We start from the raw sequence: 60948 nt of genomic DNA on the forward strand, positions 1-60948 counted from the left end.
AGTCACAGGGTTCAAAACCACTAAAACATATTTTATGGTTTTACTAAAAATATTTTGTGTCGATTTTTCCTAGGGCCAATTACTCCTAAACTCTTAATAAATAAATATATCTGCTAATTCTTAATCCCCTTAATTAGTCATTAACTCTCGACACTGAAGCTTCATAGGCGATATTCACATCCAGAATGTTGCTATAAAAAAAAATTTACATAAAAATTTTAACCTTGACCTTGACCTTGATAGCAAATTTACAGAATTGCTTACAGGGGAGGTTAGTGCGTGAAATCTGTGATTATTGAAAGGGCCACCGAGAAGTAATGGGTTCACTCACCACAAGCAAGATGAAAGAGAGACTTGTCAAGAGTGATCGTTTCCCATAAATGACCTCGGGTTCACGAATACGCCGCTCTGCCACACTGCAAAAATTTCAGCCAATCATATAATAGAATTTGTTTATGAAATTGATTTTATGAAATCTCCCTGATGAAACTATTCCTTCATATCTAATCAAGAGTGAGGATCTCTTATGGCATCTGATGTGAATATGAAGTTATCCTCCACTTTGTAAATGGACCCTCTTGCAGGGCATGTGTTTATTTTCTATACTGCAGTCCTCTGTTAAAGATTCATATTGATTCAAGGTTTCCCATTTCACTTGCCTGAAGTGATATCCTGTAGATTAAAATATACTGGTTGCAGGAAGACTATTTCATATCATGATATTATGCTACTTTTGGGAAGACTTTTTCACACCATAGCACTACAACTAGTAGTAAGAAAATTGTAGTATCTACTTGTAGGAACAGTTTCCTACAAAACCATATAAACTTGTTATAAGAATATAGTTTCAAACCATGGCATATACTTGTAGTAGGAAGACTCTTTGACATTGTAGCTACTCACAGAAATGATGTTCAACAAAATATTAAATACTAGTTGTAAGAATATAGTTTCACACCTTGACTAGTAAACATATTAGGAATGGTCAATAACGGGACAAAGGTGATCAATAATTGTCAACAAAATATCAATTAATGGTTGATAAGTATAGAAAGTTAAAAAAAAAGAATAATTCTTATGTCATTTATTCTTGGATTTTTAACAAGAACAGGTCTTTAAATTCAATGTGTGTAAATTATCAATAAATTTCATCACAATAGTCTATGTAAGATATCAATAAAAAATTGTATATTGATAATCATTAGTAATTCTTTCCATCAACATATATTTCCAGAGGTTCTTAATTCTTTTTAGCCTGCCTTAGAAAGAGAGACCGTTTCACATACTGTGTCCTTAAAGACAGATACAACTGTGGTGTAGTATTATTAGAAATAACTTTCTCATATTGTTTACTATCTCAAATATAATTATTTCTTTAAATTTGTCATAATCTTCACATTGAAGAATATGTTAAATAGATCATCCACTTCTGTTACGAAAACGATATGTTAAGACTATAATACTGATCTGATTACAGTGCCTCCAAACTAATATGTTAATTGGTTTTACATGACTCAACTGATAAAACTATTATTGTATTGCCATCTTTGTATCATTAATTCATGACCTCTAGAAATTAGCTTTAATGTTTGTAGACAATTTATTGAGCAAATTATGGATGGATCATAGCTGAATAATCAAGGTTCTATGTTTGGAAGATTGTATATAGTTGATTTGAATAATATTAAGAAATAAGAAAAGTGTGTCATGAAAACTATTCATAACTATGAGAAACACTATTAGTACATGCTTTAAAGACTGATATGCTACTGGTAGGGAAACTACTGTAATGTCTGAAATGTGTGTGTAAGGTTAATGTGTAACCTTCATAAATCAGGATTAAATAAGTTCCCAATCTACGGTTGTCAGATTGTCATCAGATGTTACCTGGTTGATAGCATGTCATCGTTACCATGGATTCTGTGGAATGTTGCCCATAGCATCAACCACTTAGGTGAATATTTACAGTCATCATTCAGACAGAACTTGTCTTAGTGCTACATTAAACAACAGAACAACATCAACAACACAACAACAGCTATCACACATCTATTATATGCAACTTGTAGTAGCCAATTTCTGGTGTCCCCTGCTGTGATATTGCTGGGGTATTGCTAGAAGTGGTGTAAAACCATATTCAATTACACACTACTGATAGTAAAACTGCTTGAAAGAATTATGTTTGAATGATAACAAAAATTCTGTAATGTCCAATATTTTCACATTATCGTTGCAATACAACCCACGGTTCACTATCCACATGAAACAATTCAGTTTGATTTAATTGATGAGTAAATATTCAATAATTAAGGGGTTTGAAGGAGCATTTGAGGAGTTAGATCACTGGGGTTTGTCTGACTAGCTGTCTGAGAGTATCATCTTGCCAGATTACACATGTAAACAGCCTTTTGTGTACATTTTTCACCATACTGACTGAATGTCAACACAATGTGTGAACATCTAAGAAATTGTTGAAGAGTGACCAATGTTTACAGTGCCAGATACAGGATGGACTTAGATCTCTGACCAAGGGAAACCACCAGGTGGAGTTCTGTGATGTGTTAAACATATTGTTATGGTTGATTGTTAATATTTGTACCTGTTGTCCAGTGGTTCCGTGGAGTTCTGTTCATTATGTTCAATGTTGATCATTTTGAGTTTTTTGTGAAGGTGTTTTAGGGGTGCTTCAAATACTGTATGGTAAAATTGATATTATCCAATGGGGTGGCAGATTTGATACAGATGCAATATTTAGTTTCATCATTGCTTCAAGAGAACCTTTACCCCTTAAATATTTATTTCAAAGCAGAGGAAAGTCTAATCACCCAATGTTTCGATACAGTTATCCTTCAGGAAAATATTTCCCAAATATTCAATAAATGGTCTCATGCTCAGCAAGACCTGGATTATGCATTCAGGGATTAGACTGGTGTTTTAAGATGAGGCTATCGGTGATATTTGGTACCTTAGAATTAAATGTTACCTCAATTTGTATAGTGATGCATGCAAACAGAAAGTATGTAACACATTCTTTACAACCACCACTTTCAAAACTGTCACAGAAATATGTGATTACACATAGGTCACACATCTCATCTGAAGAATTTACATACATTTTATTTAAACTTGAGATTGTCATTATTGCAACATGCTAACTGTTACCAAGTTTTTAGTGTATTTTATCATTTTTATTGGAGCAATTTTTGTAAATTTTTAAAAATTGTTTTCTAAACTTGTGAAATCACACCTGTTAAGCAAGTCACTCATCTTCTCTGCATTTTGTATCGTGTAGTACTAAGAACGAGTTACACTATGACTTCTTGGTGGCTGAGTGGAGACTCTGTCAGCCCGGAGATGAGGCTGGTTCAGTTTTGGGATCGATCACCATGTTTGATGCAGGGTGCCAGGCATTAAAAAGGATAATACAAGCAGCCCGCCACCTTGATGAAGTAAACATAGGGTTTAGTACTATATGGGCAAGTTCTTTAAGACAGGAAATCACCCTAAAAATTAGAAGCACATGCGTGCACACGCACGCACGCACGCACGCACGCACGCACGCACGCACACAGAATGAGACACAGGAAGAGAAGGTTAGAGACACCCTCTACATCTCCAGAGTATAGGTTCCGATACCTCTCCACTATATATTGGAGGATGGGAGAGAGAGAGAGAAAAAGAGACATTGCATGTTACTATAAGCTGACCTTGTGAAGTAAGTTGGCATATTTTTGCGATTCTTATTACTCTTGGATAAGTATAAACCAGTGCCTCATTGCTGGGAGCATTAATGAAATGTTCCTCCGGCCACATATGATGGCATGGCATCATCTGTACAAGAAGATCCTTCAGTGAAGTCTGTGGGTTGGATGGACATTTCATACGTGGGGATTTCAATCGTTGGTCCCCAGCAACCCTGGTCTCTTTCTTCGATGCAAACGAAGTACAATGACAGTCATTACACCCCCACCCCCCGCCCCCCACATTCCGCATACGACTGTCGTTAAGATACGACCATATTCACGCATTGTTCCTGAAACCACAGATTGGCCATGTTCCATTATCTGTCGAAGATGCATTCGGTGAAGTGTCTTTTGGGTTGACACTTTTTCCATTACACACGCGCACGCACGCACACACGCACGGAGGCACTCAATCACAAGTGGAATGAGATTAGATAGTTGCTCTTGCCCATCTAGTTTATGGACCTACTAACCACGAACTCACACACGTACGACCCCCCGCTCCTTTCAGACACTCATAAACTCTCTCTCTCTTTCTCTTTCTCTTTCTCTCTCTCTCTCTCTCTCTCTCTCTCTCACACACACACACACACACACACACACAAATTGATAGACATTTCTTACATTAGAGACTTCAGGCAGTCGATTGTTGGAGAGCAATTTTGACTTTGTGGAACAGTGTTCAGACATGTTGTGTGTTAAATGAAATGGAACAGGTATGTCACGTGGTTTATGGAGCTGTTAATCTATATAAGCTCCAACAAAGCACACAAAAAAGCCGGACACGATAACAGACTTACGCCCTGCAAATTAATTAAGAAATCGGCTGTGAAGGAATGTTGATGGAATGTTCTAGTCTAGTGGTTCAAGCACTTGCTTTTTCACAAGGTACCTAAGTTTGATTCCAACATGGTTTCAATTGGAAATCCTTTTTTTAATCGGTTTTCTTTCATACGATGGCTGGGTTAGAACTGATGCTCAGTAACACATGCTTGTCATAAGACTCGACTGCAAGGATAGGATGGCCAGACTCGCTGACTTGGTGGACACGTCATCGTATCCCAACTCCGTAGATCGGTGCGCATGCGGTTGATCACTGTCCAGACTTGATTATTTACAGTCTGCCGCCATGTAGCTGGAATTTTGCTGACTGCGGCGTAAAACTAAATTCACTCACTTCCCCATAAACGGATTATTACTTATACAGCTTAAATTCCTTTTCACTCACTATAACTTTCATAAGAAAAATATGTTTATTATCAATATAATGACGGTGTCTCACTTTGTATCGACATTTTCAAATACAATGTTAATATATCACTCTAATAAGACACATTTACATCCTCATATTGAAAATTCAGCAAATTTAATATACAAATGCCTGATAGTATTCATATAGCGTACAGATTAATGTTTTTTATCAAATAACCTGTGTATGTTTTTAATGGAGTATCGTAAATATTTATTTGATTTATTTTGATGTTGTAAGGGCCGGCTGGTACGGCCCGCGTTGTGTTTTAGTGGGCGTGGTAACATGGTTGTCGTGAGCCATATGTTGTAACGGGGGATGACATTTGTTGTCAGACATGGCGTGTTTTATTTGGGCGCGACGTTGTAGTTGGGTGTGAAGTGTTGTAGTTGGGATGGCATGTGTTGTAATATGTTAATAATCCGCCAGCTGGCTAGGTCATTCAGTTGGAAGTAATCCTACATCCTGAGATAGGATATTACCTATCACTAATCCAGGCTACAACATGCTAGTAATAACGTCACAAAAAGATGCTTCATCTATCCTGGACTTATTTTTTATTTACATTTCGTCTTATTTACATTTCATGTTTCCATTCTGATTAATACGACACACGAACGAATAGTGTTCAGAAAATTGTGTGTAATAAATCTTGTGAGTGATTTATTTTATTATATGTCATATATAATATATATGAATTCGTATTCATTTCAGTATGATTGACAGGCTAGTACCGACAACAGGATGAACTATTCAGTAAATGAACCAGACAGACATACTCATGGAAACAAATACGGGAACACGTGGAAGTACAAGTGTCCCTTTATTCTTTTCCTGGTTTCTTTACAAGATATGTACTGTGGGTGAAATTCTGGAAATAAGTTAAGGAACACTTGTACTTTCATATGTTCCTTTATTCGTTTACATAGTAATGAGTACTGCATTAACTATTTACCTTATGAAAGACTATATTTTGGAAAAGAAATCAGCAATGTAAATGTTTTCCACAGTTTTTTTTCTCTGTGTACAAAACTGAAATATTGTTGATGTCCAGCAGCTCTATTTATTAACCGATACTTTATAAATATTATTTGTATATACAACATGATCTTGTATGCACATGGCCAGTGTTGTTGTATTCAGGTTGTACTGAGGGCAGGATCCCTGATATGTGTTGTATTGATACAACCAGAGCCACCCAGGTGTCAAAAGGTGGACCTGTATTATATTGTTACCGTTAAACCCTTGGTCAGAGGTCACAATTTGCATACAAGGGTTAATATCAGAACAATAACTGGGACAAAGTTATGGCTAACCACAGATAAATATGACTACGTTTTTGCTTAAATGGCTGTGTCGTTACTGAGTGTGGTTCTATTTCGCTAAAGATACAACCCTCATGCCTAGATACTTAAAACTGCATTATCTTACCATGTGGTCGCTACCCTCATTTCTGAGGGTTTACATTTTCGGACATTTTATTAACATCTGCCTCATGTTTAAAACTTATTTTGTTTTGTCTGTGTTTTTTTGTAATTTGTGTCTCTTTTGAAGGAAACGCTCTTAACGTATGCCTTGATTTAATGGAACTTTCAGATTAATTCTGAACTAAATTCGGTAGGTGATGGGTTTCAAATTTTGATTTGCCCAGAAGCAGTGTTCCGATATTAACCCTTTCAACCATTACGTGTCCCACCTGCCAATTTCATATGTATAAATACCCTATATGAAAAAGCCATGCATCTGTAGCCATGGCAACAAGTAAATATATGTTTCCATAGCAACTAGCTGAAAAAGGATATGTCTGTATGTGTGTTTCCATGGCAACGGTGATAACAATTCTTACATGTTTCCATGACAACTAAGATCTAGTTTCCATGCCAACTGTGTGTACTATAGGTGTTATCCAATGTAAATGTGAGTCCCTGTTTCACCATGATCTACAGAGCAGTCTCACAGCCAAACCAAGGGCAAGATGTAGTAAAGAGTTATATTACAATGATATGTTAAACCTGATCTTTTATCATTGTTATAGAGGATTATTAGCCACAGAACTGTTTCCTGGAATTCTTATACACATTATATACTCATTCAGGTTAGGGGTGATCTCATAACTCATTCAGGTTAGGGGTGATCTCATATCTTCCATGATATAAATCTACCGTATATCACCACGCAACGTTGTTATGCAAACCTTTTTCCAAAATCCTGTTTTGTACAATGATGAAAAAATGGTTATATTGTTCCAAAATAATTTTAAATATTAGAAAGAGTCTGTATAGATACTGAGGATCTAGGCATGTATGGTTGACCGCATGTCCAGACTAGAGTCTAGCATATCATGATAAAGTCCGTGCAGGAGCTAACGGTCAAGCACGTGTTGACGGACAGCTCCGCACATCTCCGGACACGTGTTCCTGTAATGACATGTAATGATATATGACAAAAGCACAACTGTCAAAATATTTCCTGTGAAATAAACATTGAAATTAGTCTGTTTTGTTTGTGTATTGACAATTACAGCTGCAAGAAAACACAACGTGAATAAGCTGTTGCAACGTCCTGACATATCATTGTGTTCTGTAGTAGCAGAAACGTCGCAGTACAACCGCCAGCATCACAGTTAAAGTGTATTTTTTGTATAAGCAAGAACATCTTATATTAAATCACAATTGAACTCTTGTAGGTATGGAATTCTTATTTAAACGTAATACGTATGTTTTCGGATGCTGTTGTTTATATCCAAAAGCGAGGTCAGCTATAGGTCAAGGTCATGACCGCCACAGTCACTGACAGAAAGCACTGCCCAGGGAACCACATAAGTACAAAAAGGTCATTAAATGTGAATATGCACGACCTGCATGAAAAGTCATGTATCACGTTTCACAAAGCTCTCTTAAGCCAAAGAACTAATAAGTTTCCCAGCAACAATCGTACCTCCAGCACCTACACTGACTTACGATAATCGTAGCGCTGCGAGGGCTTTGTGATACGGGGCTCTGGCAAGAACTGATGAGAAAAGACTATTCGTGAGTCAATAACGAATGAAAGAATGTTGCACATAGCAGAACATAACACACACTAGAAAATGTTTCACATAGTCTGAGTGCATCACTCGGACTAGAACATGTCTCACACTGGCTAGAAAGTGTATCACAAGCTAGAAAGTATATCATGCAGATTAGAAAGTGTATCACAAATTAGAAAGTGTATCACAGATTAGCAAGTGTATCACAGATTAGAAAGTGTATCACACATACTACAAAGTGTATCATTCGAACTAAGTATATTATACAACCAGAGGGTGTACAAATACATCACTGTAAATCATTGCGGCAGTTACCAGTGGGCAAATCTCATGATCATCTAACTCGATCCCACATGAAGATCTCACTTCCATCTCGATCCCACATGAAGATCTGACTTCCAACTCGATCCCACATGAAGATCTCACTTCCATCTCGATCCCACATGAAGATCTCACTTCCAACTCGATCCCACATGAAGATCTCACTTCCATCTCGATCCCACATGAAGATCTCACTTTCATCTCGATCCTACATGAAGATCTAACTTCCATCTCAGTATCAAATGAAGATCTAACTTTAATCTCATTATCACACAGAGACCCGTCTTCCATCTCAACATCACATAAAGATCCGACTTTTATCTCAATTTCACATGAAAATCCGACTATCATCTCAGTATCAAATAAAGATCTAACTTTAACCTCATTATCACATAGAGACCCGTTTTCCATCTCAACATCACATAAAGATCCGACTTTTATCTCAATTTCACATGAAGATCCGACTTTCATCTCAGTATCAAATGAAGATCTAACTTTAACCTCATTATCACATAGAGACCCGTCTTCCATCTCAATATCACATTAAGATCCGACTTTTATCTCAATTTCGCATGAAGATCTAACTTCCATCTCAATATCAAATGAAGATCTAACTTTAACCTCATTATCACATAGAGACCCGTCTTCCATCTCAACATCACATAAAGATCCGACTTTTATCTCAATTTCACATGAAGATCCGACTTTCATCTCAATTTCACATGAAGATCTGACTTCCATCTCAGAATCGCATAAAGGCATGAGTTGTATCTCTTTCAACCATATAACTTTGATGATGCGAATACAACAAACTGCTACACATATGCTACGGACATACAGTAACATGTGGACCACCTCATGCACACTGACAGTGAGAAAAGCACGAGTAATTTCGCACAGACAGTATTTGAGGATCCAACGTCAGTGAGACTCATGCGGGGCGGTCGAAGGGAGACAATGCAACAGTTGCGTCCGTAAAATCAAAGCCAAGCGTGGTTTGGAGCAAAGTTGTCTGCCTACTTTTTCAAACCAGTTTCCCTCGTGTTCACGGCTGTAGAACCACGCCCTTCATGTATGTGAACACAGGGGATGAAGTATTTCTGCATTATATTCGTAGGAACTAATTTCTACATTTTGCAGTGTAATCCTTTGCCAGCGTTGGTCATGATACTTATCATTATAGTCCGTCTGGCTCAAAAAAAATGAATTGCTGACTCAACTTGAAAACTAATACGCATATTCTACCCATGAAAAGTTTAGACTTATTAGTGTAAATGTAGCCACATACTTTAGTCAAGTGTTCTAAACTAGATACTGCAAAATATTCCATACTGTTACATTTCCATACCGTTTTATGACCGTAAATATTGTCAAGCAAATTTGTAATATTGACGATATTAGTGTCATGAGTGTCATAAAAGATGGAAATCAGTGAAACTTGGCGAATATTTAACAAAACTTAGCACCAAAACGCGATTGTTCACAAGCACGATATTTCCACATGCTGATCTGTGCCTTTGGGGCTGATTGAAGGCGGGTGATATATGTAGATTGGTGCTGGCTGAAAGTGGGTGATCTGCTGTGTCCGTTGGGGCTGATTAAAGATGGGTGTTCTTTGTCTGTTTGGGCTGACCTCTGGCGGGTAATCTGTGTCTGTAGGGGCTGACTGAAGGTGGGTGGTTTGTGTCTGTTGGGATAGATTGAATTCGGGTGATCTGTGTCTGTTGGGAATGATTGAAGGCGAGCGATCTGTGTCTATTGAGGCTGACTGAAGGCGGGTGATAAGTATTGTAGCGGACAGCATAAGGAGGGATAGATGTATAGACATGTACATGGAGTACGGAAAGCAGGACATGGTGCAGACAGACGAAGAAACCCAATCAGGAAGAACAAGGATTCGAACCCTTGAATCAGTTATCTTTCACATCCAAGGGACACAACTCTGCATGGTGCATTAAGGTGCATCTGTTGATTCTCGTGCTCCTGAAATAGCACAAACTTCAGTGGATTTCCCGGGTCATGAAGCAATCAGTTTGTATGTGATTTTGTATACCAAGACAAATGACTCGTTTTAATAAAATGGCCTTTTTAACGGATTTATGCAGAAGCGTTTTTTTTAAATCTGCAAGGTGTTTATGTCATTGGATGTCAGCCGAGTCAGCATGTTTACCGACCGTATATATTATGCCTTTAGTGTCATCTGACTGGTGATCGGTGGAGATACGTGTTACCGGGCACAGAAAGAATGATACTCAGTGTACCAGGAAGTACATGATTTGTCTCACCACAGATACACACCACACCACGGCCGTTAAATCTCACTTTATCTCTTACCTTAACCTTAACTTTAACCCTTACTATCGCTCTTATATTAACCCTTACTTTCATCCCTTCTTAAACCCATGCTTAAATCGTTACTCTATCTGTTGTTTAAACCTTCGTCTAAACCTTATTCTAACCCAACTTTCTCCCTTAATCCCATTCTTACTTTTATACCTTATACAAATCCTGACTTATAACATCGATTTAACCTTTACGTAAACCCTACGTTAATCGGTGCGTTACCCTTACTGTAAAGCTTAATTTAATCAATAAGTTTACCTTTACTTTAATCTTACTTTATCCTTTACTTTAATTTTTACCGGTAAACCTTCATTTAATCTTTACTTTTAAATACCGTTATGTTACCCTTTCTTTAACCCGTACATTAACTCTTTCTTTAAGTCTTACTCCTTGCTATAGAAGTTACTTTAACAGTTTCATTAACCCTATATCTTTACTATAAGCATTACATTTATTTCAAACTTCAAACCCTATATCTTTACTATAAGCATTACGTTTATTTCAAACTTCTGCTATAACTCACTCTTTAACTTTTCCCCTTACATTCCTTTACCCGTCACGTTAACCCTTCCATACTCTCATGGGGGTTGTGTCACGTCGAAGACTCGGGTTCGAATACTCACAGGGGTATATGTGTGAAGCCCACTTCTGTTATGTCTATCATGTTTGTGTAGAGTTAATGTAGAAACCTCATAAACCAGGATTAAGTAGGTTCCCAATCTATGATTGTCAGTTTGTCAGATGTGACGTGGTTGACGGCATGTCATCGGCATGTCATCATTACCATAGTTTCTGTTGAACGTTGCTCACAGCATCAACCACTCAGTTGAACATTTATGAACGGGCATCATTCAGGCGGAACTTGTCTTAGTGCCACATTAAACAACAGAACAGCAACAACGTAACACATCTATTATATGCAACTGGTAGTAGCCAATTTATGATGTCCCCTACTGTGGCATTGCTGGCATATTGCTAAGAGCGGCGTAAATCCTTACTCACTCACTCATTCACCCACACACCCACCCACTCACTCACTCACTCACTTGACACAAAGGTGGACCGATGAATTGCAATTTAACTCGAAAACTAATAAACATGAAATACTCAAAGAGAGAGCCAGGTGTTCGAAAAGCATGTGCACAAGTGCCGAGAATGTTATTTATTCATTAACCTGTGCTGTGTTGTCTCCATGTTTCCCCTTCCGCTGCACCCCTCTCTCGTAACAAACATTGAACTGTGTCAATATTTTTATGACAGTTTGTCAAACAACTTTTTTTATTGTTAGGGTTCAAAATCTGCAAAAACCTCACAGAGGTTTTAATTATAATCAGCTTTTCATTCCGTATTTTATGTATATTAGTTTTCGAATTTGATTGCAATTCATCGGTCCGCTTTTGAGCCAAACAGACGATAGATGAATTCACGATTCTGAATGTTACCAAACTGCGTCAGCTTGCACGAGTACAGGCCAAAAGCATAGCACATTAATATCTGGTAGACCAGAAGTGGGCGCCACCTACATTTTTCATTTCTTTGTTGTTTAGGAGTTTGTGGGTGAGTGAGTTTAGTTTTAACAACTATTTGGCGGCTGTCTGTAAATAATCCAGTCTAGACCACACAATCCAGTATTCGACAGGATCTGCATGTAACCAGGACCGCAAGAGTGTCATGCTACTAACATATGATTCGTCTTAACAAGAATGCGCTGTGCTGCTTGCATTAAAGGTAGTCATCAAATGCTACTTTAAAACGCTGCTTAGCCCAAAACTATGCTACGTGAAAATTTTAGCATTCGTGACTTTTCTATACATCCTTCCTGACAGGTTATTACAACGCTGGTGCTTCGTGCTGGAAAGTAATTTTATTGTCAGGTTTGTATGAGTGAGTGAGTTTAGCTTTACACCGCTTTTAGCAATATTCCAGCAACACCACGGCGGACTTCTCACACTGTGCTCATGAGGGAAAAGAACTCTGATCTTCAGCTTGACTAGAGCACGCTTTAACCACTAGCTTATCTCACGGGCCTCTGGTGTGTATCCTGGCAATATTACGTTTGACCTATACCACGATAAACAGCGAAACAGCAACGTGGATGTATTTTATATGTAAAGGCGTGATAGATCTTCTGTGGCTATATGAAAATTCCCTAATGTTCTTCCACGCTTTATAGGGGCAGGGTCATATGTGCACACAAAGAACTTAATTAAGCACCCCCTGTATTTTGCAACACTGGGTTTTTAACACGCAAATAAAACTGCTTGTTGTGACCTCGATGGAAAAATAAGTTTTTCTGATCCGAATGATCGTTTGACTAAAAAAACGACAAAGTGATTGGAACCCATGTTGATTTTATGATGATAATTGCTCGATCATTTTGAGAAAAAACCCCACGGATTTTCATACAAAATCATGTCTGTACAAGTATCGCCCTGGAATGTTGAATGTTGAATTTATTGATGAATGTGAACATTCAAAGTGTCATTTTGTGTGTCTTACACGATTCAAGATCAGTACCGACCGTAACTCCCTTGTGACTGCGTCACAGACAGCACTCCCCTCCTCATACCCGTGTCAGCCTCCTGATCCTCTGAAGGGCCTGTCTACGTCATTTCCCGTGTTAAGCAGCTTCCAACTGGGCTCGCTTCTGTAGAGGATGATCACTATGTTGCACAAGGCGACCAATCATGTCCCAGATATGTTCCAAAGGGTTAAGTTCGGGGCTTATTCAATCGTGAGATATGTCAAGGGGTTCATTGTGTATTGTATAGGCTGTCCTGATTGTGGTAGCACATAACACCCCTCCACAGTCAGTCCGTCGTGGGGCACCATGATTAATTGCAATCTACGACTGCCGACCTACAGTATAAAACCTGTACCGCTATATCCTGGTCACCATAGACGATGGAGGGACTGTCGTTGACGACGCTGGGCCTGGTGACGCTGAGTGTACTGCTCAGTCTCTCTAGTGGTCAGTACATGCACACTTTACTGTGTACCTTGTGTCGTGCATTATATTTTGAATTCTCTTTTCCACTCATTCATGCAATTAATTCACATATATACGACCATAGTTTTAAGCTATTATTTCTATAGGCATCTGTCAGTAACTAACTGAATTACGTAAACACCGACCCTTGAAGGTCCCGGGATAGAAGAGGCCTTCAGCAACCCATGCTTGCCATGAAAGGCGACTATGCTTGTCATAAGAGGCGACTAACGAGATCGGGTGGTCAGGCTCGCTCACTTGGTTGACACATGTCATCGGTTCCCAATTGTGCAGATCGATGCTCAAGTTGTTGATGAGTGGATTATCTGATCCAGACTCGCTTACTTACAAACCGCCGCCGTGTAGCTGGAATATTGCTGACTGACTCAAGAGCAGGTCAAGAGCAGGTAATTTGAACCTTGCAATCCTCGAGCACTGATGTGGTGCTCTAAAACACAATCATAACTAACACAATCTGGGGTTAGAACCAGAGATTACAAGATGGCGGCATGTCAGTGACCTTAGATGAAGATTTGCTATCTACTCACATCCTAGACTGTTTTATTATCCCACGTTAATAGCTGCTGGTGCTACAGGTCAGAGCGACCCCTGTCGGAGCTACAAGACACTACAGCATGACAAACGAGTGTACACCTATGTTCTGTCTGAGACGGAACAGGCCGAGTGCGACCATTACCTGCCAGACGGAAACGATTGGTAAAATAGAAACACTGATTTCAGCGGAAAATGACGAGAGTGCCCGAATGGTGCGACATACTTGTCGAGCTGTTATATTGCGCTTTCTTGGCAAAGTTTATGAATAACAACTTCTTGTATTTCATGAGATTTATCCAGAACGTTTGTCAGTATTGTTATTTACAAGTTCTAAAATGCCAGCCATTGAAACAAGTGATGATGCATTCGATCAGCAACAACAATGAGTGTGGGTGCGCAAGTGTGGGTGCGTGTGCGTGTGAGTATGTAATGTAAGCAAAATCTACCTAAAAGAAACTTCACTGAAGGGAACTTCTTAAGTGAAATATGATCAATTTACGTGTGTGCGTAGGGTAGCCTATTGGATAAAGCGTTCGCTCGTCACGCCGAAGTCCCGGGTTCGATTCCCCACATGGGCACAACGTGTGAAGCCCATTTTCTGGTGTCCCCCGCCGTGATATTGCTGGAATATTGCTAAAAGCGACGTAAAACTAAACTCACTTACTCATAAACCAAAGGCATAAGGGTAATTGCGGTCTTATATGATATCTCAATCCCCGTGTGTTTGAGTGTGTGCGTGCGCGTGCTCGTGCGTGTGTGTAGTGTAAGAAATGTCAACGCAAAAGAGCTACACTAAAGGTCTCCCCGTCTTTAGATAATGAGTCACTGACAACTAGATTCTTTAGATAATGAAATATGATCAGTTTGGGGCGTCACAAGATCATTCTTCCCTGGGAACTGTGTGAACTGTGTATACTGTGGTATTTTCCCATCAATGATAACATTTGATTCCTTATAGCTTAATTGATCACACAGCTTTTCGCTAAAATATGTAAATACCATGATCCCCATGACACACGTTACATTCCAGGTGGTACGGTGTTTACCTGTTAATTAGATAACCTTAAATTAATTTGTTTGACTGGTTAGAGCTTTGAGTTCAGCTTTTGTGTGATGCATTAGGTTCATGCGCCACAGTTGAACGTGTTGGCGGGGTGATGTGTGCGCGTATGCGCGTGCGTGCGGGTGCGTGCGGGTGCGGGTGCGTGCGAGTGTTTATTGTCCTTTGTTATAACGACGGAGTTATCGTTCTGTGCTTGCCTACAATAACAAAACAACAAGTGTAATAACTACAAACAAGGTATTATTGCATCCCTCGCCGTTGTAAAATCCTTTCTCAGCATAAACCAATTCTGCCCTTCGCTATAATAATGCTCTTGCATGGCAGAAATACTATTGGCAATATAAACTTAAGAGCCCTCTCCTCGTGCTAGAATAATAATAAAGTAATTGTTTTTTCTCAGCTAAAATATTCCGATTAAGCGACAAGGATCTCTTCGTGTGTCTGTAATGGGATTCAGTTTGCCTTTACAGCAGTGATAGCGAGTGAGTATAGTTTTACGCCTTTGTTTACAATATCACGGCGGGAAACACTAGAATTGGGCCTCACACGTTGTGCCCATGAGGAACATCGAACCCGCGTCTTCTACTTGACGAGCAAACTCTTTAACCACTAGGCTACCCTACCGCGCCCTTACTGTGATACAGCCCTAGTTCATTTGTATTGCACTTACTCGCTAGTAAGAATTTCCCTGCTTTGTGGAAATGGCTAAACATATTTCTAATATGTCTTTAAGTTATCAGTGAAAAATAGTCACTGTCTTTGTCGTAGTCTTGGTATAAAATGGTGATGACATAAGTGGTTATATATGTTTACATACGTTTGATCCATTTGTGTCCCGTTAGATCAGTAAATATTTAAAAATCTCCTCAATTTAAAACCCCATCTCTTTCAAACGGCTATCGGAACGAAGATGGTTTCAGAGCTATCAGGATCTGCCTTACATTTACCCCCATAGGTATCGACTTGACGGTACGGGAACGGGGGATCTCTACTCTCATTGCCCCCAGATCTCAGCGTGTGGGACGCTCTTCCCCATTTGGATGAATGGTGAGTTCTCTGCTGCAGTCGTAATTATTCGCCTTGCACCCCGGTGTCCTCATTTCGGAGGGTTATCAGATATTACAACCGTCTTAATCGCAAGTTTCCCAACTGTGTAAATATTCTGTAATCCCCGAAATGTAATATATTGTAGTAATGGCATGAATGTAGACAGATAGATCTGTATTTATTTGCTTCCAAGTGTTTTATTAGTAAGTGGCGAGGGCTGTGACAATATTTTCGGATTTACTTTGATTGAAACCAGAGTCGATGGGTTTAGCTGTCACATACATTGCGTTAAGATGTAGCATTTTTTTAGTATTGTTTGTTTGTTCTGGTTCTGTTTTCTGTAAAGTAGGCAAGCCGGCGCTGATTAAGACTGCAATTTCCGCTACACAGTGATCAGCTTGACTCATCAGATGTATACTACTTTACCAACACGTTTAGATTGTAGATCTGGTAATCTGTAGAGAGTGAGTGAGTGAGTGAGTGAGTTGTCAGGGGATGCAATGTTGTTAGAGGATACAATGTTGTTAGAAGATATAATGTTGTTAGGGATATAATATTGTTAGGGATATAATATTGTTAGAGGATTCAATGTTGTTAGGGGATGTAACTCTGTTAGAGGATACAATGTTGTTAGGGGATCCAAAGGTTTTAGAGGATAAAATGTTGTTAGATAATATATGTTGTTAGAGGATTCAATGTTGTTAGAAGATACAATGTTGTTAGGGGATATAACTCTGTTAGAGGCTACAATGTTGTTAGGGGATCCAAAGGTTTTAGAATATAAAATGTTGTTAGATAATATATGTTGTTAGAGGATTCAATGTTGTTAGAGGATACAATGTTGTTAGGGGATATAACTCTGTTAGAGGCTACAATGTTGTTAGGGGATCCAAAGGTTTTAGAGGATAAAATGTTGCTAGATAATATATGTTGTTAGAAGATACAATGTTGTTAGGGGATGTACCTCTGTTAGAGGATACAATGTTGTTAGGGGGTCCAAAGGTTTTAGAGGATAAAATGTTGCTAGATAATATATGTTGTTAGAGGATTCAATGTTGTTAGAAGATACAATGTTGTTAGGGGATATAACCCTGTTAGAGGGTACAATGTTGTTAGGGGATCCAAAGGTTTTAGAGGATAAAATGTTGTTAGATAATATATGTTGTTAGAGGATTCAATGTTGTTAGAAGATACAATGTTGTTAGGGGATATAACCCTGTTAGAGGGTACAATGTTGTTAGGGGATCCAAAGGTTTTAGAGGATAAAATGTTGTTAGATAATATATGTTGTTAGAGGATTCAATGTTGTTAGAAGATACAATGTTGTTAGGGGATATAACCCTGTTAGAGGGTACAATGTTGTTAGGGGATCCAAAGGTTTTAGAGGATAAAATGTTGTTAGATAATATATGTTGTTAGAGGATTCAATGTTGTTAGAAGATAAAATGTTGTTACAGGATATAATGTTGTTAGGGGTACAATGTTGTTTTAGAGTTTTAGAGGATAAACCGTTCTTAGGGGATGCACTGGTTTTAACGGACGCATTGTAATGAGAAAAAGTATCGTTCTTATCCAGAGGGATACGGTGTTGTAAAGGGACATCATAGAGCTAAATGTTGAAATACGATTGTGCCATATATGTAATATTTATGTATGATGTTTTATATATATGATATTTTATATATATGATATTTTAGAATTTATATAGCGCATATATCCAGGCAGCAAGTACTTGCCCAAGGCGCAGAGTATTCCCTCCATCAGTAGATGTCAGTCTAAACGCCCCATCGTATTATCAGTCTCACCTCCCTGGGGAGTATACAACACATCAATGCTATCTGGCACAATGTTGTTTAGGAAGATGTTATTAGAGGAAAGGACGTTGCTAGGGGATACAGTTGTTAGGCGACAGGAAGTTGTTAAAGCACGTTATATTTGTTGTGACATTTTCTCAACCGGGTTGACTTGACACCCCACAGGTTCCATCCCGACCCCTTCTGAAGGAATAGTGAGCCGCACGGCATTCCAAAGGGGGATAATCGGGTGCTTCGAGACCCAGCTCCAAGTGAGGGTGAAGAACTGTGGCAACTTCCGGGTATACTTCCTGAACAAGCTAAGCGGCTGCCCCGGGAAATACTGCTTCGGTAAGTCACCTCCCTGTCACATCCAAACGTCATTGAGTCATTATGAACTTGTAACGAGCAGCTGGTCCAATTTATAGTAAGACAGTAATTCATTGATAATTCCCAGCAAGTAAAAATGTCTGTATTCATTATTAAGAAAATAAGTGTCAGCCAATGCCATGATTTTAGTCAGAGAAATCACTGGAATCATTTTATTGCAAAAGTGGAATGAACAAACTGTAATGATTACACGATGCCATTTAGAAAGTGGTCAAATGCAACATATGTCATATTTGGGATTTCACTTTCTTAGTAAAGTACAAATTCTAGTACTTTTTCGGTTGAGTCCTGTTGTGTGCTGGCGATTAGGTGCCTGACTCTGAGGGTGCGGGTTCGAATCCCGAATGGGACTCAACCGAAAAAGTACTAGAATTTGTACTTTACTAAGAAAGTGAAATCCCAAATATGACATATGTTGCATTTGACCACTTTCTAAATGGCATCGTGTAATCTTAGCTTTCGGCCGTGGGAGCCGTGCCAATTCACACTTATCAGAGGGGTATACAAAGTACGCAGTCTAGACTACCAGTTGTCCGACTTTCATTTTTGTGGAAGTCGCGGTGGCTGAGCGGGCTAGGCGGCTGACTTTGTGTGCTGGCGATTAGGTGCCTGACTCTGAGGGTGCGGGTTCGAATCCCGAATGGGACTCAACCGAAAAAGTACTAGAATTTGTACTTTACTAAGAAAGTGAAATCCCAAATATGACATATGTTGCATTTGACCACTTTCTAAATGGCATCGTGTAATCATAGCTTTCGGCCGTGGGAGCCGTGCCAATTCACACTTATCAGAGGGGTATACAAAGTACGCAGTCTAGACTACCAGTTGTCCGACTTTCATTTTTGTGGAAGTCGCGGTGGCTGAGCGGGCTAGGCGGCTGACTTTGTGTGCTGGCGATTAGGTGCCTGACTCTGAGGGTGCGGGTTCGAATCCCGAATGGGACTCAACCGAAAAAGTACTAGAATTGAAATCCCAAATATGACATATGTTGCATTTGACCACTTTCTAAATGGCATCGTGTAATCATAGCTTTCGGCCGTGGGAGCCGTGCCAATTCACACTTATCAGAGGGGTATACAAAGTACGCAGTCTAGACTACCAGTTGTCCGACTTTCATTTTTGTGGAAGTCGCGGTGGCTGAGCGGGCTAGGCGGCTGACTTTGTGTGCTGGCGATTAGGTGCCTGACTCTGAGGGTGCGGGTTCGAATCCCGAATGGGACTCAACCGAAAAAGTACTAGAATTTGTACTTTACTAAGAAAGTGAAATCCCAAATATGACATATGTTGCAAACTGTAATGGTTTCCGGTGGTAGAAATAACATATTCTCAAGCTCCTCAAACACAAGATTGATTTCTGAGATCCACCAGTATCATAAAGACATTTACATTGACAATGACATCATGGCTTGTTCTGTAACGTCGCACTCAACAATATACCTGCTATATGGCGGCGTTCTGTAACTGGGCCGGGACCAGACAATCCAGTGATCAGCACCATCAGAGAACCAAACCAAGTCAGAGAGCCTGATCACTCAATCACGTTAGTCGACACTTATAATAAGTATCGTTTTCTGAAGACTTATCGGGTTATGTCTTCTTGACGTGATTGAACTCCTTTCCGATAATTAGTCTTAATCTATTGTTTGCCACACAACAAGGCATGGCATATAAAAACAACATCACGGTTACCTTGTAGATTATGCCGAGAAATGCCCCCCAGGACAGACCTCCCCAACGGGGTACCAACCATGCACTCGTGAGTAACCACAGTAACCCGTTCCTATTAATGGATCAAAACCAAAGAGTTTTGCTCGAGAACTTGTCCAAATTATAAAGTGTTCCTATTCTGTTTCAGCCAAACATCATTGCCAATACATTAGCATTGTGATAACATGAGATTTCAATGTTCCAATATGGTAAGAAAAGTGCCAGTATTTTTATATGTCTCATTAATCTTATGTCATTCTCTTTACGAATTTTACGCCATATTTAGCAATATTCCAGCAATGCCTAGAGGACACCAGAAATGGGCTTTACACATTGTAACTATATGGGGAATCGAACCGCCCCCTCGGCGTGACGAGTGAACATTTTAATCACTGACCAAAAATTGGAAGTTGAATTTAATTTGCGTTAATTGTTTTGTTTTCTTTAATATGTATTTTTTCAGTCTCGATTCCACAAATGTCGGCAAGCGTAAAAGCAGAAGTGCGGCCATGGGTGAAATCCCACAAGTTGACTGACGTCAGCGGTCGAAAACTATATTTCAACTGCACCCGCCTGCACGACACAGCAACGACATATCTGTACGACGTGGACTGGTACATCGACAACCGTCTTCGCAAGAGTCACCGCAACATTCCGAGTTCTCAGTACTACCTGAAGACCGCTCTGATACAGGAGGCCAGCTGGCGACTTCCAATGACGGTATGCCTTTTCACGGTGCCGTTCTAGATGTAGATTCGAACCCGAGACTCAATCAAATAGTAATTTTTTGGTTTTAAGAGGTTCTCCATAAACTGGCGACCGACACTGGGAGGGTACCCGGATTTGATGGCAACAACACAGACATGCTGACACACTCGGTAATGCAGAAATGCAGAAGACTGGGGTGGGGTGGTGGTGGAGGAAGTAGTGGTGTGTGTGTGTGTGTGCGTGCGTGCGTGCGTGCGTGCGTGTGTGTGTGCGTGTGTGTGTGTGTTTTGGGGGGAGGTCACAGCTTCTAGAACGTCCTTGGCGGGTTCGAATGAGCAGACCTGTCTGAGAGTAGTCCAGTTCGATGTCTGGGCTGTGTGACAGTGTGCAAAACGGTTTCCACATTTTACTAACGAGTCTTGGTAGCTGAAAGTTACTAGCCTACGCAATCATTCACTAGTTAGATTACAAAAAATAGAATACGATATTGTCAGCATGAAATGGGTTTTATCATTAAGCGGCTAATACTGAATATGAACATTTTTACCAAGCCACAGTTTTGCATGAATTAAAAGTGTATTATAACTTATCATGTCGGAGAGAATGGTATATTTACAAATGACCCAATGAAGATTCACACGTTATTGGGACCAGTGACTATGGAATTGTATTGGCCACGGCCTAGCGGGCCAGTGACCATTACGCACACCGGGTGCGTGTGGAGGAAACTGGGGCCCTGAGTTGATATTGCTTGTGCCATGACCAACTGAACTCTCTTTGCAACATTCATATAGTTTAAGGTTTAATCTATCATAATAATAGTAATAAAACGCCACTCACTAGCTTACTAAGAGTCTTACTATATATTTTGGTCTTTTTGCAGTTAAAGTGCTCGTTTAAAGCTAAAACAACACCAACGGGAACACCAAGCAAGACTTTCACCAGTGCAGACTTTTTTGCTGGCATAAAGGTGAGTGAGACGTTATGTTTACATTTGTCAATGTACCTTTGTATGAGGGTCGGAGTTGGTCTTCAGTTAACCATGGTTGTAAGGAGAGCGAGAGTTGGTCTTCAGTTAACCATGCTTGTAAGGTAAGCGAGAGTTGGTCTTCAGTTAACCATGCTTGTAAGCAGGGCTAGAGTTGGTCTTCAGTCAACCATGTTTTGAGCAAGGCATGAATTGATCTTCAGTCAAAAATGTTTTGAGCAAGGCAAAGAGTTGATCTTCAGTTAACCATGCTTGTCTTAATAACGACTAACAGCATCGTACCCAGATATTGATGCTCATGATCTCACTGTTATCAGGTCTAGATAACAACGGGATCGGGTAAGGTTCGCTAACTTGGATGCTCATGATGTCAGTCTCAGGATCATGTTGAACTGCTGTTGGAAAACAAAACAACATACATCCTCTTCTGTCTCAGATAAACAATCCCGTCAACACTATACCGGAAGGAAGCTCAGTGTCTGTGACCTTCACCTCCACAATTCCCGTTCCATGTGTCAACGACGTGCCAGTCGACTGCATCATCAACTTCGAGACCACCATCTCCTCCACCAACGTCACATGTACGAGTGTGTCCGGTCCGACCAGCGTGAACGTTCCTGGCGTGTGTGGCTTCAGCTTCGACGGCAGACGATGGAATAGCCCTCAGTCCATGAGGATCATGGCGATCACTAACGGCCAGAACTGGAACCCCACGGCTCCGGCCATCCTCAGACTTGAGTCCTCTGACTACAACAGGATCCTGCCCCTCTGGTCACACTACAGGCTACCGGACATACAGGTCAGTGAGTGAATGTAGGTTTAAGCCGCTTTCCATTCCAGCTGGGCACACCAGAAATGGGCTTCACACATTTTACCCGTGTGGCCAGCTCTTCGATGTGACGAACCAACGCTTTAATAATAGGTTGCCCCACCGCCCCTATTCTTATCAGCGATAATTTCATATTCTTAACGAAGGGCCTTGTTTGGGTTAAAATGATTAATATCTAAGAATGAAGATTTTATGGATATCAACTTCTTTATGAGAGAACACAACGTTTCGGAGTTAATGCTTACTCCTTCATCAGGTGATTGAGAAAGGGATACAGAGGTGTATTTATATGTACAGGTAAAACAATAACAAAGTTACAAGTGGAATGAGTTAACGAAAGCTAGTATAAACAAGCACTGATAGGAAGCCGATGGTTAAGATAACAATGATGGAAGCCAACGGTAATGCATTACAGTTGATTGGATATGTTTACATAACATGATTGGGGATAAGGATGGAAGCCAATGGTGATACATTACGCATGATAGGATGATGTACATAACACACGATAGGGGGTGAGCATGTTACATGAGGGTTGGTGATGTACAAACACAAGTATGTACTCGGGTAGATAGGCTATACATGAATTACATAGATAGAATGTACACAGGTAGATGAGATTAATTTATCAATAAGTCCCAGGCACTTGGTAGGTACACTCCTTGGTCGCGGTTGATGGCTGGTTTCTGTCTCCGGATCTCGATGGCCTCTTGCAGTTTCCTTTGGCGCCAGTTGTTGTTGTTGGTAGATAGTATCCTAGTGTCCTCCCATCGAATTGAGTGTTCAGGGTTCTTGAGAATGTGTTCAGAGATGGCCGATTTCTGGTCGAGTTTCCTGACTGAGGTCTGATGTTCCTTCATTCTGGTGTTGATTGGTCTCAGCGTTTCTCCAATGTATAGGTCGCCACAGTTGCAAGGGATCTGGTAGATGCATCCTCTCGGGTTAGGGTGTTCACAGCTGGGTCCGTTGGCTTTTAGGTAGGTCTTGATGGTCTTGCCACTGGAGAAGGTGACATCGATGCTGGCTTTGGTCTTGATGAGGCGTGATATTTGATGACTGATGGGGCCAAAGTAGGGTATGGTTACTCTGATGGGTGATGGAGAAGGTTTGGGGCGGGGTTCTCGGTCCTTAAGGGTCTTGTTGATGGTGGCTGTGACGAGCTGGGGAGGGTACCCGTTGAGTGTGGTGAATGTCTTTCTGAGGTGGTCCAGTTCATTGTTTAGGGCATCGGGGTGGCAGAGGGCTTTGGCACGTCTGGTAAGGGTGGCGATGATAGCTTGCTTGATCTGAGGGTGGTGGCAGGAGTTGTAGTGGATGTACTGGTCGGTGTGCGTCGGCTTGCGGTATACTGAGGTTCTAAGTCCATCGTCTGTGGTGTGGAGGGATACATCAAGGAAGGGCAGGTGTTGGTTGGTCTCAGTCTCCATGGTGAACTTGATTCTTGGATGTTGGTCGTTGAGGTGGTTGAGGAGCTCATTGGGGTCGTTGTCATAGGCGATGGTGGTGAAGGTGTCGTCGACTTTGCGGTACCAACAGAGGGGCTGGAACGGAGCTGTGGAGAGGGCTGCTTCCTCGAAGGAGGTCATGAAGATTTCTGTAATGAGAGGAGAAAGAGGTGAGCCCATGGGGAGACCGTGGATCTGCTTGTATATCTTACCATTGAATGTGAAGTAGGAGGTGTCAAAGCAGCTGCGGGCGAGGTTGATGATGCTGTCTATGGTGAGCTGGGTGTCCAAGTCATCTATCCGGTTGGCTAACTTGCTGCGAAGGATGTCCAGGGCTTCTTCTAGTGGGATGTTGGTGAAGAGGTACACGACGTCGTAGCTGACCATGGTGCCTGTGGGGTTGGATTCTTTCAGCTGGTTGACAAAGGATGAAGAGTCGCTGATGTAGGACTTGCCATCTTTGCCAAGTGGAGCGAGGAGACGTGTGAGGAACTGGGCGGTGTTGTAGAAAACTGAACCTCTTGAGCAGACTAGGATCCGGGCTTTGGGCGGGTTCTTGTGGATCTTGATGGTGGCTCTTCCGTATGGGGCTTGGGAGTTGATAGGGTTCAGCTGGTTGAAGATGATGTCGTTGATTTCTCTCTTCTCATGGAGGTCCTTCAGGGTTTTCTTGTGTTGTCTTTCCAGTCTGGCCGTCGGATCTTTCTTGATATTGAGGTAGGTGGTGGTGTCTGAGAGGCTGTTGTTGACGAGCTGGAGGAATTCCGGGGTGTCCATGATGACTGCTGCTTTGCCCTTGTCAGCTTCGGTGATGGTGATGCTGTCATCCTTCTTGAGTTCGGTGATGGCCTGTCTCTCTTGGTGCGTGAGGTTGGGGCGGGGCTTGGGAGCTTGCTTGATGGTGTCTATAATCTGGTGTCGGAGGTAGTCTACGTTGCCATTGGGAGCCAGTTGTTGAAGTCCACTTTCAATGCTGGTGATGAAGGCATCTGTGTTGATCTTGGCGGCGACTGGGACATACTTCAGGCCTTTAGCAAGGAGGGATGTCTGAGATGGTGTGAGAGGCTTGCTGCTGAGGTTGATGACTGTCTTGAGGTTGGTGTTGTTGTTGTCAGCTTCGGGAATGTTGGAGGTGGAAGGACGTTGTAACTGGGTGAACTTGGTGATGTGGGTAGTTTTCACTTTCTCATGGAGGTGCTGCTTGGTCTTCTCTGCTAAGGACTGGGTCTTGTGGTAGACCTATACATTGGAGAAACGCTGAGACCAATCAACACCAGAATGAAGGAACATCAGACCTCAGTCAGGAACACTCAATTCGATGGGAGGACACTAGGATACTATCTACCAACAACAACAACTGGCGCCAAAGGAAACTGCAAGAGGCCATCGAGATCCGGAGACAGAAACCAGCCATCAACCGCGACCAAGGAGTGTACCTACCAAGTGCCTGGGACTTATTGATAAATTAATCTCATCTACCTGTGTACATTCTATCTATGTAATCCATGTATAGCCTATCTACCCGAGTACATACTTGTGTTTGTACATCACCAACCCTCATGTAACATGCTCACCCCCTATCGTGTGTTATGTACATCATCCTATCATGCGTAATGTATCACCATTGGCTTCCATCCTTATCCCCAATCATGTTATGTAAACATATCCAATCAACTGTAATGCATTACCGTTGGCTTCCATCATTGTTATCTTAACCATCGGCTTCCTATCAGTGCTTGTTTATACTAGCTTTCGTTAACTCATTCCACTTGTTACTTTGTTATTGTTTTACCTGTACATATAAATACACCTCTGTATCCCTTTCTCAATCACCTGATGAAGGAGTAAGCATTAACTCCGAAACGTTGTGTTCTCTCATAAAGAAGTTGATATCCATAAAATCTTCATTCTTATGTATTTACACTTCTAAATGACATTCAAAGACTTGATGATTAATATCGTATATATTTTTCTGGTTTCTTTTGGTAACGTTGTGGCAATGTCGTGCAAGAACGGGATAGGGAACCTCTAAACAAACGAATAGAATAGCCTCCCTTTGGTGAAGAATATTGCGATTATGATATATTCGTCATATTTCAGCTGTTAGAAAGACAAACTAGTTTTGGCGCGATTTGGGTTTAAACAGATTTAATGTTTAGAGATTGAAGTGAAACTGTTGTTCAATAACTTCATCATGGTAGCCGTTTCTGTCAACCAGTTTATTAAACAAGATGTGTGCTCCAAGTGTGTAATTCCGAGAATACAAATACCGCACATGCGTAACAGTAATTACAAAACTACGAGCGTTCATCTTACGAAAATCATCATTAGTAAAAACTAAATGTTGATTCTATTTTTGTTTATGTTTTTGTCTGTTTGTTTTTGTTTCTTGTTTGATTGTTTGTCTTGGTTTGGTTTTTTGTTTTGTTTTGGTTGGTTGGTGGGGAAGTTGGCGGGGCCGGGGGTTGGGGTGTGTGTTTGGTTTGTTTTTGTCTTATTTCGCATTCTAAAGTGTGTTTACAGTAAGCATAATAACCCCCTGAAGATCCGGGTTAAAACTGGCGTTCAGCAACCAAGCTTATCGTAAGGGGCGGCAAACGGGACTGGGTGGTCATGATCACTGGCGCTTGTCATCATGTCCCTGTCATCATATCCCTGTCATCATATCCCTGTCATCATATTCCAGTTGTATAGAGTGATGTATATTTCGGACCATGTTTTGTCCGAATCACAAGGACTGACTCTACTCCAGTTCCTTGTAGTTCCGGTAACATCGATGATTATTACACTACATCCGTTATTTGATGGTGTTAATATCACAGTGGGATTCCATAAAAAGGAACCACGGTTATAGTTATAATTTTACTTCTCAGAAGTGAGTGAGTGAAGATGGTTTTACCCCGCTATATTCCAGCGATATCACGGCGGGGGATATCAGTCTTCACGTATTGTGAGGGGATGGTCTAAAAGTCGGGCCGGACCGGGCCGGGCCACGGCGGGCCAAATATATTATTGAATAATGTACCCATTAATGGGCACCATGTCTACAAATGATTAATGCCACATATATCCTTGATAATAATAATGAAGTTTAAGCCACAAACGCGTGCCATATACAGTTACTACGAATAAATCGGCTAAAACTCATGAAGACGAGTTTCCTGCGAACTGGGTGACCGAGGTTACGTCTAAAAGTGGAATCGATAAACGAAACATGATTTAAAATGCATAAATATTTGACTTCATTCGGACACAGGCTTCCATCGGCACGAAAATGTTTCCTACGTCTACATCCAATTAATACCACCCCATAAATTCACTATTCGTAGTATTTAAACGACCACTAAACACTAAATTTTTTGGTACTCTTTTTGTCACTGCATATGAAAGACTTTTGGTTAGTCATGAACGAAACACCATTTTCTTTTTAAAAAACTTGTGGTTAATTAATACCAAGCGCTTAAAAGTTGCTAAAAAGCCGTCTGCTTCTCTCTCGCCCGCAAACGAAACCGCAGACAGGTTACGTAACTCTGTCGTCAGAACCCTACAGTGACGTCATAGAAGGAACGGTTTCCAGTTAACCCCCTGGATGCCGAGTTTTTTTTCAGGCGCACATTTTCATAAAGTTTGAAAAGTGAACGTTGTGCGAGATTTGCGCTCGCGTGGTCCTGGATCTGCGTACGGCTATGAAATTGCACAGACATGTAGGATATTTAATTTCCTATCCGTTGGTATAAATATAATTGCGACTACCTCAGGGGTTTGAGAAATAGACACTGCTAAAGGTTGTCCAAAACTTTTGTGTGTGTTCAGAAACAGTAAATTTCTCAGTTTTTTGTCATGCACCAATAAAAGCACTCTGCTACGATTTTTTTAATTTGGCATCTTTACGGGAAGTGTCAGCGAAGAAAATACAGCTTGATATCTGAACGACATAAGTGTATATGAAATGGATGTATGTGCTAATGCATAACGTCATACTCACAAAATCAAAAATGACCTGCAATAAATGTCAAAAATCGGTTTTCTACTATGACGTCAAACGTCGACAGAGAGGTCATGCACGTATAAAGATAAGGGGGCATAACTCAGCTATGGTTTACATTAGGTCAATGTAACTCCGATCACATGGAGAGAATTTGCTGTGGATATGGACAGTATATTTTCGTGATGTTTTGTTCACAGTGACACAGTGAACCAAACTATTCCAATACAAATTTCCCCAATGTGAGAGGATACCTTTTGGTAGTTTCACAATTTGTAAGAAAAGATGCAAGTGTACTACATCAAAAAGCAATAGCGATTTGGATGTCCCTATCCGATACATATTTTAGTTCTTAGATTCCCATATTCTCCTGTTTGTGTATATGTACTTTTATTAATTTTCCATCATTATTAACGGAGTAAAAGCCACATTTTCAAACGTAATGAAATAACTGAAAATAATGCGACATTTTAGTTGACGTCACGGCATGTTTTGTGCATTTTGTGACGTCGGTTGCTGATTAGTATATATCTAACCTAATTTCTACTCAATGTGTAAAAGATTTCGGCTTCTGTGTCAGAATTCAACACTTTTTAGCCAAAATATAAAATGAATGGTATTATCACTGAAATAGTGTCCTGAATATATCAACAATTACACGGTTTTACTACATATCTTATTGTGAGCAACACGCGCACCTGCCTAGCATCAATTAAGCGTAAATGAAAATTTCACAACACCTGAATATTCATTGAGTATTCATTTAGGAAAAAGACTTTTCTTCTCATGATTACGAAATCAATTCCCTTCATAAGTATGCAATGAAAGGTACAAAGAGATCGATGTTTCAGTAAAGAAGTATTAGAAAATGGACGTAAGGCTTGTCCAAATTAAGACTTGACCTGATGTATATATTTTTAATAATTTCCGTATAAATATTGTTTGAGTTAGACATTCTGCCATCAGATGTATCACTGAACTCCCCATGCATCTTAGAATCAAATTACAAATGGTCTTTGTCACCAGTACCAACTGTCTAGACAAAACGAAACGAAATATGCTTTGTTTGAAAACGAACGCTGTGCTCGAAAGACAGCGCTTGACTGAAATGTAAACAAAGAAAAATTCCAATTTTACACTGCGTAGCATTTTCGGAAATGTTCCAACATCCAGCTCTCTAATCATTGCTTACAATGGCTCAATACGCTTAGTATATTCAGGGGAAGAGTATCGTGGCAAAAAATAGCAAATTGAAAATAGATACAATGAAATAATTTGGTAATTCATAAGAAACTGTCAAACTTTTAGTGCAGCGTGACGCCATGACTGACGCAAAATCACGCAGAACGACAACAGTACTTATCGGCATTTCTGGCTTCTTCCGTCATTTACAATGTAAACGATAAGAACATATCACAATACACAGATAGTCAGAATAATTCTGATTACTTACATCTCACATTTATATACAAAAGATCCCTGAATCAAGCAAAAAGTCGTCGCAAAATCCTGTGTACCCTTCTCAGCGAAGCCGCCATTTTGAAAGAAATCGGTCATCGGTAGTGATGTCACACGTCAACATTGTTGCACATATTAGGCAATTTCTTTGAGGTGAAGGTCGGTTGAACAAGAGTAAACACAATGCCCATACCATTCCGATTGCACTTTTAGTATTGTGATGTATATTTTGCGCATCGTTCAGATATTTTTTCATGAAATTGATTTCAGTATCTACATATATCCATGTTCAACACCATATCATGTGTGGATATAAGGTATCCGTTTTTATTCTTTGAAAGCTTTTGATTGTTTGAATAATATTTACATGGGAAATTGACTCAGTAAGTGTATTATACCACATTTTAAGCCTCTACACAAGTGTTGGAAGATCACACGTAGCCATTACTGCAACATATGCTTTAGTTCCCGTGATGTGCAATATTCAGTACGTTGGGACAAATATTGCAGTTTCATATGAACAGGTTAATAAACAACGATTTACTTCCAACTTATAAGTAAAACGGATAATATTAATGAAAATGATTTGTACATTTTATGAAATGTAGGGGCACACATACTACTATTTAAAGGAATTGTCTTGTTCATTGTATTGGTTTGTGTCGTTTTTATAGACAAAACTATTATGAATATTAATTGACCAGGTGCGAGTTTGTCAAAACGTTTCATGATTCATTATCATTGTTTTTCGATAATAAAGTCAATTCAAATGCGATTAAAATATATCTGATGGCAGAATGTCTAACTCAAACAATATTTATACGGAAATTGTTAAAAATATATAAATCAGGTCAAGTCTTAATTTGGACAAGCCTTACGTCCATTTTCTAATACTTCTTTACTGAAAAAGCGGTCTCTTTGTACTTTTCATTGCATACTTATGAAGGGAATTGATTTCATAATCATGAGAAGAAAAGTCTTTTTCCTAAATGAATACTCAATGAATATTCAGGTGTTGTGAAATTTTCATTTACGCTAAATTGATGCTAGACAGGTGCGCGTGTTGCTCACAATAAGATATGTAGTAAAACCGTGTAATTGTTGATATAATCAGGACACTATTTCAGTGATAAAACCATTCATTTCATATTTTGGCTAAAAAGTGTTGAATTCTGACACAGAAGCCGAGATCTTTTACACATTGAGTAGAAATTAGGTTAGATATAAACTAATCAGCAACCAGAGTAGTCTTTTTCCGACGTCACAAAATGCACAAAACATGCCGTGACGTCAACTAAAATGTCGCATTATCTTCAGTTATTTCATTACGTTTGAATATGTGGCTGTTACTCCGTTAATAATGATGGAAAATTAATAAAAATACATATACACAAACAGGAGAATATGGGAATCTAAGAACTAAAATATGTATCGGATAGGGACATCCAAATCGCTATTGCCTGCTTTTTGATGTAGTACACTTGCATCTTTTCTTACAAATTGTGAAACTACCAAAAGGTATCCTCTCACATTGGGGAAATTTGTATTGGAATAGTTTGGTTCACTGTGAACAAAACATCACGAAAATATACTGTCCATATCCACAGCAAATTCTCTCCATGTGATCGGAGTTACATTGACCTAATGTAAACCATAGCTGAGTTATGCCCCCTTATCTTTATACGTGCATGACCTCTCTGTCGACGTTTGACGTCATAGTAGAAAATCGATTTTTGACATTTATTGCAGGTCATTTTTGATTTTGTGAGTATGACGTTATGCATTAGCACATACATCCATTTCATATACACTTATGTCGTTCAGATATCAAGCTGTATTTTCTTCGCTGACACTTCCCGTAAAGATGCCAAATTAAAAAAATTTAGCAGTGTCTATTTCTCAAACCCCTGAGGTAGTCGCAATTATATTTATACCAACGGATAGGAAATTAAATATCCTACATGTCTGTGCAATTTCATAGCCGTACGCAGATCCAGGACCACGCGAGCGCAAATCTCGCACAACGTTCACTTTTCAAACTTTATGAAAATGTGCGCCTGAAAAAAAACTCGGCATCCAGGGGGTTAAATGTATAGAAAATGTGTAGGACGTTATTTTGCTGATTTCTCGACGTCACCAAAGACATGCCGAATTGTTGTGTTGCCGTCAATTGTTCTTTGGGGTCGGGTGATGGTGTCACTATGCACAGATTTCCACTGACTCCGTAGTTTATGCTTAAATTGGTTGTTAGTGTGTGCGAAGTGAGCTTTGTGGAAGCCTGTGCTATATACTAAATCTGATGGTTCGCCTCCTACCACGCTTCCAGGATAGAGAATGGAGTTTCATCGAGTTTATAAAATCAAGACTGCTTACTACACATTGCTGACCAAAAGGATTTTGCATGGATATAACGCTTTGATTACACGATGCCATTTAGAAAGTGGTCAAATGCAACATATGTCATATTTGGGATTTCACTTTCTTAGTAAAGTACAAAATCTAGTACTTTTTTTCGGTTGAGTCCCATCCGGGATTCGAACCCGCACCCTCAGAGTCAGGCACCTAATCGCCAGCACACAAAGTCAGCCGCCTAGCCCGCTCAGCCACCGCGACTTCCACGGAAGTCGCGGTGGCTGAGCGGTGGCTGAGCCTCAAAGTACTAGATTTTGTACTTTACTAAGAAAGTGAAATCCCAAATATGACATATGTTGATATAACGCTTTCTTCCTCGGAAACGAGGTTGTGGTCGAAGGGGCAATATTATCGTAAGCAATCTTATATTGACCCCTTATATTGACCGATTCCAAGAGTGAAATTGTTATGTTATAAGCAATGTCATGTAAAATCCCAATGTCCACCAATAAAATACATATTTTACTACCAGTAGAAAATAATTTTGAATTTGTAAGTCGGTGAAAACTAACTTAAATAGCATTCATCCTCAGACAGGGCGTCGCCATTTTTGAAAATCGTGATGTCACGGGCTAAAGTCCGTTAGAATTATTGAGATTATGATTTGTTCTCATCAAGTTAGAAAATCAAAATTACTTTTTACTAGTAGTTAAATATGCATTTGAATCATGGTCAAAAGGATTTTGCATGACACAACTTGTAACATAAGGACTTCTTCCAAGGAAGCAAGGTGGGGGTCGAAGTGACATTTATATTGCAAGCAATGTTATATTAACCTCCACCTCACTTCCAAGAGTGAAATTGTTATGTTATAAGCAATTTCATGTAAAATCCTAATGTCCATCAATAAAATACATATTTTACTACCAGTAGAAAATAATTGTCCTTTTGTAAGTCGGTGAAAACAAACTTAAATAGCATTCATCCCAAGACCAGGCACCGCCATTTTTGAAAATCGTGAAGTCAAATCCATTTGAATTAATGAGATTATGTATGGTTTGTTCTCATCATGTTAGAAAATCAAAACTACATAAATATGTATTTGAATCATTACCAAAAGGAGTTTGCATGACACAGCCTGTAACATAACCTAAGCGAGGTCGGGGTCGAAGTGAAAATACTGCGCGATAAATTTCTTCACTTGCTGAATTTACTTGGTTTGTAAAGTTCACTCACCAGTACGTAGACACTTGTCAATATGCGTCTTTATACTTGGTCTCATAATCCCAATTACTTTATAATCATACTTGTATGTATTTTGAAACTTGATAAAAAGAAGCGATGTGCGAATGTATAACAGGAATGTAATATGTAGACATTTCATAGTTTGCCTATATGAATCAATTCGCACGCACGCCCCAGTGTATGTCGTCTGCATCATTACACTTCACGACGAAAACAATGGTTCTGTGGAAAGCTACGACAACGTATTAAAAACAAAATTGCAAATATTAAAATTAAAGGTATAGGAGCAATGTCAGGCTATTACCTTGTTCGAGGAATGTATCCATCAATATCCACAAAAACAAGTGATATATAATTCATCTGCAGATTTCCCAAGTGATGTGTCTTTTAACAGTCTAATATACGAAAACGTGATGTATCGTTTCAGGTTTCTCACATTGCTGTATAGTTTCTTTGTTTACCCAAGATAGCACACCTGGAAACTAATTGCATAATGTGCGTCATTCTTTGAAGAAAGCAATTTAGCAATGAGCAATCAATCAATGTATTGGCGGTTAATCCTTTGAAAGAAGGGCGTTGTTTTACGTAGACACAGACACGACAGAGTGTATTCAGTATAGATTATTAAATGTACATACATAAACCATACCTTTTGACAAATCGCCCCATTTAAATCCCCTTAAAACTAATTAATCAATCATCGTGTTATCGGTTAATCCTTTAATCGATCCGGACAAAGGAAATGCCAAATGGGGGCCTGTGTCGGGTAATCTAAGTGGCGTTACCAATAATTATACCTGTTATAAATTCATTAACTGAACATCAATTTAATGAGGATAAATAACGTGTCGGTTTATACCACCTAACACGGATTACAACCTAGCGACACCAAGTGATTTTGACAGAATCGTCTATGAAAACAAGGGTTGTAACTCGAAAACTAGTCAAAGCAGGAGACAAAACTAAATGATAGTAGATTGTGAGAACACACAGCTTTCATTTTCTCAACAGCTTTCGCGATTTCAGGTTTATACAAACCTGTAAACGAAATAGTTCAACCCCTGAAATGTAGATGCATACTGCACAGACCCTCATTTCCATAACCACTATTACGTCACGGAGACGAACCGCTCTGATTGGTTGAAATTTCGTTTGCGGCTGAGAATTTTGCACTGTTGACAAAAAGGTCGATTTCAGGTAATTACGGGGTTTCATTTATAACAAAGTCAGCAAGTGATTTTGCGTTTGTACCCTATTAGAGTATATGTGACCTTTAAAGCATGCAAGATATGAATTCATCCCCACACTCTAAACATCATCTCAACCACAATAGTTTGGCCCGGCTTGGCCCGACCTCTCAAAAGCAGCTTAAACCTAGAACATGCATCTTCAATTGTAATTAAATTCATAGACCGGCTTCATATCCACCTAAATACTACTTTTCAAGTGCAACATGTAAAGAAAACTGGCCCCTTAAAGTGAAGCCCTTTTGCTCTCCATTCTTTACATAGCCTCAATGAAAAGTGTTAAGTCTCTGTTCGGTCCGACTTGGCCCGACCTCTCAAACACAGCTTAAACCTGACACACGTGTACTGTTTTGTGTTTACAATTACAGATGACGATTCTATCTACCTAAATACCTCTTTGTTAAGTATCAAAACGTCGTATTTGCAGCAGACACGTTGCTTAAAGTCAACCCTATTTTCTAGACATTCTCAATAAAGGCACAGTATCACAAGCTTTCGGTCCGGCTTGGCCCGACCTCTCAAAAGCAGCTTAAACGTAACTCATGACAACGGAAAGGAGTAACGCAGCACTGTGAAATATAGTATGCAAATCAGTATGTGCACCCATCCGATCCTTTCCCCGCCCGCTGAAATCTGAAATATCGAATTTATCTCAATAACTAATCTGTAGTCGGACAATGCCTTGGCCTTTAGACCTTACTTGTATAAGTAAATGTCAGATTAAACAGTTCTTATTCATAAAAACGTAACAGGCATTCAAATGTCATGTTTTAAATAGATGCATAAAACTAGATGAAATACCCTGGGTTCCGTTTCCTTATAATGTCAACCAGTTTCGAAAAGTTGACCAAGACCTGTCCAGGCGTCCTAGGCATGTACGCCAGGTCATTAATCCCTGCGTGGACGATGATGAACTGGAAACAATTTAGAATTACAAATTACTTCAGAAATGAATCCATATGGACGATCAAAATATAATATGCGCTTTGTAGCTTGCAATATCTAGTGATATATTGCGACTACGCACGTGAAATAATCCTCATTCTGTGCAAAATCCTACATACTTCAACTGTTTCCTACCTTAAAGTTCTCAATGTCCCACAAGAGATCGGGAATGTCAGCCACCTTGGCTCCGGACACAGACCTTGTCACGATCCCTTCTTTCTCCGTATAACGTCCAACATACTTCAACAACGAGTCGCCAAGAAGTAATGCAGACATTTTCAGGTCATATGACTTGAAAACAGTTTTATAGGGATACATTTGGAGAAGGTTACGTGAGGCACTGAGGGTTTATGAAAACATACTTCTCCCACGGCCCTCTTTAATGCTTTTATTGTCTGTATGTGTGTTCAGGAAAGCAAGCATCTGAAAGGCTGGAAGTTTACAACATCCGGAAACAGCATCTCCGAGTAGCCTTTGTGTTGCAAAGCTCATGCAGTGAAAACAAATTTCTCCTGGTCCGGAGCTGGACAACCTAGAGACGTATTGGATGTGTTTTCATAGTTTCGTATGTTCAAAATACGTAACCATAACATGTCATACTCAAGTCTTTGAATGTCATTTAGAAGTGTAAATACATAAGAATGAAGATTTTATGGATATCAACTTCTTTATGAGAGAACACAACGTTTCGGAGTTAATGCTTACTCCTTCATCAGGTGATTGAGAAAGGGATACAGAGGTGTATTTATATGTACAGGTAAAACAATAACAAAGTAACAAGTGGAATGAGTTAACGAAAGCTAGTATACACAAGCAGTGATAGGAAGCCGATAGTTAAGATAACAATGATGGAAGCCAACGGTAATGCATTACAGTTGATTGGATATGTTTACATAACATGATTGGGGATAAGGATGGAAGCCAATGGTGATACATTACGCATGATAGGATGATGTACATAACACACGATAGGGGGTGAGCATGTTTACATGAGGGTTGGTGATGTACAAACACAAGTATGTACTCGGGTAGATAGGCTATACATGAATTACATAGATAGAATGTACACAGGTAGATGAGATTAATTTATCAATAAGTCCCAGGCACTTGGTAGGTACACTCGTTGGTCGCGGTTGATGGCTGGTTTCTGTCTCCGGATCTCGATGGCCTCTTGGAGTTTCCTTTGGCGCCAGTTGTTGTTGTTGGTAGATAGTATCCTAGTGTCCTCCCATCGAATTGAGTGTTCAGGGTTCTTGAGAATATGTTCAGAGATGGCCGATTTCTGGTCGAGTTTCCTGACTGAGGTCTGATGTTCCTTCATTCTGGTGTTGATTGGTCTCAGCGTTTCTCCAATGTATAGGTCGCCACAGTTGCAAGGGATCTGGTAGATGCATCCTCTCGGGTTAGGGTGTTCACAGCTGGGTCCTTTACCGTTGGCTTTTAGGTAGGTCTTGATGGTCTTGCCACTGGAGAAGGTGACATCGATGCTGGCTTTGGTCTTGATGAGGCGTGATATTTGATGACTGATGGGGCCAAAGTAGGGTATGGTTACTCTGATGGGTGATGGAGAAGGTTTGGGGCGGGGTTCTCATTACAGAAATCTTCATGACCTCCTTCGAGGAAGCAGCCCTCTCCACAGCTCCGTTCCAGCCCCTCTGTTGGTACCGCAAAGTCGACGACACCTTCACCACCATCGCCTATGACAACGACCCCAATGAGCTCCTCAACCACCTCAACGACCAACATCCCTTCCTTGATGTATCCCTCCACACCACAGACGATGGACTTAGAACCTCAGTATACCGCAAGCCGACGCACACCGACCAGTACATCCACTACAACTCCTGCCACCACCCTCAGATCAAGCAAGCTATCATCGCCACCCTTACCAGACGTGCCAAAGCCCTCTGCCACCCCGATGCCCTAAACAATGAACTGGACCACCTCAGAAAGACATTCACCACACTCAACGGGTACCCTCCCCAGCTCGTCACAGCCACCATCAACAAGACCCTTAAGGACCGAGAACCCCGCCCCAAACCTTCTCCATCACCCATCAGAGTAACCATACCCTACTTTGGCCCCATCAGTCATCAAATATCACGCCTCATCAAGACCAAAGCCAGCATCGATGTCACCTTCTCCAGTGGCAAGACCATCAAGACCTACCTAAAAGCCAACGGTAAAGGACCCAGCTGTGAACACCCTAACCCGAGAGGATGCATCTACCAGATCCCTTGCAACTGTGGCGACCTATACATTGGAGAAACGCTGAGACCAATCAACACCAGAATGAAGGAACATCAGACCTCAGTCAGGAAACTCGACCAGAAATCGGCCATCTCTGAACATATTCTCAAGAACCCTGAACACTCAATTCGATGGGAGGACACTAGGATACTATCTACCAACAACAACAACTGGCGCCAAAGGAAACTCCAAGAGGCCATCGAGATCCGGAGACAGAAACCAGCCATCAACCGCGACCAAGGAGTGTACCTACCAAGTGCCTGGGACTTATTGATAAATTAATCTCATCTACCTGTGTACATTCTATCTATGTAATTCATGTATAGCCTATCTACCCGAGTACATACTTGTGTTTGTACATCACCAACCCTCATGTAAACATGCTCACCCCCTATCGTGTGTTATGTACATCATCCTATCATGCGTAATGTATCACCATTGGCTTCCATCCTTATCCCCAATCATGTTATGTAAACATATCCAATCAACTGTAATGCATTACCGTTGGCTTCCATCATTGTTATCTTAACTATCGGCTTCCTATCACTGCTTGTGTATACTAGCTTTCGTTAACTCATTCCACTTGTTACTTTGTTATTGTTTTACCTGTACATATAAATACACCTCTGTATCCCTTTCTCAATCACCTGATGAAGGAGTAAGCATTAACTCCGAAACGTTGTGTTCTCTCATAAAGAAGTTGATATCCATAAAATCTTCATTCTTATGTCATACTCAAATTCCGAAAGATGTCTCGTGATACCTATCTTCTGATAGGTATTAAGTTTCTGATATGTTTAAATCATGCCATGAATAGCCTCACTCGTCTATCTGTATCTGTGATAAAATTCATTGATGTCTATGCTAAAAAAATGTGCGGGAAAGTTCTATATTCTTAACCATTAAAAAAACCCAAGCCTTTCAAGCGTTTCATGTCATATAAGTGGGTGTAATATCTTCTACTATTTTTTCAGTTTATTATGTGTGTACATGTTTATAAATATATAATGAAACAAATGTCTCATTTTAGTATTTGTAATTTAGTCAGTTATTGTGAAAAACATTATAAAGAAACGGTGGAGTATTCAATAACTCTGAAGGCCCCTGACAGGTAATTAAGGGCAACAGTATGTTGATTGAGTCACAACACCTAGCTGATTGCAATTAGACAAGGGTAATTAAGCAAGCTGGATGCAGGTGTAATTAACAGGTCCACCAAGTTCATTAGTCCGCGCAGTGCAGACCAAACACTGGGCGTCGCTTTAAGCAAGGTGCTTGCTTCAAATACTCCGTTTTCAGACTCTATAAAGAACTAGTAAGGCAGATATAATACTATTCTATGGATGTAAACATTAATCAGTATACGTGTGAGCTTTAATCTGTTCTTGAGAGAACGGGCCGAGTCGGGTTCTCATTAAACAACGTGTTTGTTTCCAATACAACCATCTCAAACTCTATAAAACGATATGCAGGTAGATATGATACTAACCTATGGACAAAAATAGAATTTACGATACATCTATGGGGCGTAAGAGGCCTTAAATTTGACGGCCAGAGAAAATCCCGAGTGTCTTTGTTGAGAAAATATATGAAAGAGAGTGCTGCACTTTGAGCAACGTTTTCTTCTATCAAATACTTCGCTTTGAGACTCTAGAAAGGATTAGTTAAGTAGATATAATACTATTCTATGTATATAAACACCAGTCATTATCCATGCGTGGGGTTTGACCTGTTGTTGAGTGCTCGGGCGAAGTCGGGCCGAACAGAGACTTACCACTTTTGGTCGAGGCTATGTTGAGAATGTAGAGCGAAAAGGGCTTCACTTTAAGCGACCGATTATCTTTACAGGTTGCATTTCATTGCATCACAAATAAATCTTTAGGTAGATATAATACCAATCGATGGATTCCAACATATGTCTGGATACATGTGTCAGGTTTAAGCTGTTTTAGGGAGCTCGGGCCAAGCCGGACCGAAAGCTTGTGATACTGTCTTTATTGAAAATGTATAGAAAATAGGGTTGACATTAAGCAACGTGTTTGCTTCAAATACAACGGTTTGAAACTCTGTAAAGTCGTATTTCGGTAGATGTGATACTAAACTGTGGATTTAAATAGAATTTAAGATACATATGTGAGGCGTAAGGTGCTTTTGACAGGTCGGGCCAAGTCGGGCCGAAAGCTTGTGATACTGTGTCTTTATTGAGAATGTCTAGAAAATAGGGTTGACTTTAAGCAATGTGTTTTCTGTAAAGCCGGATTTCGGTAGATGTGATACTAAACTATGGATTTAAATAGAATTTAAGATACATTTGTGAGGCGTAAGGTGCTTTTGAGAGGTCGGGCCAAGTCGGGCCGAACAGAGACTTACCACTTTTGGTCGAGGCTATGTTGAGAATGGAGAACGAAAAGGGCTTCACTTTAAGGGACCGGTTATCTTTACAGGTTGCATTTTGTAACATGAAAAGGTGATATTTAGGTACATGTAGATCTAATCTATGGATTGAATTACAATTCAAGATACATGGGTTACGTTTGAGCTGCTTTTGAGAGGTCGGGCCAAGCCGGACCGAAAGCTTGTGATACTGTGTCTTTATTGAGAATGTCTAGAAAATAGGGTTGACTTTAAGCAACGTGTTTTCTGTAAAGCCGGATTTCGGTAGATGTGATACTAAACTATGGATTTAAATAGAATTTAAGATACATTTGTGAGGCGTGAGGTGCTTTTGAGAGGTCGGGCCAAGTCGGGCCGAACAGAGACTTAACACTTTTCGTCGAGGCTATGTTTGAAAGACAGGTAATTCACTTGACCGGTTATCTTTACATGTTGCATTTTGTAACACTACCATGTGATGTTTAGGTAGATATGATACCAATGTATGGATTTAAATACACTTCAAGATCCATTTGAGAGATGAAAGATGCTTCTGACGGAACTTGCACGCAAAGCCGGACCGAACGCTTGTGATACAGTGTGTATGTTGAGACAATATGGAAAAAGAATGCAGCGCTTAGAGGAAACGTGTTTGCACATGCTCTGCTAAGTGTTATTTAGGTAGATATTATTGCATTTTGTCTGTCATGTGTACTTGTAAATTTAAGCATTTGCATACTCGGAGGCTATTAGATTTTTGCTGGATTTATGCTTTTTAGAATACAGTGGCAATACATACGATTTTTGCACGTGCACGTACAAAAAGTTGTGATTTAATATATATGTCTTTTAACACATATTTATAATCATGTCACGGTTGCCCACTGGCTCTCGCCATTGCCCGCTCCTTTTTAACATAAACATCCTCTGCTGATTCAGCATGAGACAATAAAGTTTAATTAGGAAACCGCAAATGTTTTAATTATGGAAAGAAAAGCTGTAAAAACACTGTCAGTTCCTGCCCAGAACCCCAGGATGTCACACCTGACGCGCTAAGAGAAGTAACTTTCTCACACAGACATATCAAGGACAACACATAACAACAAGACAATGTCTTTTCTCTAGGACTCTCGGTATGTTATCAATTTTGGCTTTTCATCGTTAACTATACATTTTCAACCAAACCATACTTGTAATTCTAGCTACCCAAATGCGCAGATTTCGTTTTAATATTCTGCAGTCCATTTTTAGTACTACCCGTTGGCCCGGCCCGGCCCGGCCCGACTTTTCTTGGCCCGACTTTTAGGCCATCCCTAGCCTATTGTGAGTGTGTAGGGGAGTCAAGCGTCTTCGGCTTGACAAGCGAACACTTGAACCATTAAGCTACCACCGTCCCTACATCTCATAAGAAGTTGACGATGATTATTATGGGTAAATTGTCATGACATATGAACTACTGTAGACAGTTGCAAACAAAGAGCAATATCATCCTACTGTTGCTCTCCCAGTCTAAGTAAACTTATCCTCGGCACTTTTCGTTACACTCCACCACTGAGTCTAACAAAACCTTATGGGAGGTCGCGTCAGGTAACCTTTGTGATTGACCAATCAGAACACAACTTACCAAATCGCGAAAGTGCACATTCGCACATCCCTTCTGAACTTTTTATCTCGAAAAGGTTTGTACCCGAACGATTCCGAATGCTATTTAGCGAACGATCGCTTCCGGGTGGTGTACACGGCTTACGTACTGCCATGACAACGGTGAGTAAACAGTAGCTGAAAATAGTGTTTTTGACAATATTCAAGGGTGTTATCTTGCGGAAATATTAGTTAATGGTAACCATGTCAACAGAAACCCCAAAGCGTATATACTGCAGGTCAAATAACTGTGTTACGGATATGCTGATTTTTGTTTGTGGAGAGATCTGTGTCTGTGACCTGAATATTTTGAAAGTCCCTCCGATCCCTAAATAGTAGCCGTTGTCTGATTGGTTAAGTCTATTTAACCGTCTCGCATTTGATTGGACTGTGATTGGTTGCTCAAAGGTTACCTGACGCGACCTTCTACTAGGTTTTGTTAGACTCAGTCGTGGAGTGTAAGGAAATACACTGAGACGAAGTTTACTTAAACTGGTTGCTCTCCTAGACTCCATCCGTGAAGGTCCAGATTAGAAATGATCTCCAGTAACTCATGCTTGTCGTAAGAGACGACTAACGATCTCAGGTGGCGAAGCTCGCTGACTTGGTTGACACACATGTCATCGGTTCCCAATTGCGCAGATCGATGCTCATACTGTTGATCACTGGGTTGTCTGGTCCAGACTCGATTATTTACAGACCGCCGCCATATAGCTGTAACATTGCTTAGTACACCGTAAAACCAAAATCACTCAATCTTCCAGACTCACGTAACAGACAGGAATCGGAACGTTGTCAGTAAGCAGTGTACAGCTCACACAGACGTCCACATCAACACATTCGATAGAAGGTAAGTACCGGTGATGGAATTACATAACTAGACTAAAAGTAAAACGATATTCATACTTGATTTTAATCAAAAACATGTAGTTTCGCAAAAACCCATGCATTGTTAATTCTCACATAATTGTGGGTGTTATCGAGGTTGTAACCCGTAAAAGGAGATGAGGTCGATCATCAGGACCTTGGTAAGAGTAATTTGAACTAAAACAATGCTGCAACAAAAATGGAAGGGTTTACTCTGGCAATGTATTGCCCATTCTCTTCCCACAGAGGTTACTTCCTACGAACCTCTGTTCTAATACGGCCATATTTCACGGTTCTCATAAAAGCCCTTAGGGGCGAAAAAATGGCAGCAGATTTATCTCCCTTTTTTCTGTCCAGTCAGAACACGCGTAACATCGACCTCGATTCAACTTGACAAATGGAAGCAATGTGGAGAAACAAATATGACATAACTGAGTTCTGCCTAGAAGAAACATTTGAGTATCGCCCTCGGGAAGAGGTTCTAGTTTTCACGATGCATCCGGAAATTACCGAGATCTTGCGAACGATCACTTTTGAAACAAGGTCGCTGATTGCACTACTAAATCTGATTGACTCCAATCACCTGTCTTGAACACTCATGAAAGGGTCGTATTAGAACAGAGGTTATGTAGGAAGATATGACAAGTAACCTCTGTGGGAAAAGAAAGTGTGTTGCCCGTATGCTTCATATTCATCAATACAAAATTCTACGAACAGATGGTATGTGTAACGCGCCCTTTATGTTTGTATCATGATTCATTGACTGGATGCATGGATGCACGGATGCATGAATGGATGTATGGATAGATTATGGATTGGTAGTTGGATAGATAGAGAGATAGAGAGATAGATAGAGAGAGATATAATCAATTTGTGTGTGAGAGAGAGAAAGAGAGAGAGAGAGATTCTATGCTAGTATTCGGTAAATATACCATATTGAAGTACATGTATACGTATTACTTTTTCCTAGTACATATGTGGATATTTTTCTGTTTTGTTTTCTTTTCTCAAGATCTTACGACACTAGCGCCGTGGGTGTATATACCCTGTACCGCCACCTACAAAAACCTCTGTCGGTAAGACACAACCAGCAGCATATTTCACTATTCAATGCAACGATCGAAACATTCAGAATTTAATCTTTACCAAGGCAGTTAGTCTGTCTGTCTCCAAGAACCCAGAGGATAAAATTATACCGATTAAACAGGAGACAACTGCGACCATGTATTATAAATCGAGTGGTACGGAGTATTCAGTGCCCAGACATTGTATATGGGCCTAGTCTGTCTTCAAGTCCACTGAGAAAACATGAAATAGATCGCCGACACAACCTTGAATGATTTGGCAAGTCTAGATTGCATGAGTTGGAAGCTATGGATTGTTCTGAGCTCCATTTGGATTATCACCAAGATATCCTTTTTTGTACATTTCGATTTTTACAAAATGAAGAAGAGAAATTTTTACTCTTCTGCTCAGTGCACACATGTTCGTGACATCAACACGTAAGGGATTTGGCGCCATGTTGATGGTGAGTTAGTTTGTTACGTCGCTTTTACCACTATCACAGCGGAAATGGCCTTCAAACATTGTTGGGAAATGAACCCGGGCTTTCGGGGTGAAGAACGAACGCTTTGACCACTAGGCTACCCCTCCAACCCCATGTTGCTGTTGATGATGGTTTGAAGGTGGTGATTGTCCAGCATGTTTGTATGTCCAGGTGATGACCAAGACAGAGAGGTGCTATTATGGTACTTGTAGCTGTGCTATCGCCATCCACGCCGGCAAAGACATGTTTATGGTTTACGCGTGTGCGAATCAGTGGATCGTCAAGAGGGACGGATGTAACCCTAACAGCTATCTCGAGGTGTCTCTGTTGAATTCGGGAAGAACATATCAGGTTGGTTGACAAAATGGGTTTCCACAGCCTGGTTTCAGTACAAGCTCTGCCATGTTCGGAATGAAACCTGGGTCAGGACAAGTTAACGCTTTAGCCACATGACTACCCCACCTTCTCAAACGTTTGATATTATATTTGATAATTGAAACCTCGTGGTAGTAGATTTGGTTCAAGTCTTTGTGACGAGCGTCACATCTTTATAAATTGGTGTTCAGCAGCACAGCGATGGGATCGGATCGGATGGTCAAACTCGCTGACTTGGTTGACATATGTCACCGTATCGCTACTAATGCTGTTGATCACTGGGTTGTCTGGTCCAGATTCGATCGTTCACAGACCACCGCCATATACCTTAAAGTATGCTGAGTGGGGCGTGAAACACCAACAATACATCTGTGTGATATCATAACAGCAATTTTGTGCTGGTACTATACTGAACCGCAAAATAAATATGACACCGATAGAAGTTTCTTAAAGCACACACCTTAATTCGCTCTAATTAACAATCAAAGCGGAGGACTGAGTTGAGACCTGACAATAATTGTTAACACATTTTAGGGAATTACATTTAGAGTTCACACAAACAAACTCACCCGAAATGGTACCATGGGGATACCTGAAAGTCAGTATCGTGTGTGGCATCATAGGCATCGATGACGGCATCGCATTGACTGTACATAGAATGAATTAGCTGGTTGACGAAGGCCATAGGCACTTGGATTAATACTCGGCGAAACGTCTGATCGAGTCTAGCCGCAGTTGTCGACCTTGGTTTGAGGTCAGTCAGTTTTCTGTTGCTCTTGACGGTTGTGATGATACTAAAGGTCGTAACGAAGGTCTTCGATACTGTTAGTGGCCTGATACCGCTCCTGCAGTCGGATTTTCATAACAGGAACATTAAAATGATTGGCTATCCTCCATGCCGTCTGGTCAACTTGCAGTCGCCCAAAGTGAGTGAGTGAGTGAGTTTACTTTTATGCCGCACTCAGCAATATTCCAGCTGTATGGCGACGGTCTGTAAATGAACTGGACCAGACCGTTCGATTCCGTTGTAGTCCATTTGTCACAAAAGCGGACTGGTGAAGTGCAATCTAACTCGAAAATTAATCTGGCATGTGTTATATTTGGAATTACACTTTCTTAGTAAAGTACAAATTCTAGTACTTTTTGAGTTGCGTCTCTTCTGGGATTAGAACCAACACTCTCCGGACGGACACTAAACTCAAATAAGTACTAGAATTTGTACTTTACTAAGAAAGTGTAATATGGCATATATTACATTTGACCACTCTCTAAATGAGATTGCGTAATCATCGAAAATTAAATGAATATGAAGCGCATGATTCATTAACCTGTGTTGTCTCCCTCCTTTATCGCACACCTGGCTGTTTCTTTCTCTGTTCTCCTCCCTCGTACGTAATAGTGAACTGTCAATACTTTAACGATACATTGTTAAACAATGATGTTTTGATTATGATCAGCGTTTCATTGGGTATGTTACATTTACATGTATTAGCTTCCGAGTTAAATTGCAATTCACTGGTCCGCTTTTGAGCCAATCGAACGATGCTTGGGTTACTGAAGGTCAATATTCTAACCCGGACCTTGGCCTTAGAGTGTAGACAACAAAATTGATTACAGGCATGTTTAGGACTCGCTTCAGTTGGAATGGATGTCAAGATATGCACGTGAATTTTCATTTTCCTAAATGTCATACTGAACCTAGTACCACGTCCGCCTTTATAGGTTTGTCGGTTAGATGTGATGGTTTATCGGGTATGTAATGTATGCTGGTAATAGCTGTCAGTTTGGATTGAAAAACAGGTTAACAAAACGGCACAATTATAGTAAAAACACCGCCTTATAAGAATAAACATTTTGCATTTGGTTGTGAAAGGTGACGTTTCTTTTGCGGCTCATTATACCTTAGTTTGCATTTCCTGTCTGTCTGTCTAGGTTGTCATGCCCACTGGAACAAAAGTAGAGTTCTCCTACACTTCACTGAATCGCTTCAACATACAGATCTTCGCCTCTCCAGCAGACATGGGCAACACGGAAGGACTGTGTGGGAACTTTAACGGTAGATGGCAAGACGACACAGCTCTAGCTACGCGATTCCTGTACGTCAGTATTTCCTTTCTGGGTGTGTTCGTTTGAGGCGTGAGAGTTTGGTTCAATGAAGTGTTTCTGTTACATATCGTGTCATCTTAATGTGAGAGAATGCCCCTACGCGGAATTCGGGTGAGAATAGGTCCCCAGAAAACTTGGTCGAAAAACTTAGTGAGTGGGTGAATGTTGTTTACGCCACTTTTAGAAATATCCCAGCAATATGACGGCGGAATACAACAGAAATGGACTTCGAACACTGGACCCGTGTGCGGGATCGAAACCGGACTACAGCGTAATGATCTACCTCACAGCCCCTGATCGTGAGACGAAACAAGATGGATCGGGTCTACTGACATTGTTGCCAACATGACAAGTGGTCTGTTGCTCACAACATTGATCACTGGATGGATCACCGAACCACCTCGTCAATCACTCAATCGTTGCAACAAAGCACCTGATCCAAACTGGACGCCTCTTACCACAGGACTTTGTTTGTTTGTGGTTTAACGCCGCATGCAGCAATATGCAAGCTACATATACAGTATGGTTCAAAATTATTGAGAATAGCTAAAGCATTTCATATTATTAAACGAGAACAAATCAGATAAAATTGAATGTATTGTGAAAGTGAACTGACCTTTTTAATGTTGTGTAGGTAACAATTTAATATTTTATCAAGTCTCCTTGAGCTTCACGGCACAGTCTAAGACGGGTAGGCATACTTCCTATCAGAGAGGTTAGTGTCTCGTGAGTTATGCTGTCCCAGTATCGGACCACTTCTCTCTTCATGTCTTCAATTTTTGTCAACCCCTTTTGATTCACACATTTCTTCATCATCCCCCAAATGTTCTCAATGGGATTTAAGTCAGGACTATATGCAGGAAATGGTAATGCAGTCACATTTTTCTCCTGAAACCACTGCTTGGCATGTTTTGCGGTGTGTTTAGGATCATTATCTTGCTGCAAAATCCAGTCATTTCCATAAAACACGTGCACTTGGAAGGAGAAAATTATCTAATATGTTAGTGTAGCGTTGACTTGTCAGATTTCCCTCAAACACACACAGCGGGGTCGTTCCTAATAAGGATATCCCTCCCCATACATGAAACTTTGGGCTGTATTTAGGTCGTCGATACAACGGTGCTGACGCAGACTTTGTCCATATTTTCACATTATTGGGATATACCCATATTGAGCTTTCATCAGTAAAAATCACATTTTCCCAGTCAAAGTTTTCATGTGCCCAACACCACTCAACACGCCTGTCTTTATGTTCTTGTTTCATGAGAGAAGGAATTCCAGTCTTTTTCTCCCATCCAAGATCAATCAAATTTCTTCTAACTGTAGATTTTGATACAACTGTTGATCCCCTTTCTATCATTTCATACCTGATGTTGGAGATGCTTGCCCTTTGCTTTTTAGACGCTAAAATTCCCAGCCGGACGCGATCTGAGAAGTCCAATTTCCTGGGTCTCCCTGCTCCTTTCTGGTGCCCCAAATCCTTTCCCTCTTTAAAATTCTTCCTAATCCTATACACAGTAGAAAAAGGAGTTCCTGTTCTCTCTGCCAATGTATTTACATCATCAATTCCTTGATTACACAACTCAAAAATCAACCTTCTTTTATCTTCAGCAGACATTGTTGACAGTGCTGAGGAAAATGACGTCTGCTACAAATTCAGGGGAGGTAACTCTAATTGTACTATACTCAGTAGGCCAAGATGAGTTACCTCCCTTGTACCATTACTTAGTTTTAAGTATCAGTGAATCAGTTGAGGTGTTAGGATAGCTCAAAGTAAGAAGAAAAATTCTCAATAATTATGAACCAGACTATATATGCAAGCTGTAAATATCCGAATCGGGGTCAGAATATCCTGTGATCGACTTCATGAGCATCGATCTACGCAACTGGGAAACGATCAAATCGGCAACTCTGACCACCCGATTCCTTTAGTTTACCACAAGCATGGGTTTGCTGAACGGGTGTCTTATCACAAGAATTGGTGTGCTCGGGGCCTATCAATACTCACATGACCAAAGTGCCCTGGTGGAACACAAACTCAGCTACTCGGGGTCGCCTAGTGTAATATTACTGTGAATCCAAAGCATACGTAATAGAGATATATGTTCATGTACCCTAGAGTGAGTTAGGGTTTACGCCAATTTTAGCACTGCTCAACTACTGCTTGACAAGTATTAGATGAGCCACGACCTGACAAATGACCCCAATTTGCATATGGTGGAACGCCCTCCAAAACATTCCATTTAAAACAAGATGGAAACAGGTTGTATATTGAAAACTTTCCTCGTGCGAATCGTGTTTTGATTGTTATATCATACTACTGGACACGTGTTAAACAGAAGCGGCATTGAGTTCACGCCACGGTCAGCGTGTATTGCACGTGTTTAATCCCCAGTCTACCTCATGTTCCTGTAGCAGTCAAGTGTATTCGTCTACATTCCCGGCCCCGCCCACTTGTCACAAACGCGTTTACTGCGCAGGCTCATCTAATACGGATCAAGCAGTAATATCACAGCGAGGGTCACACGAACGGGCTCCACACATTGTACCTATTCGGGAATCGAATCCTGACTCTGTCCCACTGCTCGCATATGTCCACAACACCGCAGTACATAAAATGGATAACGTATGAATTGGTGACTGTAATTTATCAACATTGAAAAGGTTGTTTCAGCAGTTAGGTGTTCAGCAACGCCTTCAGCAGTGTCCTGTAATCCAAATCCGTCGTAATCCGAGCGTCCGAATGGTAATAATCAGATCTAGACGCGAACCTACAACTTTATCTTTGAACGACTAAGGGAAGTAACCCTTATGAGATACCGAAGACAAATAGTCACCCGTTCCCATCAGTTAAATGTAGGTAGCTTTGTGGTTTATGCGTTGGCTTATCAACTCGGAGGACTGGGCTCGAATCCTCACTTGGGTAGAATAGAACCCCTTTTCGGTATTTTGCGCTGTGATGTGTATTTGCGGCGTGGTAGCCCAGTGGAAAAAAACTTTCCCTCATCATACCGATGGACCGTGTTCGAACCTTTCTTGGGTAGAAAATGTGAATCACATTTCTGGTATTTCCCGCTGTGAGTTTGTTGTTCCTAAATGCGGCATAAAAGCTTACGCATATCTCATGCACTCGAGATATATGCTTGCCTCACAACCCCTCCCCAACGTTTAAGCCTTGTTCGTTTGCAGCCATAGTAACGTTGGGGGTAGTGCTGCGTTCATCCAGGCCGCCCCTGGAGTGGCGGACCCTCCCGCCTACCTGTGCCTCTGCGCCAGAAATAACAGGATACCTGGGACGGCTGCTTTCGTGAACAACGTCACCTGCGACTGGAGGGAATCCTTCCATTGTTCTAACATCCAATGGACGGCCAAGCCGTGCGTCTCTCGTCATCGTCGCGACCTGCATCTAATGGAGGAACACGAACCCACTGATGACGTTGTTGTAGACGTCCCTCCTGTCAAGGTAATGGGAACACACAAGTTGATGCTTCAGATGATGGGTGGGGGCACTTACTTTTTCGCAGTACTTTAAGGGTGGGAGTGGGGATCATTCACAATGTACATCCAACTCCATAAAATCATCATCACACCCACCCATCATCACAACCACCCATCATCACACCCACCCATCCACACACCCCACCCATAAATTATTAACACATACCCAACGTATGACTCGGTATCCCTACACCAGGACCAGGACCAGTTAAGAGCTATACTGGAAAAGTCACCATTTTTCTTTTCTCAGCGGTGTGAAGCCCTTTTTCTGGTGTCCCCCACCGTGACATTGATGGAATATTACTAAAAAGCGGCGTAAAACTAAACTCACTCACTCATTCACTTTTCTCAGCGCGTGGCCAGAAGCACCTGGACAACGGCTTCTGCACGTGCCAAATGTCTGGAGATATTTCGTCAGTTCCGCTCCTTCAACAACTGTGTGGAGTTACCTGATGTTACAATTGACCTTGTCCTCGACGACTGTGCTGCCGACGTCGTGGTAAGTGCCGTCAATAACGTCGACTCAGGTACTGTAGTAACTACACATCCTCTGAATATAGTTAAAAGCGTACCAGTGACAGTTGAACACACCTAACAAACAGACAGGTTTGCAAATAATCGAGTCTGGACCAGATCCAGTGATCAACAGCATGAGCATCGATCTGCACAATTGGGAACCAATGACATGTGTCAATTACAGTATTGATTAGTGAAGACGGTGTGGTAAAGCGTTCGATCGTCACGACAGAGACACATGGTAAATGAGTACAATATAGCTGGAATATTGCTGAGTGCGGCGTAAAAACCAGCCCACATGGGTACAGGTGTCCCTCGTTGTTGCATTGCTGGAACAAGCTAAGGGCGGCGTAAAACTAATATAACTGGCTCTCTTGTGTGAGTGAGTGTTGGTCAATGCCACAGTCGGCATGTTCAAGGTAAATGTCAGCGGTTTGTAAATTGAATCTTTACCAAGCTAAAGACCGACTGGCACCGTATATGGTTTCGCAATTATATTAATCACTGAATTGTCGAAATTCAGTCTCGATCGTTTAACGAACGTTTTCATATTGCTGGAATATAACAGAGTGTGGCGTTTAAAGACAAAAAGCAAACTTTTGCTAATGGGTGTGTGATATGGTTTGTTGTGTTACGCCACACTCAGCAATATTCCAGCTCTATGGCGTGCTGTGTAAATGTGTTGGCCAGATAATCCAGTGATCAACAGCATGAGCACAAATCTACGCAATTTTGATACGGCGACATGCGTCAACTTAGTAAGCGAGTCTGACCTCCCGATCCCTGTTATCACGGACATGAGAAGCCGCAGACCAGTTCTACGCCTGAAATTCACGGATCTCATTGATGTAGCATGACATGAGAACCACATTAACATGGTGTAGAATACAAGTCTTTCATTGACAGCTGACCGGGACCACAGACTGGGTGCCGATCGCTCTGGAGCTGATCAAGGGACAGTGCATCAACGTCCTCGACGTCGACACGGAGGTGTGGGAGAAGAAGCAGCCGGGGACGACGATGTCAGTGGGAGACGCTATCCTTCAAGAAGCCAAATGTCCAAATGAATGCAGTGGAAACGGGTACTGTGTAAAGGGTAAGTGAGTTTAGTTTTACGCCGCTTTTAGCAATTCCAGCATTACCTATTGTAACAAACTATCAAATTGCCAATACCGAGTCAGGGCCACTGTTTGGGATAGACGTTGAGATGAAGAGCACTCATCCTCACAATCTCACTCTTCGGGGTACTTAAGATCATCAGAGTAAGTGAATGACTATGGTTCAACGCCGCTTTTAGCATTAGCAATGGACTTTGAGCATGATCTGTCCTTATTGCCCCTGAACATATTTGAGCTAGTGGCCTCTTTGATCTAGACCTTCAAATGCAATGCATTAAACGCGTGTGTGCGCGTGCGTGCGTCCTGATATGACGTAAGGTATATATTGATGAATATGGTAACACGAGCAGCTAGAGCTTGTTTGAGTGGCGTTTAGAAGTTAGTGTGAAGAACAAGGAAGAGAGTTCTGTTAATATTTATTAATATTAATTTATGCGACGTTTCGGTGTTCCGTTTGTTTGGTAACGGTGTTAGCAACTACAGCGAAACGTCGCTGATACTAATATTAAAGAAGCTAGATATGCCCCAAAACAAGCTAGTATTGTTCCATATCCAAAATATCACCATTCTACGTGTTTTGTGCAGTGCTAAAAGCACGTGTACATTTATTTTATCAGCAGTGTTTTGAAATATATATATTATACAGGTGTTTGCACGTGCAACTCTGGGTTTGTGGAGGATGACTGCGCAGTCAACCTGAACGTACCTCCACGTGTCACAAGACTGTCACGTGATGGGCTGTGTGACGTTGCCAACAGCACGTGTCTCGCCACCTACGTGTACGGAGACAACTTCTACAACTCCACCGGCCTGAAGTGTCGCATCACGGAGATCCTGGTAGGTGATGTTGTCAACGTCACATCTGCAAGCATCAACACGTTCGCCTGGTCGTGTAAGACAAGCACTGCGATGAAGTCTTAACCTCCAATCGTTGGTCCCAATCTCTTCTTTGTGTTTTGGTGTCTTTTGTGTTGTTTTTAACGCTACGTTCACGGATATTCAAGATATTTGGTGGTGGTCAGTCAAGTCTGGACCAGACAATCCAGTGTTCATGAACATCGATCTACACAAAAAGGATACGATGACATGTGTCAGCCAAGTCAGCGAGGCTGCCCACTCGATCCCGTTTGTCGCCTCTTACTTCAAGTATGGGTTACTGAAGATCAATAGCTGAGCAATATTTCAGCTATATGGCGGCGGTCTGCAAATAATCGAGTCTGGACCAGATCGAGTGATCTTGGCAATATTTTAAATGAGACAGCGCGGAATAGTTCTATCTTTAACAATAAATATGAGATATCCCTACAATTTTAATATTATCCTCCTCTTCCAGGTCAGCGAGAAGACAGTCCAGGTGAACGCGAGGGCAGTTGACGTAGCGGCAGAATTTGAAAACTTCAAACAGGTGAACGGTTTTTGTGACGATGGGTTCACTTTTAGCGTTGTAGTGTGCGTCATGATATCTTTTCAACGACTTGCTATTAATCAGTGGAAACATCTGAAGAATGGTAAAAACTCGTAATGCCACCCACCCATCACTCACTCACTCTCTCTCAACTACCAAGTCATTTAAAGCAGTGGTACATGTTTCTAGATGGGCACTAGGGATGGTGAAAACTCACTCATTCACTCTCTCTCACACGCGCGCACGCAGGCACGCATTCAGCACCTACCTATTTAAAGCAATCTGTTTGAAAGATGTACTTGATACACCTTCGCAGAAAGGTGAGGTGATGAAAATTCACTCAAGTATTTACTCAGTCACGTTGTCACTCACCCAGCCAAGCACTCACTCAGCTACGCAGCCTTGCGCTCGACACATTACGCACTCACTCAGCCGCACATTCTTGCACTCAACAACTTACTAACACAGTCAGCCGCGCCGTCTTGCTCTCAACAACATACGCACACACTCAGACACGCACTCAACTGCTACAGGTGAAGTGCGCCTTTCCGGTTGCGACAAACATGGTGGGCACTCTTTTCACTCTCGGTCTCCATGGTTACCACGTGTCCGTCACCAACAACGGCAGATCTTACAGCAGCAACTTCACCTTTGTGGCCCACGACTCCCGATGCCACCAGTGCAACGTCCCCGCGGAAACCTGTACTCTCAAGGTAGGATGACGATGTCACAGACAAATCATATGGGCTTTATGCATCATGGATTTGTTTAGTTTATGTCTTTTACTGTTTGTTCCATCCATTACACCTTTACAGAGACAAAAAGGAAGCGGGATAGCCTAATCGTTATTACGTCCGCCCTTCACGCGTAACACCCGGGTTCGATTCCCCACATAGGTAAAATGTGTGAAGCCAATTCCCGGTGTCTCCCGCTGTGATATTAAGGCATAAAGAGGCATAAAACCATACTCACTCACAAAGAAACTGTGAAATCCGGTCGATAACGTGCCAGAATAGACCCGTGAAGGTCCCGGGTAGAATAGGCCTTCAGGCAACCCATGCTTGCCATAAAAGGCGACTAACGGGATCGGGTGGTCAGGATCGCTGACTTGGTTGACTCATGTCATCGGTTCCCAATTGCACAGATCGATGCTCATGTTGTTGATCACTGGATTGTCTGGTCCAGACTGGAATATTTACAGACCGCCGCCATATAGCTGGAATATTGCTGAGTGCGGTGTAAAACTAAACTCACTCACCCATGACACAACAGACAGCTGACGGGACAGGGCCGGCACGCACTTAGGTGCATGTCAGCAGAGCCTCCTCACAGGCGCTGTGCCATTGCGAGGATTAAATTTTTTTTTAATATGAACATTTTGAGATGAACCCCTACTTGAAACTAATGAAACGCTTCACAATACAATATATCTAGACAAGGCCGGACGCTAGATATATTGTACTATGAAGCGTGTCAAGTCGGGCGGCATCTCAAAATTTTGATAGTTAAAAACCAAAATCTTTCATCCTCGCAATGACATGAGCGCCTGTGAGCCTCCTTCCAGTAAGGAAATGGTCGGCGCAGTTCCACCCGTCGTTTGTCACCAATCACCAGAGGTTTTAGGACCATGTGTCTCATTTATGTTTTGTGCACATATCCCTGTTTCGACTTATTTAATCATTCATTGTTCTGATTTGACCCCAAACTGGTAACTATTCACTGCTATGTCCCCAGACCGGCACCTGCTACATCGACGGCGCCTGCTACACCGCGGGGATGGAGAAACAAGGCGACCCTAAGAAGCATTGCAAGCCCGACGTCAACACCTTTACTTGGACACAGGAGACAGGTGAGCAGGGACCATGCTGGATCCAAATCTACCGATATTACCACAGTTGACGTCACGGCATCTTGTGGCAGGATACGTACATTTTCAAACTTTTAAGAACCGGGTTCTATTTTCTTTGCGTTTATGGAGTCATAAAGGAATCTTTGCGTACACAAGGTTAGAGAGTGGTTGGTTGATGGGTTGGCAGGTTGGATTTCGGGTTTAGTTTAGTTTAGTTTAGTTTAGTTTAGTTTAGTTTAGTTTAGTTTAGTTTAGTTTAGTTTAGTTTCACACCCCTTTGAGCAATATTCCAGCTATAGCATGGCTGGGGACACCAGAAATGGGTTTTACAAATTGGGGAACCGAACCCAGGTCTACGTGTGACGACCGAACGCTTTAACCACTAGGCTATCCAGTGTGCACAACGTAGAGTATGCATAGCGACATTTACCTTTCTTAAATTCAAAAATCCAAAACAGAATCAAGACCAGTTCTTATGAATAACCTAGTCAACAATCACAAGAACTAAAACACGTTTATGAATATGTTAATATGTTTCGTTAGATTCCAAAAGACGCGGAACCCGCCCATTTAGTGCCCCATCTAAAATATCTGTTGGATTTTTTTGGGGATGACAAAAGCCTTTCCATGAGGGAAACGGACTCAACATAACAACGGTAAACACGCCAACCACTTTTCCACTGTATATAGTGAGTGAATGAGTGAGTGAGTTTAGTTTTACGCCGCATTCTGCAATATGGCGGCGGTCTCCACTGTATATATCTTGACGTTGACATGAACGTACATGTCTGATCCTTTGGTAAAATATGTACTTTGTTATTGTGTAATGACTCTGTCTTGTTTCCCAAACACCACAGAAATATTTATGTTTCTTGTTTGCAAGTTTGTTTGTTTTGGGAGTTTTTTTTTTAAGTAAGGATGGGTTGTATGTCTTTGTGATATTTTGTTTTCTGTGTAAGCGTGTGTGCGCTCGCGCGTGCATGCGCGTTTGTGCAGGGGGCGTAGTCCCCAAACTCTAAGTGTTTACTTTGTACGTACGTACAGACAGACAGACAGATTTTATACAGTATTCAGTATATGAATATATTATATATTATTTTGTCTTATTTGTTGTGCTTTGTATAAAAGATTGAAGTTATTATTTAATATATCATAATGTTAAGACGTAATTTTGGTGTGAAGTGGACTTGATGTATTTACCAATAAGTGTATTACGGAAAGAACTATAAGCTTCACAGATTAAAAGTGCATGATATTCGTTTTCAATAAAATATATGTTTCTTGATAAACAGAGAGGACAGAGTCTTTCTTGATATGATGTAGGTTGGTGTCTTCCAGTGTTGACAGCAATTCTAAAGTTACTGCATCTGAAGTGTGATAACATCCTTTTCAAGAGAGATGGTAGTGATGAATTCAGATAGTATTCAACAGTGAGTAGGGTTTTATATTGTTTATGCGAATAAGAGTCTGGTAAGTTATGAACAGTTTCACTCCAGGTTTGTTGTAGATTGTCAAATAGTCTCTGCTTGATAGGAAAATATTTTTGTCACCAACGTCTTGGGAGATTCATACTTATCCAACGGCAAATACGCCTAAATCTAAATAAAATATTTTTTTTTATATTTGTAGCATAACAGGTGCGTCCCATGTCATCAAGGGCAGAAAGCATTCTGTAGCACTGGTAGGGGAGTCTCTCAGGGCCCGTTTGTATCAGCCTACACCAGTATCTGACAGCTATTGTCATATATATAATCTGCAGTGGAGATCTTCCACATTCACTAAGCACCATTACGTTACATGTATATTTTGACACTTTGAGCTGAGATTTGCACAATTTACACGGTCATCTTCAATTATTTTGCAGTAATTATATCCCCAGATTTCAGAGCCATAGCAAATGATAGGAGTAACAATACTATCGAAAATCTTGAAAAGATCTTTACAAGAAATATCACCAAGTGTCCTCTGATATCTATGTATAGCTATCATAGCTTTAGAGCTCTGGGAAGCTAAAGAAATTTGAGCCTGTGTCCATATCAGTTTGGGTGTAAACATAATGCCTAAATATCTGTAGAAGGGTACAACTTCAATGTTTTGGCCATTGCATGTCCACTTTTTATAGCTTCTTAAGGGTCCCCCATTTCTAAAAACCATGACTTTTGTTTTCTTCAAGTTCACTTTCATTCCCGTTTCGAAGCAAAATAATTTCAGAGCATCCATTTTCTTTTGGAGTGGAATGGCTGAATACGCTACAGATGATACATTATCTGCAAACATAATAGCAAAAACATTTTTAAAATCTTGTAAAATAAAAACACCTTCTCCTCCAACATCTTCCGGTTGTTTTAAGAGCGTATTAATGAATATAATAAATAGCTGGGAACTCAAAATACAACCTTGACGGGTGCCAGTATTGCACTTGAAATAATCTGTTAATCCTCTTGAATCTCTCACACAGGCACACAGGCTTGAATAAATTCCATTCATTCCAATATCTTTCAAAGTTTGTATTAGAAATCATGTCTTATAGTGTCAAATGCCTTTGAAAAGTCCACAAAAAGACAGTAAAATCTCCCTTTCCTTTTTCCGATATATTTCTGTATCATTGCTGGTAGACTGAATATATTGTCAACAGCTGAGTAATTTGGTCTGAAACCTGCTTGCAGCTCATCAATAATTGTATTGTCCTAACACAAAGTCTTGATTCTCAATTGCCAAGATTTTTCTTCGATCATATTTAGGCTCCGGATTAGTTTCACATTTCGACAGTGTGGACGCACATAGTCTCCCTTGGCCGTATCGGGATCCGCTGACCGTAGCTTCGACATAGCAATACACCTGCGTTTCAAGATAACAAGCATCTCTTCCTATAAGATACAGCTGCTGGGCCGTGCGGTGTTAAACGTCACTCACTGTATTTCCAGAGTTGATAAGCGGTATCCGACTGAGCGGGGGGTTATCTCCCTTGGAAGGTAGGGTCGAGATCCTGCATGACAACCAATGGGGCACCATTTGTGACGACACATGGGACGACAACGCCGCCAGGGTGGTATGCAGGATGTTGGGATACGACGACAGGTCAGAATTTGAACATAAAACTTACAATCATAATGACTGGAGTAAATGTATATATTCATAATTACTTTATGTCTTAACCTTCTATTACAAGGTGTCTCTTTTCTGTCTGTTAAACGTTATTCCTGTGCCTGTTTGACGTCATTCTTATGTCTGATGGACGACATTCTTATGTCTGATGGACGGCATTCCTTTATCTGATGGACGGCATTCCTTTATCTGATGGACGGCATTCCTCCGATGACATCTATCAACCAAGTCAGCGAGCCTGACCACCCTATCCTATTAGTCGCCTCTTACGACAAGCACAGTCGCCTGACAAGCATGGGTTGCTCAAGGCCTATTCTACCCCGGACCTTCATGGGTCTGTGTGTGTTTTACATTATACGTCACATATAACGTGTTTTAACGTAATTCCGTTGTCTCTCTTATGGCATTCCCATGCACTCTTCAGTCCCGGGAAGTCGACTCCCATTAAGGCCTTTGGGGGAGGCAGCGGCCCAATCTGGATCGACGACCCCAGTTGTAACGGCACGGAGAGCAACATCGCCATCTGCCCACGATACTATGGAGTCATCTACTGGGGCAGCCACAACTGCCTGCACGATGAGGACGCGGGCGTCAGATGCAGTAAGTGTGTGATGTAGTGTCACGCGAGACAGAAGCATCAACCCTCCACACCCCAACCCATCCCCTCCTATCCCCTTTGCTGACATCTATGGACGCTAAAAACAGCTGCAACTCACCATGTTTTTTTTTAAAATTTGGGAGTCAATTTACATAACGTACAATGCACTTTCCACTTGCAACATATGTCATATTTGGGATTTCACTTTCTTAGTTTTTTTGTGTGGAAGTCGCGGTGGCTGAGCGGGCTAGGCGGCTGACTTTGCGTGCTGGCGATTAGGTGCCTGACTCAAAAGGTGCGGGTTCGAAAGTGAAATCCCAAATATGGCATATGTTGCATTTGACCACTTTCTAAATGGCACCGTGTAATCATACTTTCCACTTGTATCCCACACTGGATCACATACTCAAACACATGTTTTATCTTACCCCACACAAAAATGTCGTCTGATTGGCTGAGCGATTCAATGCATCACGATCACAAGTGAGTAACATTTTCTGTTACCCGCTGGAAATGCCGAACTGTTGGATTTCGTTTAGTACTTCGTGCTAGTAGTGTTTGGGCTATTGCCTAACTCCGGCACTCTTTGTCATGATCCGAACCATTCAAAATTAACATTGAGGTGTTCCGTAACATGGGTTGACGTACCCTCGATGTTTGTTTATGTCCCCGATCCATGTCTTCCTCGTGCCCCGTGAACAACTTATAACGTCTATGTACAAGCAAACGTCGATCTGTAATTGAACAGCCCCCTCTGAAATTTAAATATACGCACTCTGGGTTTTTAATATATACAGATACTTTGATACGAGAAATGCTGTTATTACGTCTTAAATCGACAGTGAGATCTCCGCTGATGTTTGTGGAAAGTTGTACCTTGCATCTGATAAAACATTTATTTTTATTGTTTTGCGTGATAACACATAAAAGAAGTATTTAAGTCATTATTTGTTTCAACAGGTTCATTTGTACCTGTCAAACGTTGCTATTTCAGGTCCCAGGGCAGGCGGAACGAATGTAAGTACTATATTTTGTTGTCTCGGAGTATCCAACGATCCACAAATACCAATAGGTTGACGTTAGGTTGACGTTAGGTTAAACCAGCGCAGCTGATGTGGCTTTGAAGCATAGTTTCTAGGCTTTGGTTAATTAATCTTTTAATGTAATTTTTATTGAAGTCCAAAGCCCCAGCACGTTCCCATTTTATCGTCAGCATAGTTCCGTCATTAAACCTGACGTAGTAACAGTATTAAAGTAACACCAGGGCGTCTCTGCTGCCTCTCAAAGAAACTTGTGGATAAGGTCAAGGTCACCCAATTCGACTGGTGCATAATGACGGATGTACGCACAGACGGAAGCCGCATAATATATGGTCCCCCGTTCCGCATTGCGGCGGAAACAAAATATGGGCCCTTTTCATTCATGCATTCAAACCGGAGAGGCAACCTGATCATTTTGTTCACAGGTACTATCAATACAGCGTTCCTTTCTTTTTCAGATAATTGGGTGATCAATTCTTAACAGAGCTGAAGGATTGTTGGACTGATGTAATGAGACATATTTCTTAAAGTGTTATTAAAATATATACTTCTCTGAATTAAATGATTCCTTCTGTGTGGTTAGTGAGTGAGTTTGTTTTGACGCTGTTTTGAAAAGTGGACCCCTCATAGGTCGGCATCTCAGCTTGCTGTAGGAAGGACATCCGAGGCGATACAGATCCTCCACAATTACATAGTGCATGTGTGAGGTGACCTACTGTCAAAGAATTCCCGCGTGCCCAAGGGAGGCAACTTCGCACTGGGAATTCCGGAAGCTTTACAAGCAGTAAACAAACATTTTAAAATCCGTCGGCTTTGTCGCAGAGATGAAGTTGTTATAACTTGCCTCAGGCCAGGACATTGTGGATTAAAGGCATATAAAAAGCATCTCAGATAAAGACATCTCTTAAAGCCGTAACTTGAATTGCCGTGTGTTGCCTCCTCGGCAGTTAAATTTACATAAAATTAACACCGAATGTGTCCATTTACATCCAATGTTTTTTGACACTTATCTCTTCTAGAGTGGCGGCTTGGGCACAAGACAAGTAATTTTGTATGGTCATGTCGTGGTAAACATGTGACAGAACGCACATCGGGAATGAGTGGCCAATGATCCCGATGTGGAAACCCGCTCTGTCACTTACACACATTCAGAAGTCCGACGGCGATTCTTCACCGTCGACGTGGTCGTAGATGGGGCGACGGCCTTGGCCGACACCCCGACTAGACGCAC

General features: G+C 41.0%; 1 protein-coding gene across 2 annotated transcripts; it reads left to right on the forward strand.

The window, feature by feature from the left end:
• The first annotated feature begins 13477 nt into the window (after positions 1 to 13477).
• LOC137281584 (von Willebrand factor D and EGF domain-containing protein-like) lies at positions 13478 to 60291 on the forward strand. 2 transcript variants are annotated; one of them, XM_067812915.1, is made up of 23 exons: positions 13478 to 13655; positions 14270 to 14390; positions 16247 to 16338; positions 18318 to 18482; positions 20218 to 20277; positions 20692 to 20948; positions 21820 to 21906; positions 22361 to 22723; positions 42459 to 42544; positions 43574 to 43637; positions 44279 to 44458; positions 46415 to 46578; positions 49778 to 50051; positions 50439 to 50585; positions 51509 to 51698; positions 52367 to 52557; positions 53054 to 53125; positions 53659 to 53838; positions 54860 to 54974; positions 57899 to 58052; positions 58504 to 58679; positions 59672 to 59694; positions 60176 to 60291. In XM_067812915.1, exons 1-23 carry the CDS (start codon positions 13589 to 13591, stop codon positions 60185 to 60187), a joined length of 3240 nt encoding a protein of 1079 aa, XP_067669016.1. In that variant the 5' UTR covers positions 13478 to 13588; the 3' UTR covers positions 60188 to 60291. The 2 variants fall into 2 exon arrangements, with proteins under 2 accessions (XP_067669016.1, XP_067669015.1); XM_067812914.1 differs by having other exon boundaries at positions 13588 to 13655; positions 14255 to 14390.
• The last annotated feature ends 657 nt before the right edge of the window (positions 60292 to 60948 follow it).

Source organism: Haliotis asinina, chromosome 4, assembly GCF_037392515.1.
Source record: "Haliotis asinina isolate JCU_RB_2024 chromosome 4, JCU_Hal_asi_v2, whole genome shotgun sequence".
In the NCBI taxonomy this organism is placed as follows: Eukaryota; Metazoa; Mollusca; class Gastropoda; order Lepetellida; family Haliotidae; genus Haliotis; species Haliotis asinina.

What these genes read in the sequence shown, in the direction of transcription:
- LOC137281584 (XM_067812914.1), top strand. Translation starts at nt 13,589, where the DNA reads ATGGAGGGACTGTCGTTGACGACGCTGGGCCTGGTGACGCTGAGTGTA. An exon ending in GCTGGCGACTTCCAATGACG is followed by an intron (nt 20,949 to 21,819) that starts GTATGCCTTTTC and finishes GTCTTTTTGCAG; the next exon opens with TTAAAGTGCTCGTTTAAAGC. An exon ending in ATTCGGGAAGAACATATCAG is followed by an intron (nt 44,459 to 46,414) that starts GTTGGTTGACAA and finishes CTGTCTGTCTAG; the next exon opens with GTTGTCATGCCCACTGGAAC.